At 30.8% G+C, this 60948-nt stretch overlaps 3 protein-coding genes, 2 long non-coding RNA genes and 1 other non-coding gene across 9 annotated transcripts; 2 read left to right on the top strand and 4 right to left on the bottom strand.

The window, feature by feature from the left end:
* Window positions 1-17724: 17724 nt before the first annotated feature.
* Window positions 17725-21029, top strand: LOC102607146 (probable lysophospholipase BODYGUARD 3). The gene is made up of 4 exons (XM_006476221.4): window positions 17725-18879; window positions 19019-19347; window positions 19504-19703; window positions 20496-21029. Exons 1-4 carry the CDS (start codon window positions 18300-18302, stop codon window positions 20842-20844), a joined length of 1458 nt encoding a protein of 485 aa, XP_006476284.2. The 5' UTR covers window positions 17725-18299; the 3' UTR covers window positions 20845-21029.
* Window positions 21030-27299: 6270 nt separating this feature from the next.
* LOC102607443 (transcription factor MYC2-like) lies at window positions 27300-29271 on the bottom strand. The gene is made up of 2 exons (XM_006476222.4): window positions 29097-29271; window positions 27300-29012 (listed from the first exon to the last, which is right to left on the bottom strand). Exon 2 carries the CDS (start codon window positions 29008-29010, stop codon window positions 27451-27453), a length of 1560 nt encoding a protein of 519 aa, XP_006476285.2. The 5' UTR covers window positions 29011-29012; window positions 29097-29271; the 3' UTR covers window positions 27300-27450.
* A 9736-nt stretch (window positions 29272-39007) lies between these two features.
* Window positions 39008-41213, bottom strand: LOC102618146 (aldehyde oxidase GLOX-like). Its single transcript, XM_006477444.4, has one exon. The coding sequence runs from the start codon at window positions 40876-40878 to the stop codon at window positions 39160-39162; it is 1719 nt and encodes a 572-aa protein (XP_006477507.3). The 5' UTR covers window positions 40879-41213; the 3' UTR covers window positions 39008-39159.
* Window positions 41214-45638: 4425 nt separating this feature from the next.
* LOC102607731 (uncharacterized) lies at window positions 45639-46751 on the top strand. The gene is made up of 2 exons (XR_001508118.3): window positions 45639-46434; window positions 46530-46751. It is a non-coding gene; the product is annotated as an uncharacterized LOC102607731 (long non-coding RNA).
* A 1672-nt stretch (window positions 46752-48423) lies between these two features.
* On the bottom strand, window positions 48424-55775 carry LOC112498191 (uncharacterized). 4 transcript variants are annotated; one of them, XR_008053572.1, is made up of 4 exons: window positions 54419-55728; window positions 50290-50416; window positions 49788-49873; window positions 48424-49316 (listed from the first exon to the last, which is right to left on the bottom strand). It is a non-coding gene; the product is annotated as an uncharacterized LOC112498191 (long non-coding RNA). The 4 variants fall into 4 exon arrangements; XR_008053571.1 differs by having other exon boundaries at window positions 49788-50416; window positions 54419-55754; XR_008053569.1 differs by lacking the exon at window positions 48424-49316 and having other exon boundaries at window positions 49698-49873; window positions 54419-55726.
* MIR166A (microRNA MIR166a) lies at window positions 55225-55426 on the bottom strand. The gene is given in 1 exon segment (NR_129299.1): window positions 55225-55426. It is a non-coding gene; the product is annotated as a microRNA MIR166a (primary transcript).
* Window positions 55776-60948: the final 5173 nt, after the last annotated feature.

Raw genomic sequence — 60948 nt, forward strand, 5'->3', positions numbered from 1 at the left:
TCTTTATTTTCTCTATTTGTTAACCATTGCTTAGAAGAGATCAGATTATGAAAAAATCTTAATTCAACTAGAAATAAAACTCTTACTTGAATAATAAAACTCTATACAGAAAAATAAATTAAATTAAATATTCGTAAACTCTATCAACTCCAAATTAATTAATAATCAGTTTGGAATTATTTATGAGAGGTTTAAAAGTGATTTTGAAAAGCTAAAATTTAATTTTTGTATTTGGTAAATTTTTTTAGAAATCACTTTTGGTAGATTCACTTATCCTATAATAGATTTTGAAAAGTAGAGAATGAATAACTTTTTAAGATCTAATTTTGAAAATCAATTTTATAGAAGGATATAATCATATGTATCATTCTGTATATTATAAAAATCTAAAATTATCCTTATTAATTAGGGAATAAAATCATTAACTTTAAGGAAATTATTATTATTATTACCACCAATCATATTGAGAAGCATAATAAAAAATAAAACTAATAGAATAAAGTATTGATTTTATTTATCAATTATTATTTACACAATAAAAAATATTTTATATACATATTTAAAAATGTGTAAATTAATTTTTATTCAATATTATGCCCAATTCAGTTTTTTATATTTTTATAACAATTTAACAATAAAATTTACTAAATACTTACAACACCTTTAAAAATAAATTTTATCAAATATCTAACTGATTCAACTGATTACTTCTATAAAATGGCTAATAGCAATTATTTGAAAAGATATAGCATTGTCAATTTGACCTTAAAACTTCTTGAGTTACCCACTTTGTATCAAATAATATATAATTTACTTTTGCAATGATGAAAGAAAATATTTTGCAACGGTTAATGACTAATGATGAAGCAGTAAGTTTAAATTTTTCTTTTTTTACTCCCGAATCATTATTTGTCATGGATGCACATTTTGCACACCTTTTATTTGTTAATAGAAATTCTATACCCCTGAATTCCGAACTTAGAAATGTAGTTAATTGATGTGAAATCCTAAGATATAGATTAAATAATTTTGTTATTCTGCACATAGAACATGTTTTTGAGCAATTAGCAAACCATATAAATTTTGTTGGTACTTGGTAGTCGTTGGGTACATAGAGCCATTGTTTGCAACATTTAGACGAGAGTAAAAATAAACTGTATATTTATTTTTCAAGTTATCACTTATGGATGGAGCAATTAATTAGTAGCTTTTTTACCTAGTTGCTGATCTGAGTTTGAATTCTGAAAAAATAACTTTTATGTGTTTTGTTTTTGTTTTTTTAAAGGTTTGCTTTCAGCTTTTTGGTATGTTTGCATGCATTTTGACTTGAATTCTTGAATTATAGGTTTTCCCCTTTAATTTATGGCCTTGGCTATTTAGGAGTTGCTCTAATATAGATCACAAATCATAGTCACACACACAAAATGATAAATAGTAAAAAATATGTTATAACTTTAATCGTATAATTATGAATGAGTACTCCACCGTAAAGCGGTTTTAACATAACCAGACTCTCAATTTGTTTACTATATTAATTTATCTTCAGTACCTAAGTTAAATGTCATTTTGATATACATACATACATACACACATACATACATACATACATATATAAGTGAACAATATTTCCGTCACTGGATGTTTCAATTATCAAAAAAGTTGAATGATAGTCTATGCTAGATAATTTTTTTTGAAAAAAAGAAAAAAAAAGACTTAAGAAGATAGAGAATGAATTAGAGTAACAAGTAAGATTTGTTGAGTTTTAAAGCATGGTGGATGAAAAATGATAATAAATGCATGTTTGGTATGAATTACCTAATAGTTAAAAGTGTTTATTTAATCTCATAACTCTTTTTAAAATTTTTAATATTGTCTAATTCTATTTTGAGTAAAGTTTTTCATAATTAAATAAGTTATTTTGCTTCTACTCATAAAATATTAAATTTTAGTACATGTTTATTATGACTTATCTAATGATCATAAATACTTATTTAATCTCGTAAGCTCTTATTAAAATTTTTGTTATTGTTGTTTTTTAGTATAGTTTTTTAAGATTTAATAAGCTATTTTGTCTGTATTAATTTGGACTTTTGAGAATAGAGGTTGATTTTTTTTTAAATGCTAAAATGTATAATATATTCATTACTTATTTGACAATCTTATTTCATTATTTTCATAACTTTAAAAAACTAATCTATTAAAGTAATTTTATATTTTTTTGTAAAAACTCTCATTGACAATCAAATAACTAAAATGTTTTGGATAAAAAATCTACTTGTAAAATTTCTATTAATAAAAACTCTGTTTAAATAAGCTATATTTGAAAAGCTATATTAAACGGAGCCTTAGACTTTTGTGAGTAGAGGTCGTAGAGTTTTTTTAAAGAGTTAAATTGTCTTAAGTACCCTTAATTTATTTTAAAATTTTATTTCATTCTTTATTTATTAAAGTAATTTTGTAATTTTTAGTAAAAACTCTTATTGACAACTAAATAACTCAAATATTTTTGTAAAAACTCTACTTAAATAAGTTTTATTTGAAAAGTTATATCAAGCGGCGCTTAAGGCTACAATGGAGATTAAGTAGGATACATTGAGAGAGAAATTATAATTTTGAGTAGATTGATAGAGGGTTTTGCTTATCTATCATTTAATAAGGTTAATAATTAGATAAACGAAAGGACTCAAAAATCACTCTTATACAGGGGTGGCAATGGAGTGGGGATCATGATACATGACCCCATCCCCAAAATAAATTTTGGGGATGAATTGGGGATATCTCGAAAAATCTTCAAATGGGCTGAGGATAAAATGGGGGCCTGATCCCAATTTGTCAATACATAGATTTTTCTCCAAAATAAGGTGAGAATCTTGATGGGTCTTTACATTAAACGAAATTATTTTTACATATCTTCATAGTATCTAAACATACAGTGAACACATTCCAAAAACAGAAAGTCCAAAAGAACTCAGTAGCAGAAAACATATATTTCCAAGATCTACATGAGTCAAAGACTTATCAAAATTGCCAAAGGATGACTAAAACTCCACCTCAAATCATGTTTACAGATGTATTGACATGGTGGGTGTTGCAAAGTTCTGACGTTTTCTTTGTTTCAGAACCAAAAGAAAAACGACAACAAACACAGGATCAAAGCTCATATTTTTACTTGGGCTACGGAGGTATCGAAGAAAGTTATAAAACAAAGAGTGCACTAAAAGATTGCTTCCTTTTTTTTTTTGACAAATTTTTTATTTGTTCTTCAGTCCTTTTTTAGAAAGGCCAGATACTGAGAGCAAAAATTAGAAATTTGGGTTTGTTGTTTACTTTTTTAATTTTGAATATTTTTTAAAATGAAGATGGTTCAAGTACCCTAGGATGGTAAAATCCAAATCCAAATCCGGATTGACATTGTTATATCCGGATCCGCATTGAGATCCGTAATTGTTTTTGCAGATCCGGATGTGGATAATATCCGCATGGATTGCGGGCGGATATCCCCGATATCCAGATCCGTAAAAAATAAAAAAATATAACAATTTAAGAATGAGATTAAGCATTTATAATTTTACATTATATTTAAAAGCATTTAATTAAAGTAATTAATCCAGAAACCATAAATTCATTCTGACTACTAGTTAATAAATTCATCAATTAATCAATTAAAATTTTGTAAGTCGTTGTTGAGATTCAGAGAATGAAAGAGGGAAAAACGTTAGATTCAATCTTCAAAATTACCAGCAACAGCATGCTAACGGCGACCACTTGTCTCTGTTCAAATTCACAAGGGAGATGTGTTGCACTAGATTCGACAAGTAGTGGCTCTTGCTCTGATTTTTTATGGTTTCTAAGAAAAAAAAAATTACAAAAATTGAAGTAATTTGTAAAGTCAAGGAAGATTACAGAGATGCAACCGGATGCAGTAAGTTTAGCAAGCCAAAGATGCAGTAGCATGCAGTGCGGTCAGCGAGGCAAGGCTAGGCAGCCAGCACTCGATGACAGCAATGCATGCCCAGCTTGGCGACGCAGCCGGCGTTCGATGACAGCGACTGCGAGGTAGATGGCGTTCGACGGTTATAGATTTGGGGTTGTTTTTGGTTTCGGCTGCAGCGGCTACTTGTGAGCAGTGGTGAAGTCGTGAGTGTGCGTGTTTCCAGTTTTAGCTTTTAGGGTTGCTGGGATTAAATTTGTTTTTCTTTTCCCTAAAATTTTAGTTTATGTATTTTTTAATTGAAAACTGATTAAATTAATAATTTAATTAAAAATAAGCCAGATCCGGATATCTGGGCTTTCCCGATGGCAGCGCATCCGGAACCGAATCTGGATCTGGGCGGATATTAATTTTTGAACTTTGAATCTGTATTTTTTAATATGCGAATCTAGATTTTGCGGACTCTTGCGGATTTGTTTGCGGGCTTTGGGCCTTGTCCCTAAGATCAGACTCAACTAAAATTTTGGTGTCTTTCGGGGCTCATAACCCAACCCGAATTAGTCTTAACGGGTTCAGGGGCCGAAGGGATTACTACCATCCTAGTCCTATGTGACATTCAAATTGCATCCATGTAATTACACTATTAAAGCATTGGCATTTGCGTGACCTTTAGCTATGAGCTCTCGGCACAGCAAACTCCAGTTAAAGGCTGCTGGTACCAACCAAAATAATTTGTAATGCGATACAAACTCCTATTTTATGAGGAAAATTACTCATATTTCTAGAGAAAAAACTAAGTCGTGCAATTGCATTCATACTTCAATTCACTCCCGGAAGCCATTAGGCATCCACTCCTACTTTCATATCAAATCATGGGCTAACTATTACCCACCAACCGTTACATGCAGCTGTTAGGCATCTAGTCCTACTTTCATATCAAATCATGGGCTACCTATTACCCACTAACCGTTACATGTAGCTGTAATGCAGAGCAATGCCTCGCTCATTAATTCAGAGTTGGAATTTGCACATGCAGACAAAGAACAGCGCGAACAAATGTTAAAGCGTCATTCGCCGATTTTAATTGAAAATTTTAAAAAGAATATGACCATGGCAAGGCCATACACATGCAGACAGACCTAATGACCTCAACAGTCTCGATTCGTTGAATAAGTCAACTTCTGTCACGTTATTATACTCAATAGATAGACTTCAAGAATTGACCAACCGCAACAAATTTGTCCACATTTCTCTTAATATATACGTGTGTGTGTGTGTGTATAGAGTAGTTTTTTGGTCCATAATTTTAAAATATGGGAAAATTTGAAAAAATTTTAAAATCATAGAATTTTAAAATTTTTTTAAATTTTTTTATACTTTAAAATCTCATATTAAAATATATATATATATATATAGTTAGTTAGTTAGTTAGTTAGTAAGAGGCATTGGGAAGAGTACATATGGGTTACAGACTGTGATTTCTGTGTTTCATTATATTTTACATTCATTGAGTTGGTGGCCGTTTACAAATAGAACTAAGTTGGTTGTCACAACGACTACGAGCAACTTAAACATTGGGCTCTTTCCATATAAAATGAATGAGCTAAGAAGGATGGGGTTGGCTTTTTTTTTTAACACTTAGGGTACGATTAGAATTGAGATGCTGTATTTTTTAAGTTATAAAAGTTACAACTGCTGTGAAAAAAAAAATTATAACTATAAAACAAAAGTTAGTAATAAATAATAAATATAAATTTTAAACAATAATTTTGATAAAATTATTAAGGATATAATATATTTTCCATTATACAAGTGAAAAATCATATCAATATAACTTTTAAGATACAATAGCTAGTGTTTATTAAATATTTTAGTGCTGTAGTTTTTAATTTATAACTGCCTAACCTCAATCCCAAATGCACCCTTAATAGTCGTGTCTGAAATCTTCTTCAAATTTAAAGGAGTTGATTATGCCCTTCGGATTGTTTGGCTGCGGTGATAAATGTGAGCTACAATTTGACAAATTAAATTTTTAACGTGAGCTTGAATTTTAATAAATTTTAATTTGTCAGAGGAATGTAAAATTTTAATTACAACGATTTGGGAAAAAGAGTTTAAGCCCTGCTACGATATATTTTTTCCTACATATTTCGAAGAATTATGGGCTCGAATATCCGAGTTGTGTCATAATATAGTTGATTTAGGAAGTCTCAACATCCAATTAGTTACTGAATTGTGCTATAACATAGTTGATTTAAGGCAAAATAATAAATTTAATGAGGGCTGCTGGATCGGCGGCTGCTTTTGGGCAGCAGATAAATCATTTCAAACATGTTAGGATATCTAATATCCATTATCCAACGTACGCAAATATTGGTAGATAAAAATGATTTTCGTAATATATATATGTATGTATGTATGTATGTATGTATGTATGTATGTATACAACATAACCCGATGCATTCCATTCGCTGAAAATTTTTGGTTAGGTCTCACTTGAATTATAGCCGTAAAGTTGAGGAATGTCGATAGGAAAGCTAATGGTTTCATCACCGCCAATCAATTTTCTTGTAATTATGATATTAACATTTTCACAGCTTCACTAGTGGAGTGATATGCATCCCAAAGCACATACTTTGATCGATCATCACAGAAAACAGAAGATGTGCTTCCATGACTGCTGCCCTTGAAGCAAACAAAAGCAAAAGTATCCGCTGCAATATGGTTGTTTGGCATTTTCAAGTCCTGGCAACATCTAAATAAATATTAATAAAATATAAGCTCTAAAAAAATTAATAAATAACTTGTCCTTGACATGTAATGTAATGGTGTTTACCCACTCAGGGGTGGTTTTAAGTATAGGCGAACAAGGCGATTGCCTAAGGCCCTATATTTTTTTAAGGCCTCATTTTTTTTAGTATTTCTTAATAGTTCTTTAATTAATAAAGATCATTTTTTTTTTAATTATGTATTGTAGAGAAGCCTATTAGACGTCTTTATAATTAACAGTTATACCACAACTAAGAATTATTATTATTTTTTAATAGAAAATCAATATTTGGTAACCTTAATGTTCAAGAGAGATAATTAATAAAATTGTTTAGCTATTAATTCATTCATTATTAGTATTTCCAAAAAAAAATTAATTTTTTACCTTTTAAGTTTCCTAAAAAAATTAAATTCTTTTACTTTTAATATTCCTTTTAATTTCCATTAAAACCTTGTAATATAATATAAAAATTAATAAATAAATAGATTTCTTGCTCTTTTTTTTTTACAAAGAGAATTATTACATTCATTAATTCATGTAAAAAAGAAAAAAATTAGTTTCTTAAAATATAAAGTGCATATCTATTATTTCATAATCAATTCATTATCTCAACTTTCTGTTATTCTAAATATTCTATTTGAAAATAATATTATTTTTATTTATTTGTTTGTTTATTTTTGTAATAATTTTAATGGAAGTAAAAAAGATATATTCTTGGTTAATTTTTTAGGTTTGGTTTTTGAAAAATTTTAAGATATTTTTTATTACTATTAAAATTCAAGAGTTAAAAGCCGAATGAATTTTTTAATCTTTTATATTTTTTTTTAGTATTAAAATTGTAAAATAAAAAAAAAGGCCCTACAAAATAATTTTGCCTAAGGCCCCATATACTTTAAAGCCAGCCTTGTACCTACTTAATATTCATGGACAACTACAGTTTTTATTCAAGCACTAAAATTCTAATGAGAGTTTTGATGGTTCTATCAAATACTTAAACGACAAATAAATAAAGAAATAAAGAAAGAAGAGAAATTATATGGAATATGATCTAAAAGTATTAATATTTATTATATAGTGAATAATTAAACGTGTGATAAAATTTATATTTTCTTATAAATAATATTAAAATTATAAATTAATTATATAATATTACGTGATATTATTGGTCACCATAAAATGAGCAACTTCCCCGTATCCACTAGATCATTAATTTGACTATCTATATAAATTAAGATGCGTCATCTTCGACTCCAAGTACTATTGACGGGTAAACCGCCTTGATCAATGGGATGTGATTTATTTCATGTGTCTGCTTTCTTCTTAATTTCGTAACCAAATAGCTGACTCTGTCATTAATGGCTTCAGAATTCCTTCAGGAATTGCCTTGTTTCTTTTGTTTCTGTCCACATGTTTCTACAGAAGTTGAGGACATCTATAAAGAACTTAAAAAAAAAAAAATTAAAATGGGGGCTGGAAAGAAATCATTTGGATGCAATCCACTCTTCTTCTTCTTCTTCTTCTTTTTAAGAAAAAAACAAAAAACTTCAATTGTAGTTTCATAATAGTTCTAAGTTCAAATTAACATCTCCATATTTTAAAATATAAATTTAAAAAATAGCAGATGCAGTCCACTTACAATTTAATATTATTATAGTCCAATAAAACTGTATTTTAATGCGGGTGGTCTTGCGAATGATTATGGGGGAATCAATCTCCAAAGAAAGGAACGAGTTCTTGAGGTGACTAGCGAGGCAATTCAGGTAGTGTTTGGGTGGGAGGAGAAAATAGGGGAGATGAAAGTAATTTAATTTTTTTTTAATTTTTATTATTTGGTTTGACAAAATATATAAGAATTTAATTTTCATTAAAATTTAATATCCATCGTAATATAGAATTTGAATTCCACACTTAGTAGTGAAGAATTTAAATTCTTCTTATATTATAAATTAAAGTTTTCAAAATTACCTTTTAACTTTTTAATTTGTTTAATGTCATTAATAATTATTATTTATAATTTTATTTTATTGATTTAATATTATAAATGGACCTCCGCCGGACCACCGTCGGACGTTGCCGGAAAGTCACCGGACGTAGCCGGACTTTCGCCGGAAAGGCGTCGGACCTCCACCGGGCTTTGCCGGAAAAGCACCGGACCTTCACCACTGGCCACCGGACCGCCATTTTAATATATATATATATATAAAATTAGTACTAATATAAATAATTTAATTTTTAAGGTAAATGATAAATTTGTCTAAAGAAAAAAATTATAATGCATTTCCTTATCAAATTTTATATCAAACCAAACAACAAAATCTAATTTTACTACTCTTCTCTATTCATTTATTCTCCCTTTCTCTCCATTCCACTTTTTTCCTCTCCTCCATTTTCTTCAAACCAAACATGACCTTAAAGTAATGTATGTGTAGTTCAATTAATTAAATTTAATTAATTAGGACTGTTAAGTGTTAACGAATACTTTGGTTGTATATGAGGCATAAACCTGTGGGTTAAATTTTAGTTAGTTTCTGACGTTACCTATAATGTCGGAAATTGTTCGTCCGTTAGTAAATCGCCCGGTGGGCCGGCTACGGAAGGCTTGAAGTCGATGCCATAAGGAGGCAAATTAGCTTTTGAGAGTAAAAATGTAGTCATTGTTTCCCGCATCAACCAAATAGTCTCCAAGCACAAATAAGGTGAAACAAAGACATGGTGAAAATTGATCTAATGAGGAAATCAAAACTATTGAAATGCAACTTAGAAATTTTAAAAATCTCCATTTTAGTGAATAAAATTATCTATTTTTGACTCACGAATGACAAAACCATCCATGAGTTATTTAAGACTCCATGGCCCCATTTCTAATAAGTAAATTTCGATAATTTTTAGGAAATAAGATGGAAATTAGAAGAAAATAATCCCTAAATTTTTAATAGAGTGGGTTTAGGTTGTACTCCTTACCTAAATCCTTTTATATATAAACATGTATATTTTTTAGTTATCAGTTATCCAAATATTTTACATTTTGATATGATTCAAAATATTGTTCCAATATGTTGGAGATGTTTTTCTTCTTTTTATAACATAAATACTTAACAATATGTTAGTAATAGTTTTATTTGAGTCATTATAATTTTTATTTCATTAAAATTATATAACAAATCTAATATAAATAGATAAATGGCAACATAGTGGGGACTGGTAAACTAGTCTCCAAGAGAGGATTTCACATCCCCAACCTAGTAATGGTGTGTTTACAAATTGAAAATGAGAATGGAAATGAGAGAATGCGGTTTATTAACTTGTTTACTTCTAAAATAAGGAGAAAAAAATGAGAATGAAATTTGAATGGGTTTCACAAATTTCAGAATGTGGGATGGGAATATCATTTTCAAGGAAGGTGGGAATGAAAATGAGGAATGAGAATGAGAAGTGGATTGAAATCTATACCATTAGTGAAAATTAAAAATTCCTTTTTATCCCATCTACTAACAATAATAATAATAGTACTAATAATAATAACACTAACGAAAGCAACAACAATTCTTGTTGTTATTAAAAATAATTATTTTTAATAATAATAATAATAATAATCATCATCATCATCATCATCATCACAATTTATTCTAATAAATAATAGCAATAATTAACTAAAGTCAATTTTGAAACTCACAACAATCCATTCTGATTCTAAACTAAAGTAATCACATTAATAACAACACGGTTTATTTCAATTTTCGATTCCTACAATTAAAATAAATAATTATTTTGATTCTTATTCTCCACTTTGGTTCCAGTTGATAACAAATTAATAAATACACTATAAATTTATTAGAGAAGAAGACAAGGAATGGATGTCAAATTCTAAATACTAGGAAATTGGAGGAAGCCCCGCTTAAATTAAAGTAAAGCATTTACTCAAATATTTAAATACTTACTCATGACCTGGACGGAAGATTGTATTCTTGCCTGGCGTGTTAAAATTGTTGGAATCTTTGAACTAGTCTCTTATATAAGGTCCGTTACAAGTCATCATAACATAATAGTATATGGAACTTTTCAATAGTTCATAACATTACCAAATATTTTGCACAATTCCAAAGAGAAAGATGATTATAACTAATAAAATACTTTATCATGCAAGATTTCACAATTGTATTATTTAATCATAAATTCAGGCATGAACTGTACATTGCCCTATAAATGAATATGTCAAACATATCGCAATTTTCAAGCACACCTTATTCTTTAAAGAGCAAATAGGATGGAACAGCCACTCGACCTTACTGTTGTGAGAGCAGCAGTTTGAGTTCTTATGCATTTAAATTCTTTCTCAATTAAGCATGATTGAGTAGAGTCAATTTACAGTCTTTCTCTCTTATAAAATGCGAGTGAAAAGGTACAACCCTCGAATATTTATGAGGGTTATTTGTATCAGTAATTATTATCAGTTATCTAATTGTATGATGTAAATATATGATGAAATATCAATTTTTTTTAAAAAAAAAAATAGAATGGAACAAAGCATTAAACTTTTTCAATACGGTTGCTTCCGTGACACATGGAATGCAAATTTTGCCGGCTACAAATTTGACGTGTCTTGATGTTCATTTGATTGATCATGACAAACAGATTGACGAATAATTATTTTTTCCCCATATGAATATTTGTCATGGAACAAAAATTATGAATAATAATAATTGGTTCTCTTTTTTGTGATTTGATTGAGAATATGAGACCATTACCTATGAAAAGGTTATCAAATTTATTTAATGGATAACTTATTGATATATGGTATAATGACCTATATACAAGATGAATTTGATATGTCATGCTTGAATTGATTTGGGGAAAATAATATTGCATTGTTTTGACGTAGACAATTAAACCCCACGGTTTCATAAACAGTATTAAGACCACATTCATTTATGAGTTTCATTTATCAAATATTAAAGATAAGATCATATATGATATTAATTTCTATGGACATTATATTAAGAGAAGAAGACTGCTAGGTCTCCAATGTTTGGGAAAAGGGACATAAAAATTTCTAACGTCTTAAAAAAGATACATAAGTTTCTTTCTAAAGCAACGAAAAAATATGAAAAATAGGCTATATTCAATTATATTTCTGTACATAAGAATTTATAAATCTCTTTAGGATACAAATCAAGTAATTAATCTCTCTAATTAAAGGAAAATAAAAATCGATTTTGTACATATCACAAATCTCTCAACTACCTAAAATAACAAATAATCAAATATAATATATAATAATAAAAAATCCAAGGAAATCTTTCAACACTCCCCCACAAGCTGGCATGAATATATCACTCATGGCTAGCTTGCTAACTAAGTTCTCATATTGCAGCTTAGGAAGTCCTTTGGTGAGTATGTCTGCTACTTAGGTCGTGGTAGGTATATAGGACATGCATATCACACCGTTGTCTATCTTCTCCTTGATGAAATGTTTATCCACTTCTACATGCTTTATTTTGTCGTGTAGAACTGGATTGTGGGCTACGAAAATAGCTACATTGTTATCACAATAAGCTTTAATAAGTTTTAGTGTACAAACCTTAAACTCTTCTAGGAGTCTTTTGACCCCTAACACTTTACAAAACCCATGTGCAACAAAGTGGAATTTTGCTTTTGCATTACGCCTAGCAAAAACATTCTGCTTTTTGCTCCTCCAGGTGACCAAATTCCCTTATACCAAAGTGCAATAACTCGAGATAGATCTTGTATCAATTACATCACCTGCCCAATCTGCATTTGTGTAGGCTTTGACTTGAAGATGACCTCTATTTTGTAATAATAGTCATTTCCCTAGAGTTCCTTTTAGATATCTCAAAATCCTAAACACGGCTTCAAAGTGAGTAGGTCCAAGTAAATGCATAAACTAACTTATTACACTTACTGTAAATGCTATGTCAGGCCTTGTGTACGACAAATAGATTAATCTTCCAACTAATCTTTGATAATATTCTCGATCCACCACCTCATTTGTTGCTGCTGCTTTTAGTTTTACATTTGGGTCTATTGGAGTTTCTACGGATTTACAACATGTCATCTTTGTTTCCTTGAGTAAATAAAAAATGTATTTGCGTTGGTTGATAAAGATTCCCTCCTTGAACCTTGCAAATTCCATCCTGAGAAATACTTAAGCTTTCCCAAGTCTTTTATGTCAAACTCGGTCTCAAGCTTATTCTTCAACTTGTTGATCTCAAACAAATCACCCCCAATCATGATAATATCATTTATATACACTATCAGAATAACTATTTTACCTTTGGTGGAGTGCTTGAAAAATAAAGTATGATCAGCTTGACTTTGTCAGAAGTCATGCCTTCTTACAACATTCCTAAATCATTCAAACCAAGCTCTTGATGATTGTTTTAGCCCATATAAGGATTTTCTTAACCTATAAACTTTGCTTCTTCTAAGTCTTTCTTCAAATCCGGGTGGCAAGTCTATATATATTTCTTATTGTAGATCTCAATTCAAAAAAGCATTTTTGACATCAAACTGATATAGTAGCGAGTTGAAATTAACTGTAAGAGGAAGAAGTATTCTGATAGAGTTAATTTTAGCCACAAGAGTAGACGTCTCTTGGTAGTCTATACCATGAGTTTGGGTAAATTCTTTTGCTACGAGTCTTGCTTTATATCTCTCTACACTTCCATCAGCTTTGCACTTCACTGTAAACACCCATTTGCATACGACTGTCTTCTTTTCTTGGGGAGATTAGTAATACTCCACATATTATTTTTCCTAAGAGCATTCATCTTTTCCATTATAGCTGACCTCCAATTCGAATCATTTAATGCTTCTTGAACAATTCTTGGCACATACAGATTAGAAATCCTAAATACATATGCTCTATGAGTATGTGATAATTTTTCATATGACAAATATTTTGCAATGAGGTGTTTTGTGCAAGCTCGGGTACATTTTCTTAATGCAATTGGAAGGTCAAGATTTGAAGAGGACAGGTTAGGCAAATCATTATATAGAGAAGAAATATGAGTAGAAGAGGGATTACTATGAGTTGTAGGACATTCACTCGGCAAATTGGATTGGACTTCTACTAGAGGAACAATTGGAACAATAGTAAATTTGTGAAACCTATTCCTAGTATAAACCTGAAGCTTAGGATGAGAGTTGTGATCTGTTTGAAGTACTTCTCCCATTGTCTTTAATAACATAGTATATGGCAAAGTTAAATTAAGAGTACTATCACTAGGTTATACTCTTTCAATAATGGTTTTCGAAACTTGCTTATCAGAATTAATCAAAGGTATATATTCCTCTAAAATAGACAAAATGTCCCAAAAATTATCTTCCTCACTTATGTTCTCCCCCTAAAGAGAATTGTTTTGAAAGAAAGGTTGGTCCTCAACAAAATGTACATTCATACTCTCAAAATAATTCTTTGTAATAGGATTGAAGCATTTGTACCCTTTTTTATTAGATGTATAATAAAAAAAACACACAATTTTCAGTTTTTGGATCCAGTTTTCATAAAAAATATATTTGGTATACATACATAACAAACACAACCAAATGCTTTGAAAGGAAGATCCATAGTTATTCGAGATATGGGAAAACAATTTTTCAAAACCTGTAAAGGTGTTTCATATTTTAAAACTCGAGATATTATTCTATTTATCAAGTAACAAGCAATTAGGAAAGCATTTTTCCAGAGATATTTATGTATATTCATAGAAAATATGATGGCTCTAGTTACCTCAAGAAGATGTCAATTTTTTTTTTTAGCAATTCCATTCTGTTGTAGTGTGTCACGACAATTTGATTGATGGATCACACCTTTTTCGGTAAAACATGTTCCTAAATATTTGTTAAAGTATTTAGTCCCATATCCAATCTTAGAATGCCAATTTTGGTTTGAAATTGATTCTTAATCATTAGGAAAAAAATCTTTAAATCTTTGTTCAACCTTTGATTTCGTTTCCAACAAGTAAACCCAACATACCCTTATGTGGTCATCAATAAAAGTCATAAACAATTTTTTGCTAGAAAGTGTGTTAACTTTAGATAGGCCCCAAACATCACCATGAAACAAGTAAAATGGTTTCGAAGCAAAATAGGGTTTTATTGCAAATGAAACACAATGATTTTTAGCCAAGTGACAAGCCTCACAATGAAGTTTTAAATGATCAATTCCTTTAAACAGTTTGGGAAACAAATGTTTGAGATATGGAAAACTAGAATGCCCTAATCTTTTATGCCATAACATAACTTGATCATAGAAAGAGTTTGAACTAGTACTACTTAAACCATGGGCTTTTTTTATTACCAAAAATAGTTTCATCAAAGTACTAAAGATCGTTTATCTCTCTAGCAGTTCCAATTGTCTTCCCCGAGTTCTAATCCAGAAAACACAAGTGAAAGGTAGAAAAAGAATAGAGCAATTAGTATCTTTAAACAATTTGCTTACTAAAAAAAAGATTGTAGGAAAATTTTGGAACATGCACAACAGATTTTAGAGTTATTTTTTTTTTTTCTGAAATTTCAATGTTTCCTTTACCTGTAATAGGTGGAAAACTACCATTATCTATTCTAAGTTTTTCAATACCAGAACAAGGATGATAGGAACTAAACAAATGATAGAAGCTTGTCATATGATCAGAGGCCCCTGAATCTATGATCTAAGGACCAGATTTTCGTAGAACTGAGAGTGCCAAAGAATTGCTACTTGTTTGTGCCATAGACCCGACAAGAATATTATGTGACGAATAGGATTTTAGAAGTTTAAGAAGATGATTTAATTGCTCTTTATTGAATGGAGATGATTAAGCCTCATTTGTTGTAGGCATATTCTGCCACCAGGCTTGTTTGCCCTGCCATTGGGTGGCCTATTGTGTAGCTTGTAGCAATTCTCACGAGTATGGCGAGGTTTCCCGTAGTAATCATAGTGTAGGTTATTCTTGTCTCCAACCCACTGATTTTAGGATGATCTTTGGCTAACTTAGGCCTCGGGAATAGCTAGGGCTGGTCCTTCCACATGGTGGTGGTAGTAGTAGTAATAGTAGCAGTAGTAATAATAATGACAACAACAACAACAAAAATAATAAATAATAAAATTTAATAATAATAACAACATAACAACAACAACAACAATATTAATAATAATAATTTAATAATATTATTATCAATAATAATGACATTAGTAAATGACAATGATGATGATGATGATGATGATGATGATATTATCATTTCTTAATTAAAATAAACAAAATCTATTAATGGAAAGGGGTTGGATGTCTTTTCTTTTAAGAAATATTAGGGAGTTTTATGTCCCTTTTCCCAAAAGTTAAGAGGCTAACAATTATTTTCCATGTATTTTGTTGTAAATATACAATATTATCCTTTTTCTATAAACAAAATTATAAATGGAAAAGTGACTCATATGTCTTTTTTTAAAATGTTAGGGATTTTTATGCCCCTTTCGCCAAACATTGGGGAACTAGTAGCATATACTAAATCGTTATTAATTCACTATGGATGTGCCAAATAGTTTGATTTGTGCTTTGAGTAAATTAATTTAATTAGTTTAAGTAAAGTATTTTTGACATTTTAAAGAGTGTAGAAAATAAAACTTGATTTTTTAAAATTTTACACATAAGTGTATAGAATAATAAAGTGTTTCAAGCAATTTTTTTATATTACAAATAGCCCCACTATTAAATTGTTGATATTTACTATTTCAAAAATGGAGATAAAAAGTTCCATTTGGTCAGTAGACTTGTTATTCTTTTCAAAAGATACTTTTTCAAAAATGAAGATTTCAAAAGATACTTTTTATTTTTAATCAAAAAGTTAAAATATGTATTGATCCGCTCCTTGTTTAACTAAATATTATTTAAGAGATCAAAAATAAGATTTTTAGGTTTATGGCAAGAGAATCATTTTTTGAATAGTGAGTGTGCTATATCAATATTCAAATTAATTATATTATGCTAATTTATATGAGAGAGTTCTTTTTAGTCATTCATATGATTGATATTTTTGTAATAAAATAATTTACTATAATAAAAGAGTTCAAAGCAGTTTTTAGAGTGTTAATCCTCATCCACAATTTAAATTCTATGAATGTTATTGTGTATCAGCTAAATTAATCTTGGATGTGAGTATCTTTTCCCTTTGATTTAATTAAGGTCAGTAATTGAATTAATTATAAGTTCTAAATAACTTTTATATCAGCTGTCTAGTAATTAAAGAGTTAGGCACGGTGCTACTCTAATTAAAAAAGAAAAAAAAAATCAAACTGCTATAAAAGATTCGCTAAATAATAACTGAACCCATGTTTTCTGATACTTGAGTTCATCTCTTGTGTTCTATGATATACATTTATATGGAGCATAAATAAGGCCTGTATCAAATATTATTTATTAGGTATCTGGTATATAAGTTTAGTCACACGTAGTGACCGACCTCAATTAATCAGTGATGACCTTAATTGTTGGACCTAAATGGGTATTTTTAGAGTTATATAAAAACTTGATTTAAGGAGGTAGCTGATCTATCATTTACTAAATCGAACCCTTAAATAAACGGTCAGAATGTAAACCTGGTCAATTGAAACTTGTTTATAACGACGATATTTTCTTCACTTTTCCTAGCTATAGGTGCAACGTATATATTTCAGTCTTTATCCTTTGCCTGCAAATTGTATAAAATCAAACAAAGCACATGCACCTTGAAATCAACTCCTAAGACCTTGTCAGCGCGACGGTGGTAAGTTTTATTGCATAAGGGCTAAATGATATTGATATGGGACTCGTGTTATGACAGCGTGCAATAAATTTACTAAAACGTTTGGAGACCTGTTCGGTTTGAAAAATATTGCTTAGCATTAATGAGTTGGGCTACCTCTCAGTAATAGATGAGGAGTTGTGACCTAGTGGATGAGAAAACAAAATGTACCTCAAAATTTCCAAGAAGCAAGAAACTGCATGCTATTGAATTTTTTAATTTTGATTTTTTTTATATATATTTATATTTTCTTTAATGTATAGCTAGGTACGCTAAGGAGAATTGTTTCATCATCAGGGGGTTCAACCACCACCAACCTTTTTTGCCTTGGCCAACAAACGATGTTAAATGATCTAATGAATTCATTTATCTTCTCTGTTACTGTTAGTGAGTAGTCTGAAGCTCTCTCTCTCTCTATCTGGCCATTAAGTTTTAAGAGAAGCTTACCCACACGCTAACATCATATGAATCTTCTTAATTCTATGTTGAGGTGCAAGAAAGCTACTCATGCTGGGCTGTTAATAATTTCAACGACCCCCATTTTCAGAATACCGAATACTCTAAAACCCCTTTATCTTCTTTTGGCTTTCCATTTGTGAGTGTAACATTCGCATGTTAAGCTAAGAAAAAAGGTGTATCTAGTATAGCGTTAAAGGTATTCCAATGACATTTTGATCTCTATTAATTATAAGCCAATGGTGCCTAGCGAGTTCATTGTTTCCGCAGCATAACCTTTTCCCTATCTTTCTCTCACTTTCTTAATTATATCTCTTGGATTTATTGTAGTCTTGTTGTGGCTTTTTAGTTTACTTTGAAGAAATGGAGCCTGCAATGTGCAAAACCAAATTGGTTTTATCATTTACAGGCAGTTTTTTGAACAAGGCCGTGAGTTTCATTGTGTTTTCTTTTCTTGATCTTGTTGATTTTCTCTTATGTATGGTTTACAAAGTTGCGGATTTCTTCATTGAGGCTGAATGGAAGCCTTGTTATTGCTCTTCAGCAAAAGAGGCCATCACTAGCAGCGGCAAAATCTTGGTTTCCGAACAAGGCAAATCAAAAATCGTTTGCCTTACTTCTAGTAAGTTACATCTAGAAGAGATTTCGGATACTCTCTACACCCGGCCGTCGCTTGTGTCCGAGGCCTCAAAGCAAACTGTTAATGAGCTAAAGAGGCTTAAAGTGGATGGAAATGTCGCACAATCTTGTGAGAGGATAAAAAAAGGAACGGTGAGATCAACGTTCACCGTTAATTCTACCATTATTGAAATGTTACAAGGTAAGATCGGAGGGCAGCAATCACATCCAATCCCAAGATGGTCTGATTGTGATTGTAAATTTTGCACTTGTTGGAGCTCTTCTAGCAGAGATACTCTCTTTGTTAAGACTCAAGGACCATCAGGTAATTATAGTTAATTAATGATCATTGTAAATCTTGATGGCCAATACACACACACATACATTAATTAATTCACTAATTATTTTAAGCTGACGATTTTAATAATTTGGATTCATGTGTGTGTGTGATATGTACATGTCAGATGAGGCACATGAAGATGTTTTGTTCATTCACGGATTCATTTCATCTTCAGCATTTTGGACTGAAACATTATTCCCAAACTTTTCAAGTGCTTCAAAATCGACTTATCGATTATTCGCCATCGATCTGTTAGGGTTTGGGAGGAGCCCTAAGCCAACAGATTCCCTTTACACCGTGAGAGAGCATTTGGACATGATTGAAAAGTCAGTAATTGAACCAAACAAAGTTAAATCCTTCCACATTGTTGCTCACTCTTTAGGCTGCATATTAGCTCTTGCACTGGCTGTTAAACATCCTGGATCAGTCAAGTCCCTAACTCTACTAGCACCTGTAAGTTATTCCATTCTTAATATTTTACATATTTTTCATCTTTTAATTTATTAGTTAATTAGTCATTTTATTATTTGAATCTGATTATCGATCTATACATGAAGTTTTATTTACCAAATTAAAATTAATGAAACTGAATACATCGGTTGGTTGTAGCCATATTATCCGGTACCAAAAGGAGCACAAGCCTCGCAGTATGTGATGAGAAAGGTAGCACCAAGACGCGTATGGCCACTAATAGCTTTTGGTGCATCAATGGCTTGTTGGTACGAACACATCTCTCGGACAATTTGCTTGCTGATTTGCAAGAACCATCGGGTGTGGGAATTTCTTGCCAAACTTGTCACTAGAAACAGGTAATAGACTCATCTACGCCTAGCTATATCAAACCCGTCAACTTGATAATCAATTATATATTTTGGCTGATTCGTGGTCTAAAGTGTTGTTCATGACCCATTTTCTATATTTCTTTGAAAAATATTTTGATTTACGCCTCGATAAAGTTTGGTTGCTTTTGGTGCTCTTCCCCCTTTTTATTTTGTCCATATAAAAAAAGGGGCTTTACACATGGCCTACATTCGGGAGCCAAACTTTTATGATGTACTAGTAGAGAAGTAGCTGTTCCTAGCTAGCGCTTCCCGATTGAAATTAACCTCCCTCCAAAAAATAAATAAATAAATAGATAAACAAATAATTTTTTTTAAAAAAATATTCTTTCGTTTGAGGTTGATTATTGAGGTGACACTCGTAATCAATTTGATATCAATCAGGGATACGCGTCGTTCATGATAGGCCACCTACACTATTTAATATTGTGAAACTTGCAAAATTTTGGTTTGACATAGGATTTCGGTTGAGAATTTTCTGACAGCTACATGGAAAAAGCATTTTAATTACTGCACTAACTACCAGCAAAGAAGAAAATTAAGTGTGTGATAGAAACTAGAAAGTGGTCAAACGTTGCTGTGACTTAGGTCCAACCAAGATGCAGAAAGGTTGTTTAATGCTGAAATTAATTTTCAATTCCATTTCTTCACACCCAATTAGCTCTGCTACATTAAATTTCATTTGTACTATGCATTTTGATAGAGACTTGTATCTACCACTTCCGTTTATATTAATGCAATTTAGTGAAACACATTTAACAGGATCAGGACTTTCCTGCTTGAAGGATTCTTTTGCCACACACACAACGCTGCATGGCATACATTGCACAACATCATTTGTGGCACCGCAAACAAGCTTGATGGGTACTTGGATGCCGTCCGCAATCACGTGAAATGTGATGTTAACGTATTTCACGGCGAAGATGATGAGCTTATTCCGGTGGAGTGTAGCTACAATGTTCAAAGGAAAATCCCTCGTGCTCGCGTTAAGGTTATCGAAAAGAAAGATCATATAACAATTGTTGTGGGAAGACAAAAGACTTTTGCTCGGGAACTTGAAGAGATATGGAGGAGCTCAAGTGGCCATGAACCTTCGGAGAATCACCATTAAAAAATATATATAGTAAGCAATTAAAATGGATAAAGATATCCTGAGATTAATTGCCGGGTTTTCTACTTCTAGCTAATATAGCTACTTCAAGTGTGAAATGCCATGTGAAGAATTTGATAAGAAGATTGCCAAATTAAATCAAACGATGTGTTATATAATTATTTTTAATTCCCTTTTTCTTCTAATTAATTTCTTGCCCTCTTCAGTTCAATACACGTTGAGGCATTAAAATCTATCCACGTTGATGTACGGCAACGAATGGAAGAATCACAGCTCTGTTATCACAGAAGTAATTGTCGTCACTTAATAGCCATTAATATTTGCATCTCACCCTCTCCTCAATACGATGTAAGTGACTTTCAATTCATCATCCCGGACGAAAAAGATCCAATAATTTTCCTTTTACATTGTTTTGGCAAGTAGCCACTCTTTGCAAAAATAGTCACTCCATTTGGTTAATATTCTTAGCAAAATTCTTAGCATAAGAATATTTCTAAACATGTATCACGAGCAATGAATGGAGAGTGGTCATTTCGGATATATTATGGAAATAATAGGAGTTCAAATGCAAGGTGTTTGATAAATTTGCGAAGGTGGTCAACAAAATGTCTCAATGAACTATTTGTGGCGGAAACTGAACCATTTGGATTCTGCAAGCATTCAGGAGCATTTCGAGTGATCATCAAGCTGAGAATGAATCAAACGGTCGTGATGTATTGTTAGATTTGCTTGTTAGCCAATAATGAGACAGGTTCTTTGGAGATAAGAATAGACAAACTGTAATATTTTCTAGTGTTGTGTAAATCAAATCTCAGCCTTTGATCCTAAGTTTTGTGAGTCACTGCACCAATGTATCACTATTATAAGGTAGTGTTTACTTTTTGGATTGGAGTGGGAATCCTAGGATTGGGAGTGTAAAGTGGGAGTGAGAGTAGGTTGTTTACTTGCACTGGAATGGAAGTACGAAATGAAAATTAGAATCCAATTTATGTGTTTACTTTGACTTGGATTGGGAGTAAATAGTTTCAAATTACAATTTTATCCTTATGTAAAGAATTATAGTTTTTAATTACAAAGTTAATAAAAAATATATATAATGAATAAATATTTATTTTATTATATTTCTAAATTTATAATAATTATTAATATTCTTAATTATGAACATCACAATTTTTTTAATTTTAATTATATAAATTAAAAATTGTTGATAAGGGCAATATAAATGAAATATTTTTACTATTAACATAGTATGAAATTAATATTTTCTTAGAATAAACTATTTATTAGTATTAATTATTAATATTAAATAAATATAATACTATTATTTTTAAATAAAATAATAATATTATATTTTCAAATAAAGATGGTATATAGTAATATTATTAATTCTCTATTAATATAATATTATTATTTTTAAGTAAATTAAACTTAGAATCAAACCCAATTATTATTTAGTTAAATATAATAATATTATCTAAATATTTATTAAATATAGTTATAGTAAATTTAATAAAAAGAAGGGTAAATATAAAATGAAACATTATTTTATTTTATATAATTATATTAAATTTATTAATATAATATTATTTAGTACAAAATTAATATTTTCTTAGAATAAACTATTTATTATTATTTATTATTAATATTAAATAAATATAGTACTATTATTTTTAAAATAAATATAATAATATTATATTATTAAATAAAGATAGCATATATTTATTAATTCTCTATTAATATAATAATATTATTTTTAAGTAATTTTAACTTATAATCAATGTAAATTATTATTTAGTTAAATATAATAATATTTAATTTAATTTATTAAATTAAATATTATAAATAAATGGTAGAAAAGGGAGAGGTGGGAGTGGGAGAGAGGTGGGAGTGGATTCCCACTCCCCACTCCAAAAATGGGTGGGGCCCACGGAGTGGGATTCCCAATCCCTCTCTATTTTGTTGAAGTAAACACTAGAGTGGGATGAATCCACACTCTTCACTCCCACTCCAGAAAGTAAACACTGCCTAAATTGCAATGTAAAATAAAGTATGATCTACACTGGAAAAATATCATCTTTCTTATACTCCCTGGTATCTCGTTGTCGAAATTTAACAGCGAGCAGGGGATTTTTCTTTTTTAAAAGATAGTTTATATCTTATCAACTTGACAATGATATAATTTAATTATTAAGTAATTAACAAACGCATATACTTACAGCTTATATATAAATAAATTTTTATTATAATCGATCTACTTTTATGGTGTGTTTACTTCATGGAATGGGGAATGGAAATAAAGGAATGAGAATAAAACCTATATTTACTTGGCAAAATGTAATTTGGGAATGAGAATAAAATATGTGGGTCCCACATAATTTGGGAGTAAGGAATGGGAATCTCATTCCCGTGGGGGGTTGGGAATGAAAATGAGAGAATGATAATGGAATATATATTTACTTTTGTATCCCTATAATTTTTTCATATTTCCCAAATTACCCTCATTCAAATCACAATTAATTTTATTATTTTAAATGCCATTAATAATAATTTTTATTAAATTTATTATTTTAGTTATTATTAATTATTTTTATTAATATTATCATTATTAACAATAAAAATAATGATAAAAATAATAATTAATTTATCATTATTAACAATAATATCATTATTGTTGTTGTTGTTGTTGTTTTTGTCATTATTATTATTATTAAAAATAATAATAACAATTAATAATAACTAAAATAATAAAGTTAATAAAATTTAATAATAATAATAATAATAATAATAATGTAATTTTCATTATCTAGATATAAAAATGATATTAATTAAAAAAATATTAATAAATGTTAATAATGATAATATTAATAAAAAATAATAACAATAATTAATAGTAACTAAAATAATAAAGTTAATAAAATTTAATAATAATAATAATAATAATAAATTTTAATAATGATAATATTAATAAAAATAATATTAACAGTAATTAATAATAAATAAAATAATAAAGTTAATAAAATATAATAATAATAAAATAATAATAATAATAATAAAATAATAATAATAAATGTTAATAATGATAATATTAATAAAAATAATATTAACAATAATTAATAATAACTAAAATAATAAAGTTAATAAAATTTAATAATAATAATAATAATAAATGTTAATAATGGTAATATTAATAAAAATAAAAATAACAATAATTAATAATAACTAAAATAATGAAGTTAATAAAAATTAATAATATTATTAAATTTATTATTTTAGTTATTATTAATTATTGTTAATATTATTTTTATTAATATTATTAATAGTAATAATAACAACAATAATGATAATATTATTAATAATGGTAATTAATTATTAATACTATGGGTATTTTAGTAAATTGATTATCATTCTCATTTCTCATTCCTATTTATTTTGCCAAATAAACACATCAATGGCATTCCAATATATTCACATTCACATTTATTTTTGCCAAGTAATTATTCCAGCTCATTCTCATTCACAGTCCATTCCCATTCACAACCCATTCACATTCGACCACATTCCTATTTCATGAAGTAAACGCACCTTTAAAGAATAAGAGCCACATTGATTTTGATAACTTAATTGTTAATATCTGTAGTCTAAAGAATCTAAAAAATATCCTAGCCTTTGTCTTCTTATACATTTTTGTCTCTTCCTTTTATCATTTTCGGTAAATGATCATGTTATTGACATACATCATCAATCTTTTGAAAAACACTTTATGATATTATTCTTTGAACTCTTGTTTTAAGTTAGGAATGCGGCACCCAACTTTGACTATACAAAAGTTAACGTTTTTTCATATCCATGCGAGAGCCTTAATTTGCAGCACAGGAAACTTCAAATCTTCAGCCTTTCACACGTACACTTTTACTCGTATTCTCCAGGGACGAGCTGTTGGCCAACCCATAGAAAATACACAACTTATTCGTTAATATTATTATGGGATCTTCCCTCACGCTTTGTTTTCATGCAGGTTGGTGACATAAATAAACCTAACATTTGCTAGCTGTTCGCATTGTTAGTTTTCATTATTTCTCAACTTGCTTGTCCAATTTATGTTCTGAATATTCCGCCAGACTAAGTTGTCAAGGAGAGTTTCAATTTGGTGTTCCTAAAACATTACTCCTTTTGTATTTATTATTTATTTGAATATTATCACAATTGATTGAAGTATATAGATGTGATAAGAAGTGAATGGAAGATGAGTAATACTTTTGGTATAGCCAATTTCACTTTTTTTAATATTGTCTATTATTTGAAAGTGCAAAATATGTTTTCGGTAAATTTAGAAGAACATATTGGATGATCATGAGATAATACATGAAAAAAAAAAAAGAAGCCCTCCTTAAAAAGTTACGAGCTTCGAGGCAAAAATAGAATTTTCTTTTCTAAATTTTAAAGGTGAAAATAAATTAAAATGTGCATTAGGAGAAAAATCAAGGGGCACGCTATGTGTGGGCTAAGAGAAAACTACATTATATAATAAAATCTCAAAAAAAAAAAAAAAATTCCTGGGTGTTCTTAGAGCACGCGTCACAGTGCTGAATTGGTGCTCCCACCCATTAATAGATTGACTCGTATTATCATGTTGTAAAACAAATTTAAGTGTTAAAATTTGGTTTATTCATCTAAGTTCTAAATTTTATAGTAATTTCCAACCGTTTCTTTTTTGTAACTTATATTTTTCTTACCGACCTCCAGCTGGTCTTCAACATCACAAATGACCACATTCCTATATTTCTCATCATTCAAGGCCTTTCTGCTGTAGAAAAAATGCTAGAGCATTTGCCTATTTGGTATAATCACTTGCTGTAAGATAACAATTAATGAAATTTGTAAGTGTAATTATTAAAATTTAATAAATTTGGGTTGAAATTATATTGATTCTAATAGAGTCATTTTTAAAATTTAATAATTTTTCTTATTTAAAAAGGTTAATTCACGAGGTAATTTTCAAACTAGAAAGTGTTAGTTTAATGGTAGGGTTTAATCTTTATTTAAAAAAAAAAAGAATGTTAGAGTTTAATTTAATAATCCAATGGCTTCACTTCTAGATTTTGCTTTCTTTTTTAATTTTACTTGAAAAAAATTTAGTCCAACCACCCAGTCTAGCACTCCTGCATACGGATCACATATTTAGGAAGTGCTGCATTGAATTTTCTCTCTTTTAGAAGCACCCAGCTCAACTTCCAAGAAAGAAGGTGAAAAAAAAAAGAAGAAAAAATTCCACTAAGTGGTCTTTAAAATTCTTCTCTTTGGCCTTTAAATGGAGGAAAATTGCCTGTAGTCATTCTCAAGTGGCGAAGTATGAAAATTGAAAATACTCATTGGATCACCCCCACATATGCTGTGCATTTATGAAAATTTTGTTACATATGATGCACAAATCAACTCTATTTTCTTTAACCGGATGGCTATGTACTGTTAATGAGGTGGTGAATGGGGTGTGATGGCAGCATTTTTGTAAATCTTAGGATTTTCATTTTCTCCGGTGTTAGATACACGATAAGCAGGGACACAGTAAAAAAAAAAAAAAAATGTAAAATGATTTGAATCTTTCAGGATAAATATTGGGCTTTGTCGCACCGTGCCTGTTTAGGCCAATACTTTCAATTTCGGGCTGTACTTGTGATTTACAAATGAGTGAAGCTTTTAATCTTTATAACACCCATTTTATATTTTATTTCTTAAAATATTCTCCGTTTAATTTATAAAATATAAATTCACATGCTAAAATTAATCATTTCCTACTAAAAAAGAATTTACTTTAAATCTTTATTTATAAAATACATGTAAATCCTAAAATATTAAATTATTTTCCTCTCACTGTATAATTTTTATCTCAATACCTGTTGTCTTTCAAAAAAAAATCAATTAAAATTTAAGATATAAATATAAATTATGGAACGAGATGGATGTAAAAATTTACTAAAAGAATAATTTAGTTAAATTTTTAATTGAATTCTCATTCAAAATAAGAAATAAATTAAATTGTTTTTGATAAATTCAAGTAACATCAATTAACGGGGGCATTATAAGAAGGCTCACTCTCTTTCAGATAGTGTTAATTGGGTCTTTATAACGAAGTAGCGGGTCCCTAAACAATGCAACTAAATGCACCTCATCGATAATCTCAGTAGACCCTGTATCCGAGTGATGCGATGTAGACTATGGCATTTCTCCCCCTCCTTAGCTGAATTTGGACCTACATAATTTCTTTACCTTGACTTGATTTGACCCACTCTCTATTCCTCTTAACACAGTTATCTTATCATCAAGATTCTTGCGCTGTAAGTTCCTCTCTGGACTCCGTTGCATGCGCATTCATCATTTTATCATAAACGTAAGTACTAAAACAAAAAACAAAGAATATAATTGAATGTGGTGATGACTGACAAGACGAGAATTCTGAATTCACCAACAAAATAAAATAAATCAAATTCAACATGATAATTATAAGCTGCTACAAAACAAAAGGTAGGATAATCTGAAAAACGGAAAAAGGACAGAACAAAAAAAAAAAAACGGATGCAGTTAATAAGCAAGATCGAGTAGTAAGCTAAACTAGTTTTGCATTCTTTGGAAAATAGCACTTCTAATAACCTCTTCACTAATCAATCCCTCGGGAATCCTGACGACAACATCCTGAAGCATAGTCTCCCTCACGCTTGATACACTGGCATGATGAACATGAAACTCAAGATCTCTGAGCACATCCATCAATTTAGCTGCCGGATAATTGATATCTGGGCATTGAACACGTATCATGGCTTCTGATCCTACAATCTTCACATCGACATCCATAATATTAATATTAATGCCAAGATGATGAGTAGTCGAAGACGACGTTGGCATCATGATTGTAGAGCCAGTGCTTTGATTGTTGTCATAAACGTTGTACACCACCTTTGATTTTCTAGCCTGTTCACGGAGTTTCGCCTCAAGTTCGTCAACCTTGGCCCTGAGCTCTTTGATGTAGGCAACAGCATCAGCGAGTAAAGAAGCTTTGTCCATTTTGGAAACGTTTGGAACCACAGAGCGGAGAGCATAGAAGCGATGATTAAGCCTCTCACGGCGCTGCCTCTCTGCTTCCACGTGGTTGAGAGGAGACTCTCTTCCGCTTGTTGGCTTTCTTCCTCGTTTTTTGGATGTAACATTAATGTCAGTAAATCCTGAAACGAAGTGACCGTCTGAGTCAGAAGGCCCCGAATCTGAAGATGAACGGCCAAAACCAGCAGCTAATTGTTCTTTCTTAATTACATCGCCGGATACTTCCCGGGTCTGCTGCTTCGAATTCTCTTCAAGGGACCACTCTTTTTGATGATGGTGGTGGTGGTGGTGGGGGGCGCCTGCACCTGAGAACATTCCAATGTCTAGCAGCGGAGCAACATTATTAGTATTATTATTATTTCTGGTCGTGGGATTGGGAAGTTGAAGTTGGCTCTCAGAATTAAGATTGACTTGCTTTGTGAGCATAGTAGCAATGACAGGGCCGAAGAGAGATTTGGCTAATTGCACCAAGCTCCAATCTTCTTTGATCAAATCTGAAGAGCCCAATTCAACAACTCCACAAGCAGTTGAAACGCAGACCAAAGTCTGAATCCCATGCATACGAGCTTCTTTAACTCTTTCACACTCGTACAGTTGGAGCTCATGGTCACCAGTTAGCCACACATAATCACCAGAGCTAAACACCCTACCAAGAGCACTACCATCACCAATTGCAAATGAACGGGTAACCGACACTGTGTAATACCATTCCCCGTCCGTAACATCCCCATCCACCATTCTATCCAAGTCCATATCCTCTCCGAAATGAACTTGAACCTCTTTGCTCACCTTCTTCCTCTCCAAAAAGAAGCCGAATTTCGGCTCGTTGCCTGCGCCTTGTTTGCCTGCCGCCGCCCTTGTAGCAAAATCTTTGCTCCCGCGGAAATAGCCATCACCCCATGATAAAACAAGGCGGCCGTTCACGTCTTTCAGTGGTTGCCAGAAGATGGAATAGACCCACCACTCAGGCCGGTTTTGAACAATGAATTGAAGTCTCTGTTGAAGAGTTGGTGAGGTTTCTTGACAAAACGGCATGGGATAAGACGAAGAAGACGAAGACACAATCTCTTCCATGGCTTCAGAAAAGCAACAATATAATTGATTAATATCAATTAATTAATTAAATATTCCAGTAGAAGAGAGGAAAAGAAGAAATTTACAAAGTGAGTGACGAGCTAGTGATTTCTTTCGGAGGAAAACAATATAACTTCCTTGGCATTAAAGGGAACTCAATTCTCCCTCTATGTTACTTTTGGGCACTAATTAAGCTTTCCACTGTTGGAGGCACCTTTATAACGTGATCGATGAATGAACGTACAGGATCCGCCTCAAAGACTTCAAAGTGATTAATTATATATAGTTGGATTGCAAGTCTACATGTTAATTGTCTCGTCAATGGCTAATTCTAGAATGTATTCTATTGCATACACGTTTTCATGCTGTTCTCAATTAGCTAGCGTTTGCTTTTCCTTTTTAACGTAAATGGTTACGAATTAAACTGATTCTCACACTTGATATCATTTTTTTTCCCCCTTTCTTTTGTGGGGCTAATTTAGTTAAGGTAGCTCTTGTCTGATTGGAAGAGCTAACTGAACCATCTATATTAATAAGCTCAAGATTTCTTTCTTCGCATTTGTTTTGGAAATAAATCAAAAGTCAAAATAGGAGTGCATCTTCTTCAGGAAAATTTACTTCATCATGCTCGCTAAACTTAGCTAAAAACATTAAGAGACCTATAAAATGAACCAATGAATTATTTTTTATCATCCCTGATACTATTTTATTTTATTACCTAAACTCTTAAATATCCTGATATACATCCATATAAGGATGTAATCTAGTGTACAAAGGCACGCGTGGCAAACTCTCACTTAGAGGAGCTGGACCCACAACAAAACTCCCCCAATAAAAGCTTGCCACACGTACCGTCATATATCATAACGTGCACGATGTCACACAAGCTCTTTTATGAAGAACATTTCTTGTTATTATTAATCAACCTCTTGTATATTGCTTGTCCATACATACCGATTAATAAAAGATAATTGATGTATTTGTTTAAGATCTATTATTTACTGCCTCTTCCTAAAAACAACCGTGAATTATTTTGAATAATTAATAAAGAAAAAAAAAGGTCATATATAATGTTGTGGAACAATGAATTATTGAAAGAAGCTAGGCTCAAACTTTGAAAACGCTATCACGTTCACATGCATAAATATCGTGAGGCCATTTTCAATCCAAATATATCTTACATGACAGGACGACAAATGAATGTTTGAAGCAAAACTCAAAAGTCCTACAAAGTAGCTAGGTTGTCCTAATACAGACCAGTAGGTGAAAGAAACACGCCCTCAATCTTGCTTTAATAGACATATATATACGAAGCGACTGCCCCTATATGGCCATTGAGACCACACTCATCTCTCTTTTGATTCAACGGTCAAACGACGACAGTTACTTTCAAATTATTTTCATCTAGAAATTGAAAGGGGACCATGCTAAATGCCTCCTATCTCATCAATATATTATCACGACTATATCTTAAGAATTGCGTTGGGAATGAAGAACTTGGATACGTAGTTTAGTTTTATATATTTCTTCACTAATGATGCGGCTTTCATTGATAAGTGAGTGTAAATGATCAAGCTTTGCTAATTTAAATTCTCAGCAAATTTTATTCTATTAGTGTAATAAATTTTTTTATTAATATGTGTCCTCAGAACACACGTTTGAAATCTTATCGATAACAGTTTAATTAAAAATATATATATTAATGTTTTTCGGTGTAGAAGTTTCTATCAAATTTTCATTCTTCTAGCGGTTTACGGACACTTGGTTGTCCACATCTATTTAGAATCAAATTAATAATTTGTGGTATATTCTTTACCACGTCATTCTGGTCCCTAAAAAAATAGTCGGTCGATTTGGCCTATTGAAATAAGAAGTCAAGAGTTTAATAATTTGGTTGAGATGGTATGAGCTGCATTGCAACTAAAATGTCTGTTTAACGGTTTACAGACGGTTGATTGTCAATATCTACTTATAATAAATTTTTAATTTTTAATATAATCTAGACCATATCTCTTTGGTTCACGAGAGGACGGCTCAGTGAGTTTGACCTCTTCTAGATCCAATACAAATAAGTCAAGAATTCGATAATTTGGGATGAGGTGGGGTAGCGCGCATGATAACCAAAATTAATAATAATAATAATAATAATAATAATATGATATTCTACTTCTTCTTTTTAAATTAAAATTTTGTAACATATTTAGCACCTATCTTACAACAATAAGATAAGGGTTTGTCACGCGGCCGGGTTGCTATTCCCACTGTAGAATTTTATAATGACTATGAGAATTGAGAAAGAAATAGTTAACCATAATATTCTAGTGCGTTGAAGATAAGATCTGTTTAGTTCTAACTTATACACGTACTTTATGAGTGATTAGATTGACTTTCTTCATTGTTCGAGAAGCTTATTGGATTCCTTTTCTCCGTTACTGTAAAATTGCTTTCCAAATGAAATACAAGAAGTTGAAATTTCCAATTGAAATACACACATGATGGGCTCTTAATAATGTCTCGCTAAAGTAATATCTTGTCACACAAATTTTCCACAATCATCAATGGAATGAAAACACGAGGGGTTCAGTTAGCTCTTTTTCATTTCTTCAAAATTCTAAAATTCTAATCATTTGAATTTTCAATTCACATGAACTTTGCCAGAAAATTTTGGCCAACGCGGTGTTTATATCGACGACGGCTTTACTATATATAAGAACACAAAACATGCATGCAATTTCGAGTTCATAATTCAGCACGAATAACATGAAATTAAGAGTTTCATCTCTTCTATTAGTATTGAGACCATGCAAGATCGAAATTATTATCCCAAAAACAGCTCATATTCAGCAGGAATTGGCAATCTCGCCAGCCTCCGCGTAAGTACATGTACAAAGTTGAAAATGTTGGAGAGTCATTTGATTCTTGATAGTACTTAAATTAAAAGGTCAAAAAAGTATCATTAATATTTGCAAATCTTATCGCTGTACATGCATGGTTGTAAATTTTAGATTCTTTTCGCTATGTCTGGACCACCGTAGGACCCATAAACGTACGTCAAAATTCATTATATATAGGTTGTCAAATATCAGCCTTAGTATTGTCAACAATGTCATAATATATTTTAATTTTGCAACGGCTTGAATTGAGATTAAAATAAAAATCCAGCTGAAAGCCTCAGCATAGTTCCCTTCTATTGTTTACATGTCTGGGGTTGGTGTCGTTTCTGAAATAATCAATTATATGACAATTTTATTTTCAAATTGTGTTTGAGTTATTAAAGTATTTATCAAACATATGTTTGAAGAAAACTTACTTTATCAAACATAGCTTATATGAGGGATTTCTTTTTTTCTTTTTAACCCAATACACGGGCAATCATTAAAGAATTGATTATTAGATATAATTTGAGAATAGATTCTAAAAAAAAAATTATTTAACACTTTACCTCAATCCCAAACTTTCAATTATAATTAGAAAATATTTTAAAAAAGAGTAATGCAACATATATATAGAACATATTGTTTATATCTTAATAGATGTGGCATTTTATGTGTCATCCATCAGTCGATTTGTAAAACCAATATATTAGAAATGTATAATAGAGGTCAACTAATACATAGTTTTTATTTTAAAAAATTATGAATGACAATATTTATTTAAAAGAGAATGACATGTCCATTCCTCTTTACTTTTTTTTTTTTAATTTACCACTTGAATCTCTATATTTTTTTTAATATCTCAATTTATCCAAGGTGTTCAAACAATAATAGAATAATAAACATAATACCAAATGTTAAATGTGAATTTTCATCATACCAATTAATTATTTAAGGCTTTTTCAAAATAAAATTAAGTTAATTTACTTGTTAGAATAATATTACTTTTATTCAACCACTATGTTCATGTTATGAAAATTATTCTTATAAATTTAAACAAAGAATTTGTGGCTCTATCATTATTCTTTCCACTAAGACTATCATAAATGAACTTTTAGTTTTGTCTTGTTTTCACATTTCCTTTTCACAGGAAAATGATTCTTTGACAGAAATAATATAAATTTAAAAAGACTTAAATGCCCTCTATTGTAACGTCAGTAACTTACTTTTGTTTTGCGGGCATCTTTGGTAGTGAAATTGTATTTGTACTTTATTATCGGAAAACATAAGACGTTTCAGTCATATCAATTTTTCTGTCAAAATAGAATTACTAATAAAAATAACATTATTTAAAGCACACTATTATCATCGAATGCAATGGTGGTGAAAAAATGACGAGGTCTAAGTGCCTAACCGCCCACTCTATTCCCAATTATAGATTCTGATTCTGTCTATGATGTATGATCAAGTGTGTCTTCTTTTTTTCTTTTATTTTTTTTTTCCCTTCTCATTCTTAATTCAACTCAGTTCAAGGGAGTACATCCATGATAGGGAGAAGAAGAAAAAAATATAAACCGGCATTATAACTTGTGTTTGAATTGTAAAAAGTGGTCATGGTTCCTTTACGGGGTTCAATGAACATGTTGATATCTGATATAGCTTAGTATTTATGAAACATACATAAACAAAAAAGAATTATCACTATCACGAACAACTATTTATTCACTGAAAACATGTGCGAAATTCCCACAGTTTGCTGAAAGAAATTATTGAAACGAGGTGTTCTGAATTTTTTTTTTTTAATTATTATTATGCATCCATTGTCTCCAAAATTAGTGCAGAATAAGCCGTTTGAATGTATAATTGTTTCTCAGATTCATTGCATAGTCTAATGATATGGTATGATAATATCAAAGCTGTCAATCATTCCATTACATGAAATCAAAGGCCACTGCCACGTGATATTTATACAGAAGAAGAAACACACATGATTTTTATGGGCGGCTTTGAATAAAAAAAAAAAAATTCTCACGACAATACTAAGCAATCTTTGTTGTTTTTTTGGTTTGGTTTTGTATTGGGAAGAGGGGGGAGGGGGGGGGGGTATATTTACGAAAGTACCCAAGCTTAAAGTTTAGTTTATAAATCTAGCATATTTACCATTTTTCTCACTTTAGTCAGTAAAAAAAGAGCAGTCAAGTGATGGCATGGGTTTGAGCCTCCTTCTTGGAGATCATACAGTTCCTCTTCCAATGAAAAATTAGATAGAGCTAGGTAAGTTTCCCGCTAATGTGAATAGAGTATATGTCCCTTCAATTTTTATGAAGGTGAAAATTTGAATTATATCATAATAGTTTGATCTAATCTAGTCCCAAGAGATTTCTATGTAAACATTAATAATTTTTTTATTGCAATAAGCATACACTGTTAAAAATAAAATAAAAAGAGCATTTTGGACATTATACTCTTAGATAAGGTAGAATTTATTATTTTTTGTTGAAATATGCAGAAGTCTAAATTTAGGTGAAATCTGAATGGGGTAGATAGAAATGTTTGAATGAGATATTTATTTTTTATTTTAAATATTTGAATATAGGCAGCATCTTGTTTGTTTTTATAAAAAAAAAAATCAATCTAAAACATGGCTACTTGACATTTATATCCATATAAGTTAAAACAAAAAAAAAAGAGATTAGATTTATAGTTTAGAAATAAGTAAATTTAATAGAGATTTTTTTTAGATGTAATATTTATTTTTCATTCAAATCTTTTTCTATTTAGATAAAGGTTTCAAAAGTTTATTTTCTAAAATTAGACATAAGTTACAAAAATCAAACAAGTAAATTTAAAAAAAAAAATTGAAATTAATAAATTCCAAAATTCAGATGTTTAACAAACAAGCCTTTGGTTGGTCCATCGTGCAAGATCGCAATAGACAAGTTGACTTTACATTTTATTTAAGGATATTAATGTCCAAATTTTTTTAACTACAAAAGGAAAAAGCAAGTGGGTTATTTTTATAAATTGATCTGAACTTTTAGCCATTCACGCAAATTTTATCTTTATAAATTATGTTTCATTAATTGTCACGTATTCACATTGCGTTAATTCGAATAATTCTGCAAGTTCTATAATGATGTTTGACCCGAAATATGGTTTGTGATTAGATTTTTGTGTGCTTTCAAAGCAACTTAAGGACAATTTTAGTTGGTGAGTTTTCCTATTGAATTTTTGAACAAAATTTTAAAAAATAGAAACAAAATAGTGATTTTAAAAAGTATGAAATAATTTCACTAGTAAGAATTTTTAACGCGTACTTACTCTTCTCATGACCCATGTAAAAATTAAAAATATCATGATGAGAACATTATATTGATGTAATTTGATACAATATCAATTTTATAGGCTTCGGCCTAGTTGGGGACCGAGGCAGATCAAGGCGCTAAGCCCGTGAAAAAGTCAAATTATTTGTGCTCTTGAGAGTGAGAGGAGAAAACCGGCTACATCTAGAGGACTAGAAGTATATCAATGTCAAGGTAAAGTGAGAAATATATTTACTAGACTTTTTTCAAACAATTAATAAATCAGATATAAAAATGATTGTTGTTGAGATAGGTCCTCGAACATAATGCTGGTTCTCTCCTAAAGTTTAATATCTGTTGGCTTAAAGGGTTTTCTTAATATGGCATAAGTCATGTCAATTAAGTTATGTTTAAAATCTTGTCTATTTCCGGGCTTCTGTCTTAATCTCATGAAATTACTGCCTTTCATAGGATTTCAAAAATATATTAACGTTTCACACAAGTGAGTCTATTGAGACTTTATATCATTACTGTGCCTCTATTTGTCTACCTCTTTTGATATCCACATTTCTTTAAGATTGGTTATTGAGATTTATCTTTAAAACAGTTATTGGTAAATTGTGTTCGATTCTTAAAATCCGCATGACCTAAAAATTAGATCCACACCCAATCTCTTGAAGTAATTCATGTGAGAGAGGTCTATTAAGACTTCTTAATGATATTATTATTTATTAAGTCTAAAAAATTGAATTCACATTTTACACAACGGGATTTATTGAAATTTATTTTTAATATTATTGTCGGAAGACTTGGGTCGTTACCTATCGCTTAAGCATTAGAACACCCTAGACTCTCTCCAAATAATTCATGTACCAAGTGTATTTTTTGATTAATGCTTTCAAGTAAAGAAAAAATCAATATCTAGAAATAATTAGGAGAAACTGCTAGTGTGTTAGGAGACACTGCTAGTGTCTAATAACTGAAATATTGGTAATGTTAATTCCCTTAAGTTAGACTTATTAATAAATCTTATATATTCCAATTAAGAAAGGAGTTTGTGGGGTTTCGGATGATAATTAGTTAACTTGAATATTAAGTAAAGATGATATTATCACAGTGCTGCACCGATTGATTGACTAATAATTTACTAAACATTTTAGAGAAACACCCTTGCTCTTTAGAGAAATTAAGTAAAATATTTCTTATGTTTTAAAATAAGTTCAAATCCCCTGCAGTTGTAACAATGTTAGTTTTATTTAGTATTTTACTATTTTACCCCTAATCTTGATGTTGGCCATAAAATTTAAATATATTGAGAATATTATTAAGCAAAATAACTTATATCAATGACTAAACTAATTTAGTAATGAATTGCAAAGTATGGAAAAAAAAACTATAAGTAGGGAAAATGTCATAAATATTCCTAATGATTGTATAAAATATTCATTTAAATACCAATAATGGTATTTGTTTATCACTATTATTATTGTTTCTTTCTTATTGTTTTTGCTAATTAAGTGATCTTAATTATTTATTTCTCGTTAAATAGTAGCAAGTGTGTGTGATACATTATTTTATCAGTAGTTGCTCATATATCCATCTCATATAGTAATTTTTCTCTCTTCAATTTATTATATATTATTCAGGAGAAAACTATGGTGCAACGGTGGTACCGTGCCACCGTTGCACCCAACCATTGGATCCCAATGGATCCACCCATTCAAGTGGATCCAACGGCTGGATGCAACAGTGGCACGGTATCACCGTTGCACTGTAGCCGGACCCTATTATTCATTTGCAATCAATTGCGGGTGCATTTATTTTTAAGTCCAATTAATTAGTCGGCCTTTATTTGCATGTATATTTGGATCTTTCCTTCAATTGTCTTCTTATGTTTTGAGATGTATCTTTAGAATCTTAGATTGCATACACTCAAGGCACGATTTCGTACCCTACGCTAATGTTTTACAACTATTAGGGGTATCTATGACATGTTTTGTATTTACAATTACAAATAAGTCATTTTATTTAAAGAATTCTTAAAATATTTAAATTTTATGGCTAACATCAAGATTGGGGCAAAATAGTAAAATAATATATAAAATAAATACCATTATAACTACAAGATATTTTAACCTAAACATGAGACAAGTTTCACTTATTATGTGTTTAATTGTTGGAGTAGGAGTGAAGAATGTGGATTCCTCCCACTCCAATGTTTACTAATATATTTAAGAAAGAAAGTGGGAGTCCCATTCATTTTTTGAGTGAGAAGTGAGATTCTCACTCTGATAAGAGGAGGTGGGAATGAGAATCCACTCCATTTTCTTTCTTTTTTATCCTTCTTTTATTAAATATAATATAATTATATTTTTAAGATAAAATAATGTTACATTTATTATAAATAATATTATTTTATTTATTTAATTTTTAAAAGTATTATATTTATTTAATATTAATAATTAATAATAATAAAGTGTTCATCATAAGAAAATATTAATTTTATACTATATTATTAATAATAATGTTTCATTTGTGTTGCTCTTATCAATAATTTTTAGTTTACATAATTGAAATTAAAATTAATAAAAGATTGTGATTTACATAATTAAGAACAATAATAATTATTATTAATTTAATAAGATAAATATTTTATTTTAGAAATATATTTTTCACTTTATAATTAGAAAATACAATTCTTTAAATAAGGGTAAAATTATAATTTGAAACAACTTACTACAAATTCAAGACAAAGAAAACACATAAATGAGATTTTGATTCCTATTTCATACTTTTATTTTAATGTAAATAAACAACTTACTCACAATCTCACTTCACATTCTCAATTTCAGGATTTTAACTCCTCAAGATTCCCAATTCAATAAAAAAAATAAACGCTACCATAATTTCTCCAAACAATAAAGAGGTAATCCTCATTTCCCCGACATTTTATTCTACCTCAACCAAGTTTTATTTATTAATTACATCTTTTTTATCATTATCAGGAAGATAATGCAAGATCAATCTTATCTTATAATATTCCTCTTGACTTTTCAAAACTATTTCCACGATTTCATTATTGGTGCAATGCAGCTAATATATTTTTAAAAGTGTTTTTTCCTTTAGTTTTTAGATCTGGACACCGCACCCAATCATTAAGTTGATTAATAAGTTAAAGTTTGTTCTTGATGTTTAAAAATTAATCTCGCTGTTTACTTTTTATACATGATTGATATGCTGGCTATGTCATCAAAATCGTAATTTCAACAACCATTCAAAGGTACCTTTTTTTTTGGTTATATTCGGCAAATTTAGAAAGAAGAACCCGAGAAAGTAATTTTCAGTAATTAGTTAGGATCAAGATTTCTTATGATATAATGTAATTACATTATTGGTAACGAGTTTAGCAATGCGAATACAATAAATAAATAAATTATATGAATTTTAAAAAATCTTTGGAATTTCAGATATGTTCAGATTATAAGACAATCTTGTGCCAAAAGTCATCGTTCAGACACCTTTTTCCAAGTCCAAACTAAAAATGTTCAATTTGCGAATAAGGAAAAAGTTATAGGAAAAGGCAAAGGCATATTTGACGAGTCAAAGGTCATGTCGGTGTTAGGTCCCCAGAGTTCCACTCTTACAATTGCTATCATTAATTCCATGAAGACTAGGATCCACCCACAGCAAATATAATATATGAGAACTATTATTAAAGCTTTAACAATTTAGAGATCAAACTTGATGCAAAATTAACTTCAACAAATTAGTGCATATAGTTAGAGCCATGCGCAAGTGAATTGGAGGTCCGCATTAGACATGCATGCCGCATGATCTTGATAGGTTTTTACTTCCTTGTCAATTTAACTTCTAGCTAAAAGAATTAACACAAATGGGAAAAAAAAAATGAAACTCTCGATCTGCTCATAAATCAAGTACAAACAAGAACCACGAAAATAGTGGACATAATAACATCACTTTATTTGGACCCACACAGCTTTACTAGGAACACCATCATTGACCAAAAATAACTGGCAATAACCTGGTGGAGCCAATGCTGCAGTTGGTGGGGCAGAACATTGAACAATATAGTCGCCAGCAGTATTAGACTTTTGCACGGCTCCATGTAACTCCAAAACTAACAGTCTCTGATTCATAGCAAATGAATGTGTAGTAAACGATGGCGCCACCATTGTGACAAAAATCTCCCCCAAATCACCTGATCTCAGCTTAAACCCCAGTGAAAAATTTTCCGTATACTTTAATTTTAGAAACGCCCCTGGCTTTACTGTACTGATTGATGGCCTGGACCTATTTGACATCAAATTAAAATACGGTGGATAAAATGCCTGAAGACTGAGCTCAGTTGGAAAAAGTGCTGAGAAATTGTAATTAACATTAGGGTTACTGCCGCCGACCAAAACACGACCATCTGATAACAAATGAGCAGTTGAATGATACAAACGTGGGATCAAAGAAGGACTTAAAATCCGAAACCTGTTAATTTTTGGACAATAAATAACAGGATTTAAAACAGGTTCCCTTGCAGCACCCCAGCCAGCGGTGCCTTTAGCGGCACCATTTATGATTAGTACGTCTCCTGTTGGCAGCAATATCATGTCACCCATCACTCTATTGAGTGGCATTTCCTCCATTTCCCATTTTGGATTTTGGGCGGTGATTGTTAACCGACCACAAGATTTTGCTGCCGGAAGAAAGATTTGTGCCTCAGCAGCATTTTCATTTGAATCCGGTAATGTCCCGCCGCAGATTAAGACTTGAGAATGAACTACTGGTTTGTTATTATTATTAATATGAACATTAATGCTCGAGAGATTCACTGGAAGAAGAACCGAAGAACCTGTGCTGGGATAGTTCCGAGAAATGCCACCGGGCATCACCGGATAATTCTTCATCACTCTGTTGTTTACGTAGTCGAGTAAAATTGCTCGGTCGTTTGCGAAGATGAAGAGATTTCCATCAGTAGAGAGATGTAAAAAGGGGTATAAATTGTTTGGAATCTTGGGTGAGTGCATGGTTTCTTTCAGAAATGGAAGTTGATAAAGTATTTTACGGTCAGAATCAGAAGTTCTGGGAATGAATTCATACGTAAATTGAAATCTTCCGCCAACAACAATGATTTTCCCATTTGGTAAAATCTGATTAGAAGCGTACCATCTTGGTGAAATGAGGCCGTTTTGATGATCTTCTTCCCAATCACAATCTGAGCACGGCTTCAAGTATCGAACCACTCGCTCGCCTAGCCTGTAGCCACCTGTTTGAACCAAGACCCCATTCGCTAACAACGCACCAGAAGAGCACCAAGTATCTGTTTGTATAGTCAGAGGTCGAACTTTTCGAGTGATGGGATCAAACTCAACCGCATGAGCATAGCAATCACTTGTTTCCAATTCCACACCTTTTATGCACTTCCCTTGTGGTAGAGTAATGTTTGATGGACCAAAATGCGATCTGTCAAATGCAATAATGCGATCATTTGGTAACAATGCCATGTGCATTGCTGAAACTCCAATGCTTCTCTTCAACAACTTCCATTTCCCTTCAAGGTCCTGGCTCCCAAGTGCCAAATTTGAGAAACAACATATTGCTATAAGGAGGCACACTGAATTTTTTCTTTCCATCGTTGCTTTCATGAGTTTTGACCATTGCTTTTTACACATAGATGCGTCCATGAAGTGTATACGGTATTGGATACACTATAATATTCAGTTAATTTATCAGCGACGAAAGCTCATATATATATATTTTTTGGTTTTTTTTTTTTTTTGGTTGTTGTAGTTGGGGTGGTGAGGAGTTTGCTGTTACTACTCCTATGGCAGAATTATCAGCATTGAAGTTTTGTTTTAAATGGTAGCTTAGTTTGGTGGATGAATGAATGATACATAAATTTAAGGACTGGTGCTTATTAGCTGTAATTGCATCGCATGGCTAGTTCAGGTTCCGGACTCTACAGTGCTCGAAATTGTAAATGCACGAACTACCAGAATTTGATTGATTCTCAGTAGCAATTATGGCTTTGTTGGTAGATGAATTTTTTTAATGGACCTTGCCGAGTTGGCCTAAGATCACCGCCAAAATAACTTTAAATGAGATTTTAGTATTTATTTAAAGAATTATATTAACAAAATAGTTGTAAAATGCTCTTTAAATAAGATTCTTCAAATGATATAGTAGTTATCTCATTTAAAAAAATCTTATTTGGAGATCTTTTCGGAGTTTATAATTTAGTACTATATTATTTTTTAACTCATTATTTTTTAAGAGAGATATATGTTATAATTACTATTATTTTGGTGGAAGAAAAAGTTTGATTAAAATAATACAAACTTATTTTCATTTGAAAAACTTTTGAGAGATGATTTTTTTTTTCACTCTTCCATTTGTCATATAGATAAGCAAACACGTATTTAAAAAGTTAAATTAGAAGAGTCTTTTGATACTCTAATAAGATATATCCCCAACCTTTTCATGATAAATTATAAGAGTACACACCAATGCAAATACAACCCATTTTGATTCGGATTCTTACAGTTCAAGTAAATAATTTATTTTGATTCTCATTCCCTATACCCGTTTCAGTCTATTTTGATTCCTACCCATTCTAATTCCAACTCATTCCGATTACCAATTGACAAAACACACCATAATTATAAAATTGGACTAATTTTTAGGATAAAATTTTAATCATATGTTCAGTATGTTCACTTTGATTGGACTATCAGACTAATTTAATTAAATTTTAGTCTTAAAATCAACGGATTCACAATTCTAATTTACACATGAGTTTTGTTGGGATTAAAAAAAAAGAAGAAAAATATTTGTTGATATCATTCATCATTTATTACGCTATTTTTTTATTTATTACATAAAAATTATTTATATTTTCATTACTATTAATTATTTTATCTTTCGTTATTCATGCTTTAAAAAAATTATTAATTTACTCGTTATTTATAGTCAAATTAAGTGAGTACTTTTTTCTATTAACTCTTGATAAATAATTAATTTACTTATTTAAATGATCTTATTTCATGTATCTCATATCAAATAACATATAATTTAAATAATTTATATTTTTATTGTAATTATGATTACTTAATAACTAAATTAGTATATATTTAATTTTCTTAATAGTTTTTCTTATTAAATTAGAAGTTAATTTTTCTTATTAAATATTTATGAATAGTTAATACTTAAATTCAAATATACACTTATATACTAATTAATTCATATGGGTTTAATTTAACATAGTACAATTCAAAATTGTACCAAAATTAAGTCGATAATATATGTTTGGGAGAAAATTTAAGGCATTAGTTTAGATCAGTATGCAAGTGACATGTGGTAATAAAGAGTAAAAGAGAAGAAAAGTCAGTAGTATTGACCAGAAAGGAGTATAACTCATATAGACGGGGGTGTACTCTCAGGAAGAATGATAGCTCTAGTAAATTTGTTTGTTTGAATTAGATTTGAGTTAGACCCCATGAGAGCAGTTGATTTATTCAAATCGGATCTTATTAAAAATCCAATAAAAACATTATATATAATCTAATCTAATCAATTCTAATCCAATCCAATCATGTGTGCCAAATATACTCATGTTCTTCTGCATGTTATTATTCACCATAGACAACATTTAATAAGGTTTTATTCATATTGTTTAAAAAAATCATATAATATTTCACATACATAGTTGATTAGGGATAAGTATTCTTGTGGATGTAGGCAAAAAGATCAAACTATGTAAATTCTTATGTGTTTTTTATACTTATTCTTATTTTTTTGCTTATTATGATGATGTCGATACTCAGATCATTTTTCAAATATAAGGTCACTTGAGCTACTCCTATGCTTTCTTGAGATCCCCAAATCAACCTTTTAAGTAAAGTCTCAGTAACTTTATTGAACTTTCAATATTATCCCTTAAATTATCGCCTAGTTCACTACTCAGACCACCTCAGACTGTCCATCTCACCTTAGTTATAATGCATGCCCTCAAACATTAGAAAAACACACTTAAACATTTATTAGCCTCATCTCTCTTCAAATATGGATTTATTAGTTTGAAATGGATTTGAGCTAAGTCCAATGAGAGCAACTGATTTGTTCAAATTGGATCCTAACAAAAATCTAGTGAAAATATGGCACCGTCTATGGGGATTATTACAACCTCATAGCGGTTGCTAATTTGGTTTGGTTTGTATTTTGAATGAAAGCATAATAGAGCCATCCTCATATGCGGATGTCGCCAATTAAAGATACCTAAGATAAGCTAAATATTAGCACAAACTTCAAAAGATGTATGATATGATAACTATAGTAGATCTAATAAGTACAATGGAGGAAAAATAAGGAACATTGGTAGTGGAAGACCTAAGGTAACCCTTAATACCGAAGAGGATCCCATAAGAGAACTCTACTGAAGGGTCTTTAAGAAATTGCCATGGATGATTCCTTGCAGAAACAACATAGAGGAATCCTCAATGACAGGAGGTCTCTTTAAAAGGGATAGAGTTTCTTTGAAAATCTATTTAAAGGGTGATATGTGTAACTTTCTTTAAAAAAAAAAAAAAAAACTTTATAGCTAAGAATCAACCTCCAGTCGCTTACCAATTTCCATTTACCATTACTCTCCAAGTAAAAGTCAAGAGATATCTTGCTAATTGCTCAATTGTCTGAAAAAAAAATGCCACAAGTTTAGTTTTGCTCAAATACGAAGATAATAGAGTTCAACAACTATTCGCTATATTAGTAAGGCTATGATGGATATGAAAACAAGTCTCGCTCAGCTACCAAAGCTGAAGTCATTGTCAAATTTGTAGTTATATTTGCCAATGACTTAGGGGGAAGGGGGAGATGTACCTTGATAGAGCTTAAAGATGTACGCTAAGGGAGCTTAGCATGGAGGTGCTAGAATGAGAAACATAAGCAAAGCTTGTATAGTAGTATAAATCAGTTGCCAGCAAGTTTCAATGGATGGAACAATAGTTGAGCATCCTTAGAATGCAATTGCGTTTAAGAAACATAATCAATAATTTACTCTAATAATTTCTCCCTTGTGTTAAAAAACATAATCAATAACTTACTCTAATCATTTCTCCTTTATCTCTCTTATTCACTTATGATTATATGATTGAAAATATTATGTGAAGACCTTGTAAAGACTTTAGGGATGCCCCGCACAAGTTGATTTTTATTTATCAATATTTACTGTTTGACTAAGATATCAGGATAGCTCATAGAAATTAGTAGATAAGCTCCCCAGAAAAAGGATTATTTAGATAAATAAGCCAACTATCAAGGGTATTATTGAGACTCATATTTTGATGTTTAAGGCTAGCGTGTTAACAGTGCATGTCATTGTGAGAGATAACAAAAATATCTTCCTTTTTTTCTAATAATAAAGAGCTCAGAAGAATGAAGATTCTTTGGCCAAGCAATATGAGAAAGCCACCTCAACTGTTCTTTGCTATCCCCTGAAAAATTGCAGGATTACAAGGCTAAGAGGTTGCCATTTGCCTAGTTGTAGAGGCAAAAATGTGGCTAAAGGTTTCCTTATCTCCCAAGTTCATAGGTGTCACCATTAAGAGACCACAAAATAAATTACTCAAGTAACCTCACTTAAAGGAGGTCAGCTGGTAAATGAATGTCACATGTCCAAATAGACCAAAATGACTTTTAGGCACACTCCACAAAAGTTCAATGGTTTCTCTAAAAACAGTAACTTTTCCATTATTCAAAAATTAGAGTCATCTTCTTTTTCCTAAGAGCAAAAAACGACATTGCCAAAGCTTCAAGGTTCCATAAACCTTAAGGCTACCTCTTCATCACCCAAAGTCTTATTTGAGTTATGTATTGGGAAGAAAAACTTTTGGGTTTAAGATAAGAGAATTGAATGTTGATTGGGTGTTCTAATTGAGTGTTGATAGTAATAAAGCCAAATCATAATTGATTGCTCTTTTAATTCATAGATATTTTTTTAATAAATAATTTTATTAAAATATGATTGTTATTATATTATAATAATTTTTAGAATATAATAATTTCACTCTTTATAATAAGAAAATGAAGAAGCGAATAGCATAAAATACTCGTAAAATTCACTAAATACTCACTACATTTATCGATATTTAAATAGGTTTGCTGGTTTGGTATTATTAAAACATCAAATAGGTACCCAAAGATATAATCAATCTCCAGTGATGGGTATCCTCACTTTGTTCAAATGAGAATGCCACTAACAGATCAAAAAACATAGATTTCAAGACACTAAAAGATAAAAAATATAATTTGTAATATATTGAAATACGTATTTTTTAATTTTATTTTAGTAACATACTCATTTTAACAAACTGAGAATGCTCTCATTAGAAAAAAAAAAAAAAAAAAAAAACTCCCCGAATCTAATGGATATGAATTTAAAAAATACCAGTATACGTTACAATCCGCTAGTTTACAACTTTACATTACCTCAATTACAGATTATAGACAAGACATGACAATAACTTAATATTGGTGGAAGATTAATAAGTGAATCCAAGCGCTAGAACCCACAATCTTAATGTGGCAATTGGAAATAAATTAAGATTAGGAGTGAGCACGACAGAAAATTTTCATTTTGTTAAAAGCATTCATTAGCCATACGCACGAGACACGCAAACAACCAAACTAGGGATCATGGGAATTAATGAGATAGTTTAGTCATCTTTTATGGCGACTGATCCCCGATTAATTAATTAATTAATTGAGACACAAGTACTGTCAGCCAGAGGATTAGTCGGAAAAGGGCCAACTTTAACTCCCAGAATTCTAAGGGGGTGTTTTTGACATTCTATGTCATAATATATGAACGTATTAAACCGTACATACAGGCCCCGTTTTGAAAGTGAAGAGCCAACCCACGCTGAATAGTTAGGGGTAAAGTGGTATTTTAAGATGTCGAACATGCTGTAGACCTGCAGTTTTCAGCTGAAACATGTCAAAACATTAGCGGTTGTGTCTGTGTGTGTGTTTTAGAAAACTAGACCAAAAACGACGTCGAAACCCAAGTACGGTGGAATCGAGAAGCGGCGACGGCGGTAAGCTATAAGGGAAGAAAAGCAAAACGAAGTCGTAAAAGAAGCTATTAAAGCCCAAGGGAAAGTCTTGCAAATGCAAAGGAATTTTTCAAATACTCTTTCCTTTCTCAAATCGTAACCCTCGCAGTCGTACGCTTCATTAACATGAAGGTTTCCCATTCCTTAATTAATTGATTCCTCAGTTTAACTTATTATGTTTCTTATTTCTTACTTCATATTTGTTTTGGCTTGTTTGGTTTGATCAGTCTGGAATGGAAAGTAGCGGCAACTGTGTAAGTGTAACTCAACTCATGGTCAGAATTTCTTCATTTTGTTGCTCAATTTTTGTGTCTTAAGGAGGCTTCAAGCTGCATTGATTAGGTTTTTGTTTGCGCTCTCTTTGGCACTTTTTTTTGGGAAGGGGGGGGGGGTGGAGTGGAATAATAGTAATAAATAAATAAATCCAGCAATAAAAATTGTTTTTCATCGATCTTATTTAGAAAAATGTTTGCTTGCTTTGTTTTGGAAATTGGAAATGGAAATTATAATGTGTACTGATTATTGAAGTTTGACTGACGAACAACTTCTATTGTTCCTCTACCATCTAGAGCTATTGCCACAAAAGATGATGGCCACGCTATTTTGTATTTTATTAAGTTTTTGTTGGTTACTCCATGTATAAGTGAGGAGCAAAAGAGGAATTGCCAGGCAGGCTGTTATGGCTTGGAGGTTATTCAAGCCCTCTCTCTCTCTCTCTCTCTCTCTCTGTGTTCATGCACCCATGCACTTGTGCATGTATATCTGACTGATATGAGTAGCTGCAGAATCTGTCTAAAGAGGTTGTTATCGGTGATGCCTCACATGCTTTTGTTCATCTTCATACTATGCTCGTAACAGAGAAGGTGAGGAAATTGTGGTGGTTTAAAGTTTTGGATTCTTGTGCTGGGTTGATTGTACTTCCTAATTCACGGTAAAATTATTAATTTGAGATTCATTGATTGCGAGTAGTGGATTTCAGCATCTCCAAATTCAACCTTTGTTCCCTATCGCATATGGGAAGATGAGGGTAAATATTTTTAATACTGGGAGAAAATTTCAATTGCACGTCCTACTCTGAAGTCTGAAGGGTGAAGATAGTATAAATGATAAGCCAAGTTCAGAGCATAGGGTTAATTGTGGTTTTTGTTTTCAACAGCAATTACCGATCTCAGGTCCGTCTAACATTCCCTTGCTCACTGCTTCTATGTTTCGGATTTTAAGGCAGTTATTTATAAATTAAAGTTTATTTTATAATTTCTCTATGAAGATGATTTCTCATTGACCTTTTAAAGTTTATTTTATAATTTCCCTATAAAGATGATTTCTTATTGGCCTCACCTTACTGTTTGGGAATTATATATCCCATTGCCATGAACGATGGTGTTTCGATTTTTGAATCTTTCTATTAATGTTTCGGCCTCTCAAAGTATTCGAAGACGGCTAAACAGGTCATAAGTGGTGACTGTATCTTAGTTACTTAGGCATCTAAATGATGCCTCCCCTTTCTTTTTTATGTTTGATATTTCTACATCACTGACATTATTTGTACCCTTTCTATGTTTTTGTGCATGGGTGTCTTGGTGTTATGCCCATGTCATCTGCATGATGAGCTTGTTTGAGTTTTCTTGCATTTTCCCGTGTTTAAGTACATATATTTGGTGGAGTTAGTCTTACTACCTGGTAGACCTTGTCTGCATCTAGCTTACCATAAATGTCTGCTTTCAAGTTAGGAAATAGAAGCAAAACTCAAGGAGATAGGTGCTTTTTGATTTTATCATTGGTGATAGCTAGATGGGAGGCACTTGGTTTATGATAGTTTTCATGCTTAGTGCTGCCATACGGGGACTAAAAACATGCATGGGAAGGCAGGCCTTCTCTGTTTTAGAAGACTATGTTCAATAGATCGTTGCTGCCTCTTGAGCGGCCGTCTTTTTTTCATACTTCTTTTTTATTTTCCCCTCGGTTCTATCAATAGTAATTTTATTTCTCATGAATAAAATGCTGTTTAGAACACCACTCTAGCACTTTGTATCATAATGCAGCCAGTTCTACTGAATGTTTATAGAGGTGTTATGTAATCAATTATCAGCTATTTAGTTCTTGTGATTTGTTTTGCCGAAGATGTCGATGGAGTCCCTCAGCCCTTTGCCATAATAAACCATCTCATACACCGTGGGGGTACAACCTCCTGAGCAGGCAAGCAAATTTCTGTTTATTAGACCTCTCTCGCACTTTTGTTCACCATACCGACTTGACTTCGGAGCGCCGTCGTTGGCCGCTACGGGGTGAACTGTCGTTGGCCACTGCACGGCATCACCTAGTGGCGTCCACCCTTTCTTTTCTCAGGTCCTATTGTCCAGTTAGCCCAGAAAACTCAAGGATAATCTTTTACAAGGTTCCTCGCAGCAAAGCTTCCTCCTTCATGGCTCCTGTTCACCCTCTAGGCGGCCGGGAAAGTAACTTCCTAAAATGTTTTTGTTCATCCATGGCTTGACCAAAAATGAGCTAAAGCACATGGTGCTTATTACAACCAAAAGAAATCCAATCTTAATTTAAGATACAAATACTCTACATGTGTTCTATTAATAGATAGTTTTTTTTTTCCAATTAATATTATTGGCAATACAATTTAGAACCAGATATGTTTAGTCCCTAGAAATAGACAATCAAAGCCCAACATAGGTATAACCCAAAGTAGAATGGAGCTTCTAAGAACCCTAAAAAATTCTTAGACAATAGTTAATTTTGAAAAGCGACAAAAGTGAGAATAATGAATAGTGGGGAAGGAAAATGAACAGAGATTATTTCCAAGAAAAGCTATTAGGGAGATTCAAACTCTCCGTCTTAAAGAAAATAACTCTTACAACTATTAGGGAGATATGAACACTCCACCTTAAGTTAAGAGGAGATGGTGGACTAACTCAACTAAGTTGAGGCTTCGAGTCTCTGAGTGCTGTAGGAGTTGTTTTTTGATTTTTTATGTTGAACAATTAAGGGAAGGAGGTGCCGACAACCTAATCAAGGGAATGTTGGATATTAGTAAGTGGTAAGATATGCACATTCCTGCAAATAATTCTTTGACAAACTCAACTATAAAATTAGAGAAGGTTTTGGCTAATTTATATTTATAATCATCATATATAATATATTTTGTATTGGGTCGAGCTGTTTGAATCAACAATTTTTGCCTCCACACCTATCTTCTTAGTAAATCCATAATATAAATTTTAAAAAATAGCATTTTACTATATAAACCCTCTTAAAATTAAAAAATAATAAAAACCTACATTATTTACAATTACAAATAGCTGCCTTCTTTTCCCTTCGTCCTCTCTACTTCATTTCTTCCGTTCCTTTTATACGGTGGTGAAAGATCTAAATTAGAGAGACTTGAATGGAGGTTGACCATCTTTAATTGCTACTTCTATTGCCAGCAAACTCAAAAACCAATTTACATAAGGGTTTAAAATCAAATCGACATTTACCATCATCATTATTGGCCTTCCTCGAAGATTTCCACTATGGTGCAGTAGTAGTATTCATATCAAGTTGGAGTTGCATAAAAAAGTACCTGCATAATCTTTTTATTTAAAAGCCCTAATGATAACATGAAGTTCTTTATTCTGAATTGATTTAGTAAGTGATTGTTTTACCAATTTCTCAGAGGATTTAGAAAAGTTTAACCGAAGAGAGTATAAAGAAGAAAATGGTGCATTGAAATAAGCTCTCCCTAACATTGTTCTCATGAAAAATATGGGAGAAATGGAGCTTCATAGATAGCAATATACGACGAAAATTAATCCAAAGAAAACACAATTACCAAGGGTATCGTAATAATCATCTTAAAGCAAGACAAAGTTGAAACCGAATCACTCTCAATCTAAAGGAAGTTCAAACCTTTGTCAAAGCAAAATCAATAGCCAACAAAATGACATATAATTCAGAAAAAAGAACTAGAGCGAGAGCGTCGAGGGGAAGCAAAAGCACCTGAGTTATCTCGAAAACACCCGTGGCAACTGAAAGACCAGGGTTGCCTTTGGACAAGTCATCAATATTAACTTTGAACCACCCGAACAGAGGAGGCAGCCAAAGCACTTCATCGATTTTAGGAGTCCTACAATTGTTAAACACTAAGGAAGGATTTCAACAAATATGAGTAATTTTATAAAAAAAAAAAAAAAAAAAAAAAAAGCTCTCTTACTATAGTAAAGTAAGGATAAAAAAAGATAAAAAAAATAAAAAAACACATATTCTACTGCAGTATGTATTGTCTTGTAATATATTAAACTATATTAAAGCAAGGGATCCCTCTTTTGAATGAGACTCCAACAAGCAATATTAGGAGTTTTGAGTTCATAAACCTCTCTATAATAGTACTCTCTATAAAAATAACCTTTATTTAATTATAAAAATTACGGTCCTAATTTGGGCCATTTATAAAGAAGAATAAACTTTACATAATAATAAGTTATAATTTTTCAAGATTTAGTTTTAAGGAATTTACCTTCATATAATAATAATTATGTGTATATTGCAAAAAGTATAAATTATATTACATTAAAGGAACTTGCCTCCATATACTACAGTTAGACAATGGAGAAAAACATTAAGAAGAATGTAAATATTTATAGATTGTTGAGATGAATTTTCATATTCTAATAATATCAAATTTATATTGAACTAATCATTATATCAAAAGTTATGCATAAAATAAATCTACGGGTCCATGAATTAGTGTTTTTGTTTTTTCATAACTTAGGCCATATCAATTCGCACAAATTTCCAGATTTGATATACATATATTCCTGTAATTATAAACCAAAAATCAAGGCCTAATAGTGAACGATATATCATGTAGTATTAAAGAGTGTTCTAGATTCGAAATCATATATAACATCAAATAACATGGCATGTCTCATGCAAATACATTCAAAATATCTAATACTTTCTATGTATTTTCATGTCTTTTACACACACTTATTTTAGATACAATAAATGTGTTTATATAGAAGCTAATGGGAGCGATAGAAGCCAACCAAAAGACTTAACAACTATTAGAGTCCAATTAAACTTACGATAGTCATATAGAACTCTTTTCAAAAGAAGCTTCTAGATTGTTTTTTATGTTGAGCCGATCCAACTCATCATAGATTCTAATTCCAACATATATGCACTATGTTTTGAAGTTATGTCCATTTCTTTTATTGTATATTGAATTTGACGTACTTCATTAACTAATTATTAAAATAATGTGTACTTTACCTCAATATCACTTTACCTCAATTAAACTCCAAAAGGACATCATTATATAACCTTAAAGTCCAAAAGAATATATAATGATGTGGACAAAATAGCTCCACTAAGCTCATCAAATCATCAATAGTGTGTTTACTTGTTGGATTAGAGAATCGAAATACATAAAATAGAAATGATCAATGATATTTACTTATTAAAATAGAAGATGAATATGAATGATATATATGAGACCTACAGGTTTTGGGGATTAAGGAATAGGAACTTGATTTCGATGGCGGATTGGAAATAAGTTCTCATCCCTTGAACTTCCCATTTATTCTCGTATTAGAGTGAAAATCTCGAGAAGCAAGAATTTTTTATATTGGGAGTATAGAGTAAGAATAAGAATAAATTATTTATTTATACATAAATCATAATTTTATTTATGTGTTTAGTGTTTAATTTGTCTTGAATTGAAAGAGTGAATTATTTCAAATTAAAATTTTCTCTTATTTAAAGAATTGTAATCTTTAATTATAAAGTGAATAAAAAATGTATTTGTAAAATAAATTATTATTTTCATTATTAATTTTAATTATATAAAATTATTATTATTATTATTATGTTTAATTATATAAATCAATTTTTTTTGTTAATTTCAATTCCAACTATGTAAGTTAAAAATTGTAATCTTTAAATGTGTAAGTTAAAAACTATTGATAAGAGCGATACAAATGAAAAATTATTATTAATAATATAGTAGAAAATTAATATTTTATCAAAATAAACTATTTATTATTATTAATTATTAATATTAAATAAATATAATAACATTAAATTTTCAAATAAAGATAGTATATAGCATTATTATTCATTCTCTATGAATGTAATAATATAATATGTAAATAAATTTATTATTATTATTTTTAAATAAATGTAACATATTTTATTTTAATAAATATAATTATATTATATTTTATAAGTGAATGGAAAAAAGGAAGAAGCGAGAGTGGGACCCTCACGGGAGTGTGGATTCCACTCCCCTCCTTAAATAGGTAAACACTGGAGTATGAGGAATCAACAGTCCTCACTCTAACTCTAGCAAGTAAACATAACCTTAAAGTTCAAAAGAATATATAATGATGTGGACAAAATAGCTCAACTAAGCTTATCAATAGTGTGTTTACTTGTTAGATTGGAGAATCGAAATACATAAAATAAAAATGATCGATGGCATTTACTTATTAAAATAGAAGAGGAACATAAACGATATTTATGAGACCTACAAAACGGAAGATGAATGATATATATGAGACCTACATATTTTGGGGATTAAGGAATAGGAACTTGATTTCGATGGCGGATTGAAAATAAGTTATCATCCCTTGAACTTCCCATTTCAATCTACCTAAATTTCATAATTTTACTTTTATTCTCATAAAAATATTATAATATTATTATTGTTATTGTTATTATTCTTCTGATTATTGTTAATGATGATGATGATAAAATTAAGAATTGTTAAAGTTATTATTGTTGTTGTTGTTTTATTAGTATTAAAAATATTTTTATATAATAATAATCACAATTATGTACACACACTTTACTAAAGTAAGAAATTAACTAAAAAACAAGAAAAACATGCATTCCAATTCAACCTATTTTTTCTTATAATGTATTGATAGTTATGCTTTTTATATCTTCTAACTTATTCCTTACCATGTTAAAGTAAGGAAATATTTATTAGATAACAACTACATATATATATATATATATATATAGTCCTCATTTAGTGAGGACATCTTCAATTTATTAAAATAAGAATTCTAATAAAATATTAAAAAAAATTTTCAATACATTAAATATTGTAATTTTTGTTTGTTAGTAGTATCCTTACTTTGTTAAAATAAAAATGTCCTTACCGGAGAATTATGTGTGTGTATTCTACATCTCATTTTAACAAATTGAGATGCTACTAATTAACAAAAAATAAAAATAAAAATTTCAATATAAAAACAAAAAAATACACTCTCTAATATATTCAAATATATATATAATATCAGAGTGAGGAATAGGATAAAGAGGTATCAATGCATGGCGTCAATGCTGATGCTGACTCAACAGTTTAGCAGTAAACAAAGAAAGAGAGAGTCAGACGCAGACCATTTAAACCATTCAGTGTTTCCATATGACTCAGGTTCAGAAATTGATGACAGAATTTGAGGTACACTAGCTAGCTTTGCTTACACTACACTGACCGCACAACACAGCCATCCACTGATTAATTAATTAATTCGTTACCCTTTTCCTCTTCACTACGCTTCTCATCTCCCCATAAACAATACAAACTAAACAACTGCAAAACCCTTCCACACACCATACTACACTAGTAAAACTTGTAGTCTTTGTTTGCAAACAAGCCATCTCTTCAAAACTGAGTGTTCTTGTACAGACAAGACAAGCTACTTGATTCAAGCAAATCAATGGTTCAATCCATCACATCATTATTAGAACATAGAGATGAATTAATTTTGAGGTACTTGTTATATGCATTTGCATTGCATAGTAGGTTCTTTCCTTCACAAACACGGTTGATGATCTGTGGGTTGGGACGGGTTCCAAAAGATTATTCTTTTACCTTTTTTTTTTTTGTGAGATTACTTTTACCTTGCTTTAAGCAGCAATAGAAAGTGTGAAACTTACGCTTCACAAAAGCTATTAGCTAGTAGTACAAAATGAAGTATCAAGTCTTGCACTTGCACACATGACACATATTAAATTTTAAAATACAGAAAGAGAACACTTTTATAAAGAAAATATCTTGTGCGGATGGAAGAACCTGATGCACAAAAGATTTAACTCTACAACTTGTATATAATACCTCCAAAATCCAGATTGCTAACTTGAGCCCATCCTCTCAGCTTTGCAAAGGGGCATCAGTTGACTATTATGTGTGACAGAGAGATCCAAGCGTTAGCATAAAGCGGAGAAACAAAACAAACAGACAAACAAACAAAAAAGGGCGGAAATTACATAGTTTCCACACTCAACCCACCACCACCAATTACAGCTAAAAGATGCAGATAAAGAGAAAGAAACAAGACAAAACGAGATACCCACTACAATGCTTAAAGAATCAAAATGTAGTCTAGGGGAGTTTAAAAATATGAAACCGTAAATTTTATGATATTATACAATCAAAGTGTAAGTTGCGAAACCACACATCTGGGCACCATGAAACCCTAGTTTGGAGGTTGTGTGAGAGTTAAAGAAGAAGCCAACAGAGGAGTGAGTAGAAACGGACAGAGAAGATTCGTGAAGCCATGATGAAAGGGAAAAAAAATGTCCGATGATGATGAAACCTAAAAGAGTTAAGACTGACAAAGAAAGAACCCAAAGCCTGAACCTGATCCATAATATTTTTTAATCAGAGAAACCCGAAAAAAAAATCATAAGAGTAATGATGATAATCTTTTCAAGTTTCAGTCAGAAAAAGAGTTAAAAGCAGTCAAAATCTTTCATCATTACACCAATCTGCTCATGGCCAATGACCAAGATCTCTCCGTTGACCATACAAATATACACAACACAAGATCAATAAATTAAACAAAAAGAAAAATTGTGAAAAAATCAACTAAAGTTTGAGAACTGATCACAGCACCTCCAAGAAATGAAGATGATATCATAGCAGATAGAAGCAATTATTGGGGGGAATGAAGCCTGGTCCGACGTCACTAACTTAATTATCTTAAGATCAATGATGGGTATCTCAATATAATTAAATTTTATGGAAGAAAAATGAAACAAATATATGATCAACTGAGATTAAATCAAAGATCTAGTTAGTGGCCTCGAGCCAGACAACATTCCCCTCAAAAGAAAAAGCTTCCCAATTAACCCTAGATCCTTCAGACAAACCACACACATATATAAAGAGAGAGAAAGAGAGAAGTTTTTCATTCTTGAGATGAGGGTTTGTGTTTGTGCGAGAAATGAAATGAAATCAAGAGATAAAAAGAAGGCTGAGGAGAAGGCCAGGGGGAGGTGGAGGTAATAAAAGACGACAAACAAATTAATAAAAGTGTCAGGACCCCCCTGACCCTACCTTCTTCGGACTCCCAGCTCTCACTCTCTCAATCCTATCACTCAATTATTTATTTCGTTTCATCAAGTTAATCTCACTCTTCTTCTATTTCTAAATTCTATAGAATGCAAATGCAGTACAATATATACCCATAGAAAATAAGCGCACTACCCCTTTTCCTTTTACTTTTTCTCTCTATATATCACCATGACCTAATCAAATCATCAGCTGATATACTATATGTACATATAGCAAGGGCAATTTTATATCTTAATCTTAACAAAACACAAATCCAAATCATCTAGATAGGTAAGAAATCTCATATCAAAATCCCACATTTATGATAATGAGATAATATTACATCATCATCATGAATGTTATGATGTAGATAATAATGATAAGACAACACAATCAAAAAGGGACCAAAAATGAGTCAGAGAATTAGTTGAGCTAATTCACCGACATTGGTCCGTGTATGCGAAGAAAAAAAATATTTGGTTGCTTTATTTGTTAGTTTTACTATATTTTTAATATGACGTGAATTTTGGAAAGACTATAAATGATATTTTCATTAAAAAGGCAACTTCCCTCGTTCACTGCAAAATTTTCCCTACTTTTTCTTCGCTCGCGGGGGATTCGAGATGACAACAGGCATTGCACACAGACACACAAAGGGCAGTAATCACTGGCCAGCGTACTGTTCGAAATTCAGGTGCTCTCTGGTCCACCCGATCACATATGGTTCTTCCATTTCTCATGCATTATTTAAACTTTGTGGGCTCCACCACAATAGTTTAAAGGGCTGCGCTAATTCAAATCTTTCAGTATTACCTAAAATCGGCTCATGTCATTTGAGTCATTTTATGTGCATTTTGTAGTTTGATACTGTAAATGTATGATTGTGAATAAAGTTTAAATCGATTTTTTTTTAGCTTTCTAATTTTTTTTGGAATTGAGTTAAAGGAAGTTAATCAGTTATTTAAAAATCACTTGGTCAAGTCCTTTGAATGAATAATTATATTGAAGGTCCTATCATAAGTTTAAATTTGTGCTATCAAAACATAACTCTCAAGTCTATGTTATCACGTCCGATATGTAAGTATACACATTATCTACCACGTACTTCACAATTATTTATTTACAAGATAAAGACTGTCCTGCATAAAGACTCAAACCTAATCAAAAGTTTTTACCACAAAGCAATAGCGTGCGTGGCAACAAATGAAAACATTTTTATCAAACAAAAACGTATTGAAATACATACAAATTTTAAACACTAATTTGAGGCTAACCAATGCTGCATGACTATGATATTTTTCAACGGATCAAATGAATAATATATAATTTCGAGCATTTGATTGGCACCAAGATACTTTTGTCTTGAAAGGGGTATCGAGAAATGGCAGTACGTTATTGGAGTCCTACTATTATCTAGGTAGGATTTAATTCCTAAATTTGAGTTTTCTTATTATAGTGGATTTGATCTAGGATAAAGAAATTAGTTACGTACTTTATTTAAGAGCGTTTTGATAAATTAAATCCTCTTTTATAATTGTCTTTAGAATGATTTATCAAAATCTCTCTTGTAAATTTTTTTCCATTTGAGACTTAGATTATCTTCTAATCTCGCTGTAAAGTGTTATTATCTGTATAATCTATAAATTTTTCATCATCGTGAGATGTTTTGTATATAAGTAATGATACAACCACAAAATCTTGTACAAACTTATTTTGTACAAACTGATGTGGCATGATAAGATTGGTTGAATTAAATATCAATTGGCCCACATGATTTGTTTTTATTAATTTATATTTTCATTCAACCAATCTTATCATGCCACATCAGTTTGTATAAAATAAGTTTGTATAAGAGTTTGTGGCTATATCATTACTCTTTGTATATTTCTATTCGACTTCTGTCCCTATTGTGTCAACTTTCTGTGCCAATGTCACAACTTCCTAATAGCTACATATCTTACCCACCACCGTTTATCACCCAAAAAGTCATAAAGAAATAGAAAATTCCAAAAAAATTATAAATAAAAAACTTAAACCCTAACCCTACCTACCATCTGTTATCACCATTACGCCATAACTCGCCATAGTTACCAACCTTTAACAGCTGAATCTCACTACCATGAGAATCCTATTGGACGCCAAACAAAAACCCTTTCATCACAACCAAATTCCCACTACTAGAACCATCGCGCGAAGCCATGAAAGTTTGAGAGCTCTGCCACTCCAGTGGCCACCAATATCACCTTTTTGCCATTGTTCAAGCCGCTATAATACTTAGTGCCATCATTCCGTCATATCAAAATCACCAGCATGCCTAAAAGATCATTAGAATCATTGTAACTAAACCAAACCCGCATCCCAAATTCAATGTTTTGACCTACTGTTGCCGACTCGATTTGACTCTTACCATTGGTTCCATCAAACTCAACATCACCTATTCTAACAGCATTAACTATCCCCATGGACTTTCACAACCACCTTACTCCAATCATCTACCACCAAGCTATTTCTATTTACCAATTTACCCTTCTTATTATGTTAGAATAACTCTTTATTCTCATGAAAATATGTATGCCTATAAAAATCTTTCAAACTCATCAGCATAATCATAAATTCATCTCATATCTTGAGGTATTAAACAATAATTAAGGGGAATGAATCTCAACATTCTCTTCATACAACTCTATGATTGATTTTTTTTTTTTTTTGTTCCTTTCAGTTTTCTATACTTTTGTACTTTAGCCCCCCAATTTAAAACACTTCCTCTCAACTTAAAATTAACCATAAATGATACTCGATCCTCTTTTGGCACTAATGTAACATGTAAGAATTTATCAATCTCATTCAACCATAAAAAGAAACAATTTAGGCCACAATTTCCATCAAACTCTTGAACTGGATAGCTCATAAATCCTTAATTACTCTCTTTTTTCACTCACTCTTTCTTTTTCTTTTTTTTCAATCTTTTTCATACTCTGTCTTTTTTTTAAAAAAAAAATCTTTTCACTTTTTGTACGGGCACTTTTTCGCATTGCATATAGGTCGCTAATGGACAAGGATAAAAAAAAAAAGGTTCTATTATACCTAGGAGTTATGAGATTTTCAGAGGTTCTTCATGTTATTACAAGATATCAAATGCCTTGATACCTTATCTGCACTTAAAATTTCTCCACCTTCTTTTTACACAAATTGATTGTCATCTTTGGAAGGAGTTTGAAGTATACTTGGGCAGACTAACTACAAATGTGTTTGATAATAGCTTAGAGATGTTTCAAATAATGAGATTAGAGATGTGCATGAGATTTCAAATGCCCTAAGGAAGGGATTGAAGATATGTTCATAATTGTAAAAGAAGAAGCAACTTCTACTCTTGATTTGAGCATTGAGCCTAACAATATGATTGAGTATGTGCAGCCAATTCATGTCTTTAACCAATGATTGATATGGTTGCATGACTATTTACATTAAAGACAATAAAGTTTTATTTAAAGAAGATTTGGTTGCAAGGATAAAATTAATTGGCGAGCATGTTGTGAGAGATTTGGTGAAAATCTTGAAAAGCTTAGAGGTTCTTCATTTATACAAGATTTCCTCTTCTAGAAGAGTCACTAACAAATGCAAAAAGAAGATGAAATAGAGATTTTTCAATGTTTTAAGGAAGATCGATGATAAGGGATACAAGTTCAAGCTCAATGACAAGTTGGCTTATTCAATGTTACATTACGAGTTCTTTTCTCTAGATTGCACTCAAACTTGATGATAAGTTTCTTCTAAGAGGCAGAGAATGATGTAAAACAATTATTTTAAGTTTAGTTATTTTAGCAACTGCCTTAATTTTTGTCAATTAAATTTTGTTCGAATCATATTGTAGTATGTTCTTAGAGTCCTTTTATTATTATCTAAGTAGGATTCAATTTCCAAATTTGAGTTTTCTTAGGCTAGTGGATTTGTCCTATTATAAATAGAATGGTTATGTATATTTAATAGATCTACATGTATACATTATACATCACCATGAGGTGTTTTGTATATTTCTATTTTGCTTCCGCCCCCTCTGCTTTATCATGATAATTCATTTAACTATTTTTTTTAATTTAACTTCAAATTGGATGCAGTGAATTACTTCGGGTGACCAAGTTGATAGATATTTTGTAATAATGTGCATTAACCAAATCATCATGGCTTGGTGGTAGTTGCATTACTTAGTTTCTTCTTGGTGGTAATATTTTTATCCACTTCTATTTAAATTGCTTGATTCGTGATGCTAGCTTAACGTTGTAGTTGAAAAGATGTGACAACTAATCAACTTTAAATTGATTAATACACTGTATCAAAATGATGCTAGCTTAACTATTTTGCACATTAGTTTCCAAATTAAAAATTTTTAGTTCTCCCCCATCCATGAACTAATGAAATTAAAAAAAAATCTAATATAAAAATAATTTTACTACCAATTAAATTTAAAATTGAATAAAATTTAAACAAATTAATTATTTAAATAAAACTAAAATAATACATTCAACATTTCAAAATATAGCACATCGAGATTAATTATTCAAATAAAGCTACAATAATACGTTTAAAGCTTCAAAATATAACATAATAAGATTAATTGTTCAAATAAAGTTACAATAGTATATTAATATAACACCGAAATTAATTGTACAAATAAAACCACAATTAATTGAAATAGCGAAGTTTCTGAAACCAAACACAATCTGATCCTTCACAAGGGCTATTGCACTTGTAGAAAAGTGGTGATTACGGAGCCATCAACGATGGGAACCAGGAGAAGTACGAGTGGCGATCTTAAAGGTTGTGATAGTGCAATTGTTTGGCTAGAACCAATGATTGTGAAGTGGCTCGATGGACTTGGGAAAAAAGATGGCTTACTCTCGCTGGAAGCGCGTGGATGACGTCCTTCAAATCGGTGTCTAGAGTGTATCGAATCAATATTGGGTGTTTCTAGTGCGTGTGCGAGGAAACTTAGGGTTTTTTGTTTGCAAATTTTTGGTGACTTGGCGTTATGTTACTTTGCTTTTGCTAGTGCGTGTGACTTTACTTTTATTTTGTTTTACAATTTTTACAAGTCATATTTGATTATTTAATTATTTAATTATTTTTTATTTAATATTATTATTGGGTAATGGCTAAGATATGTTATAGTATTTTATGTAACTATGCTATGTCACATTTATAATATTCTTTAATTAAATTTATAATAATTTTTTAACTAAATATATATATATATTTTTTTTTAATTTTTTTTTGCGGATTCACGGATTTTATGGATTTACAGAAGTAAATCC

Source organism: Citrus sinensis, chromosome 3 (assembly GCF_022201045.2).
Source record: "Citrus sinensis cultivar Valencia sweet orange chromosome 3, DVS_A1.0, whole genome shotgun sequence".
Taxonomy (NCBI): domain Eukaryota; kingdom Viridiplantae; phylum Streptophyta; class Magnoliopsida; order Sapindales; family Rutaceae; genus Citrus; species Citrus sinensis.

Excerpts from the sequence above, each read along its gene's own strand:
- LOC102607146 (XM_006476221.4), top strand. The coding sequence starts at position 18,300 with ATGGAGCCTGCAATGTGCAAAACCAAATTGGTTTTATCATTTACAGGC. Across the intron at positions 19,348-19,503 it reads CCCTAACTCTACTAGCACCT|CCATATTATCCGGTACCAAA; the intron begins GTAAGTTATTCC and ends GGTTGGTTGTAG. Across the intron at positions 19,704-20,495 it reads AAACTTGTCACTAGAAACAG|GATCAGGACTTTCCTGCTTG; the intron begins GTAATAGACTCA and ends CACATTTAACAG.
- LOC102607443 (XM_006476222.4), bottom strand. The coding sequence starts at position 29,010 with ATGGAAGAGATTGTGTCTTCGTCTTCTTCGTCTTATCCCATGCCGTTT.
- LOC102618146 (XM_006477444.4), bottom strand. The coding sequence starts at position 40,878 with ATGGACGCATCTATGTGTAAAAAGCAATGGTCAAAACTCATGAAAGCA.